A 60,080-nucleotide genomic window follows, 5' to 3' on the forward strand; every position below is an offset into this window, starting at 1 on the left:
TAACACTTTGGCGGTAGAGCAGGGGCTCCCGCAATCCGAGCAGGCGGTCGAGCATGAGTTCCCGTCACGCAACACGGCGGTCGAGCATGAGTTCCCGTCACGCAACACGACGGTCGAGCATGGGTTCCCGTCGCGCAACACGGCGGTCGAGCATGAGTTCCCGTCACGCAACACGGCGGTCGAGCATGAGTTCCCGTCACGCAACACGACGGTCGAGCATGGGTTTCCGCAACACAACAAGGCGGTTGAGCATGGGTTCCCGCAAAACACTCTAGCGGTTGAGCAGAGGTTCCCGCAACGCGATTCGGCGGTCGAGCAGTTGGAGCTCCCGTCATCCACAGCGGTGGTCGAGCAGTTGACACTCCCACCGGCTACGACGGCGATCGAGCAGGGGCTCTCGCCAGTCGATGGCGCGGTCGAGCATCGAGAGCTCCCGCGCACTACCGACACGGTTGATGGTGCCCCTCCGTGTCTAGAGGGGGGTGATCCCTCGTCCAGCGATAGCGAGTCTTCTGTCTCGAGCAGCGGTTCGAGACGCCGCAAGAAGAAATCCAAGCGACGCCGCCTTAAGCGACGTGGTCAGCCCACCGCCGATATCGCAGTGAATGAGTCCATACACGTCCTGGAACACGTGGAAGGAGGCGTCGCTCGCTCACGCACACTTGACATTGAGAGCCCACCTCGCGAAGCTTCTTCCATCACACGCCTTCCGGGTCTTTCCTGGAAGCATTTTTAGCGCGATCTGAAGTCAGGAGACATCGAGCAGGTCTGCTTGATCACCGAGTCTGCCTCGGCGGAAGAGATCCACACGGTCGCTACCGACAATTCCACTTCGTCCAAAGAACGCTGAGCCGAAGTTGGCGCGCAAAGAGCGCTTCGCTGCCCAGTCATGGGAGTCACTCCGCGACTCGGGCAATCCAGTATACGACACCGTCCGCGAGTTCGCGGATGTTTTTCCCGACAAGATTCCAGCTGAGCTCCCTGCTGACAGAGGCATTCGCCATGAGATTGATCTCACGCCGGGTTCCAAGTACTGTGTGACGCGACAGTGGCCCCTCCCACGCGATCAGGTTAAAGCCATTGACGACTTCTTCGAGAGCCGCCGCAAAGCGGGTCACGTGCGCGAGAGTACCTCGCCACACTCGAGTCCGACGGTCTGCGTGAATAAGGCCACGGGTGGTTGGCGCATTGTTCACGCTTTTAACAAGCTAAACGACGCCACCATTCCAGCACAAACGCCGATCCCTCGGAAAGATATGGTACTTGACACCATGAGCCGCAGTGTTATTTTCAGCACCATCGACCTGACCGATGGCTTCTATCAGATCTTGATGCGACTCAGCGACGTCCCGCTCACAGCGGTGAGCACTCCCAGCAGGATGCTGTGGGAGTGGCTTGTCATGCCGCAGGGCCTGAAAAACGCACCAGCCACGTTCAATCGCATGGTTTCCCACGTTCTGCGCCCACTTCGCGACTTCGCTCCGAGCTACTTCGATGACATCTTCGCTCACAGCCGCGCTGAGGGCGATCTCAGCGCCACAGAAGCTCACTTAAATCACTTACGACAAGTGTTCCAAGTCATGCGCGAAAACAAACTGTACGCGAACTTGAAGAAGTGCATCTTCTGTGCCCCGGAGATTCCGGTGCTTGGCTGTTATGTGAGCAAAAATGGTGTCCGAGCGGATCCTGAGAAGGTCTCGTCCATTTGTGCGTGGCCCACGCCGCAGAATCAGACTGAATTGCGTCAGTGGCTTGGCCTCGCAAATTATCTCCACAAGTACACGAAAAATTATGCTGGTCTGATCCAGCCATTGTCTTCATTGCTGAAGAAAAAAATCACGTGGTCGTGGACTCCCGAACATCAGTCAGCCTTTAATGCAGTGAAGAAAAGCTTGGCGGAGGCCCCAATCCTGGCGCTTCCAGATGATGCAAAGCCATTCCACGTTGTTTGCGACGCAAGCGACTTCGCCATCGGCTGTGCACTGATGCAGTTCGACGACGAAGGTCGCGAACGCGTCGTGAGCTACCAATCCAGACAGATGAAGCCCGCTGAGAAGAATTATTCGGTTCACGACAAGGAACTCCTTGCGATGCGCTACGCACTGATCAAATTCAGAGTGTACTTACTCGGTGAGCAGACATTCGCGATCTACACAGATCACGCGTCGCTGCAAACAGCGACGAAGAGCCCTCATCTCTCTCAGCGCATGGCACGATGGCTGTCATTCTTCTCCGAGTACAACTTCGTCGTTCACTACAAGCCAGGCAAGAATAACATCCTTGCGGATGCCCTATCTCAGCGCCCCGATTACGATCTACGCCGAGATTTGGGTCGTCAGTCACTTGAAGACGCGGACGACGACGAATTGGACTGCGCCACATGTGTGGCTGCAGGGGTGAGCCTGATGACGGCAGTATCTCCAATACTTCCCCTGCGGGAAGAGATCTCGGCCGCGTATCGAGATGACTCGATATATGCCGGTATCCTGGAGCACCTTCGCACACCAAGTGATGCCACGCTAAAGACACTGAGCCGCTCCACGTGCGACCAGATTCAGAGATACCAACTTGACGGTGATCTACTGATGTACAGTATCGATCGATTCGATGCTCCTCGCGTCGTTGTCCCCAACGACCCCGATCTACGCGCAAGAACTATACACGAATTCCATGACGCTCCAGTGGGTGGCCACTTGGGCCGTGAGAAGACTTTCGCAGCGGTATCCCGCGACTTCTACTGGCCTCACCTATACAAGTCGGTGCGCAAGTGGGTCCGCTCCTGCGAAACTTGTCAACGCGTTAAGCCGTCACCGTCATCGCAAGCTCCGCTGCGTTCTCTCCCTCTGGCAACAGAGGCGTGGCGCTCTGTGTCAATGGACTTCATATTCGGTCTCCCACCCGATACTGACGGTCGTACTGGTGTTCTGGTCTTCGTGGATCGCTTTAGCAAGATGTGCCATCTCGTTCCGGTTCCGGACTCAATCACCGCGGCCGATACCGCGGTGCTCTTCGTCGACGCTGTCTTTCGACATCACGGCCTTCCTGAATCAATCGTCTCTGACCGCGATCCCCGATTCACATCGGCGTTCTGGACGAAACTCTTCGACCTCCTGGGCACCAAACTCCTCATGTCGACGGCGGCGCACCCGGAGACTGACGGGCAAACGGAACGCGTCAACCGCATGCTAGAAGATGTTCTGCGCAGTTATGCCCCGTCCTTCGAGAATTGGAGTTCCTTCCTGCCTCTTGCGGAGTTTGCACTCAACAATGCCGAGCACGCGTCGACGGGATTGACTCCGTTTTTCGTCAACAACGCGCGTCATCCACGTGTCCCCGCACAACTTGCTGTGGGCCAACCCACGGCGACTGATGGCTTCACTCTGAAGGGGGAGGAATGTGATAACCCTGCCCAACCGGTTCCGATACTGGTTCAACCACCGGTTTCCGGTGAGACAACGGTTCTGCCGTCTACGAGTTCAGCTACTCCTGCAGCAGACATCAACGCGGTGACGCGTTTACAGTCGAAGAAGATCCTCGCACCCGCGCAATCCACGTCGTCGCCGTTAGTTGACTGGACACACCGAACGCTGATCGCTCCAGCACAGCCACACTCGACTGTGGCTAACTACGCGCCGAAACCCCCAGCGCGACCCGCTTACAAGGCAGCGGTATCTGACTTTGTCCTTCATCGCCAATCGGCTACCCGATTCGTCCGTGACGCGCTACAACTCGCGGTTGACAAGCAGAAGGAAAACGCTGACAAACGTGGCCGCAAGAACACAAGTGCATTCAAGATTGGTGAGCGAGTATTACTCTCAACGGATCGAATTCGTACCTCTGCTATTACGAACCTAGGCGCGAACAAACTCGCGCCGCGCTACATTGGGCCATTCAAAGTACTACGAGTTATGGGTGATGCCTACACGCTAGACATTCCTACGTCGCTACGACTACACCCGACGTTCTACGTCGGGCGACTTAAGAAGTATCTTCCCGCGATGATCCCGGAGGTGGGACAGGTGCATGCGTTGAGCGGCCCTCACGACGAGCCTGTCGAGCCAGCGTCCCATCTGTCCCAGTTCCCCGCTCGCGCGGAAGAGCTCCACCCCTCGGTCCGCCAAACACCTGCGCCTCCAGACTACGCAGTCGCTGCAAGAGCTCACGATTCGACTGCCGCAGACTACTCGCCGTCGCCTCGGCGTTCCGAGAGCTCTCAGCCGCCCGCTCGGCCTCCTCCTGTGCGTCCCGAGAAGTGTTCAGCGCCTGCTCAACGTCGTCCTGGTCAACCAGGTCGCGTCGAATTCCACCGCGACGGTCCTCCGCCCATCGTTGACTCGAATGGAGATACGTGCTGGATTGTGGACCGTATTGTTGATCACGAAGATCCGCCCCGCGCGCGTCACTCGACCAAGTCGTCAGCTCAACACGCGGCTCCCGCCGCGCGGAAGTATAAGGTACGATGGCTCGGGTTTCAACCTGCTGATGATACGTGGGAGCCTCGCGCCAACTTGCTTCGTGACGTTCCTGATGTCGTCCACGACTACGACTCCAGCCTCGAGTCAAACGCGGCCGCGAGCGACCTCGCGGCGATCGAGAACGCGATCGACTACGTGCCCTTCGAGACGTAGAATGCGCAGGAGACGGGCTCCGTCGCGAGCGCTGTCGGCGCGAGCCGCCGCGAATAGCCGCTTGGGTGAACTCGGAGAGTGAGCGCTTATACTTCTCGATCCAAGCGTGTTCGGTCGGCATGAGCGGATACTCGACAATATGCTGATCCCACTCAGCTTGCGTCGGGCGTCGCCCGATGTCACACGAACTGCAACCTTCGCGTACGTTGACATAGCACAAACGGTCTTCGGTCCAAGCGTCGTCGCAGACTTTCAGGCGCAGATCACCGAGTGAATGCTCGGCTTGTAGGGCTTCGCGATCACCGAGCCAGCCGACGACACTTTCTCCAGCCTCATGCATCCGATTCCACCGTCGGATGAATGCGCACCATGATCTCTGCAAAGCTTCGTACGTCGCGCCGTCGAGTGTTTTGTTCCGGAGACGCCTGAAGCGCCGAAAGTGGTCCTGCATGGTGTCCAACGCGTCCAAGGTCACAGCCCCGGACAAGTCGTACAGCGCCCACGGCTTCATATCCTCGTTCATTACGCCGGGCCGAACCCCAAGTCGACTCACGCTCTCAGGTGCGATATCAGCGGTCCACCCACTGTTCAGCGTCGTCGCCGACGCTGGAGCCGTCCGCGTTGTTCCGCTTCCTGTCTGGTTCGCCGCCCCCGTCTGCTGCGCCATGTTGTTCTCGTCCGCGCAAGTTGTATTGTACTGCTCCTGGGCTTCGCAGGAGCTCCCGCCCGTCAAGTTCTCAAGCGTTCTCTTCTCCGCCATTTCCCAGTTTTTCCCGATTGTTCTCCGAAGCGCACCCCCGTTAGGTGATTGCTGTCTTAAGAGGGGGGTGATATAATGGGCTCTCCCAAGTTACATATGTAGGTAGTTTTATAGGTTCTTTGTAGTGCTTCACACCATTACATAAGTAGGTAGATTTGCATTACAAAAGTAGGTGCAGCAGCACACGAGTAGCGTGTGCTGAACTGCCGTCACCTTATTGGTTGAAATATGGGGAGCCAGACCCATAATCAACCAATAAGGCGTTGACGTGTATTTGAGTGGTCAGGGCAAGCTGCCCTGGACCTAAATAAAAACAGAGTTGATTTTCCTTCAGACTAAGTACTTGGTTTCAGTATCACTGGACTTGTACGCTTCCTCATCACTACGTGTAAGCAAGTAACGGACACCCCAGGCCCGTTACATCTGAGGGATGAGTTGATTTTAGAGCTGAATATTTTAAAAGCGGCTCTAATTTGACCTACAATACAAATTGCCGGAAAATCGTAATGATAGAGCACTTGGATGCACTGACAAAAAAACCGTTATAAATTGTGCAAAGGTCTGTGCTCAGCGAACGAGTGGCATAGCAGGAATGCTTAATATGAAGTAATTAAAGAAGGAGAAAAAGTGACTTTTGTGCATGCAAGTATGACATTTCATGCAGCGACTGATTTTTATACTGAGGACGTTTAGGCTTAGAGCGTGTGTCGCAGGTTATGTATTCTACACAAAGCTGTCGCACCGTCAACGTTTTGTTGGCAGTACTTACCAAAACACAAGCAGCCGAGTCCGCCGAGCCTGCTGCGCTGCGCAGCACGTGTCCGCCAGTCTCGCTGCGCTGCACTGCCCCAGTCCAACGACCGCGCTGTACTCCGCAGCACCTGGTCTCACGGCGCTGCGCTCCCTGCCCTCTGGTCTTGCCGTACTCCACTGCTCCAGTCCGCCGGCTTACTCCGCCGCGTTAACTTTGTTCGGCGTCCGGTGCCCGCTTCCTAGTCGTGATCCAGCTTAGCTACTTCGCTAACGGTAGTATGATGTCCAATTATATTGACAAGCTGCGCAGTACTGTTGCTACAGGATATTACGGGCCTAATCGATACAATCTTCTAGAGGTCTACAAAAAAATCCCAAGGTCTATGGATCGATATATTACGAACGAGCTCTCGTGGGAAAAAGCTGTGTAGCGTGAAGCACCGGCTTTGGTATACCGACAGGCATGTAGCGATGTGGATGGCTGTCGAGGATACTAAAAAGTCCCAACCGATACCGAGCACCTCTGCGACATTTGGATGACAACATAACATTCCGCTATATGTCCGAGAAGGCGTGAAACAACAATTAATTTATTTGGATTATGCCACACATTGGACAAAGTGATTAACATATCGAGACAGTTTTATTGTTGAGGCAACGTCAATTGACATTTTTGATGTTCTGCATTACTTTTGCCGGACAAAATGCAGCCCTAGTCGTAGTTTTGAAATCTACGCAAACTAAAATCAGATTCATTATCTACACCGGTCCCTGCACTATTTGTATAGAGCAGCTAACTGTATAGATTAGTTTTCGACAAGTTTTAATTTCTATTGAGATCGGCAGTGCTCAAAAACTTTACCGACGTTCTGCAGCCCTCTTATCAATTTTGAGATCTGTGCGTCGAAAAAGCTATGGAAGTATTGTACTAGTGATGATCTCCATTATCTATAGATCACCTTGTAGCAAACGCCATAGGTTCTGTCAGTCTCAGTACGTTTACGGTTTGTACTAGGAACAAAGAATACAAACAATGTGCTCAAGTACTTCTGCAGCCCACGTCACCAAGATTAAACATCGCTGTTAATGATGTATGTAACGCACTATACGGATGTTCTACTGTGTATTGAATTGAGTGATATTGCTAACAAGTGGATTTAGAAGGACGCTTATTACTACTTGCAAAAATATGTCTTCTGGGCTACAAGCAAAGGTCTAAACTAGCCCACGCAGAGAGAGAGTGTGAAACGCGAGAAAGCCTTCCTTTCCTCGTTCCAGTCAAGGGCTTAGACCGCTTAATTCATCTAGCAGCAAGCCGGCGCACCGTATGTGGCTATCGAGCGACCCTCCGGCTGGCGTGATTCAGAGATGCCAACAGGTGCACGCACGCACCAAATTTATAGAATGCTCTGCATCGACACGTCGTGTTGAGGTATACGTCCACCCGAGAATAGGCCGTCCGAGTCGCTCCATGCGATGGTTGTTCCGCTCGCCATCTTCAGCATTCCTGACGCTGTCTAGCGTGTCGATCCAACTTCGACAATGAAATTCACTTGGACGGCTAGATTCACCTTCCAGTAGAAACTGAGCAAAACTGCCTAGCAGCGTCAGACAATGAGTAGGTATCCACACGCCACAAGCCTAAACGTCGCGTATTTATGAAGTACAAAGTCTTCGGGATCCCACGCGGTCGCTTTGAGTAAGAATTGCGTCGTGACTCTAATCAGCAATGGTTTGTCGTCACTTCCGTTTTCAAGATCCGGAGCCCCGTCCTCGTCTAGTGGGTACCCGAGCGTGAATGGCGTAGTATCAGGTAGACCATCAAAGAATTGTGATTCAGCAGCAATCTCCTCCATATCCTCTACGCCGTCGGTATTTTCATTTTGCTTCGTCTGTAGTTGTAGACAAAATTTTGGATCTGCTTTAGAGCAGGCACTGCTCCGGTCGATAGCCTGAAACTATCAACCAGCTCGTTGCGGATGCGAGCGGGCTTTACATCCTTTGCCACTAGCTCACGGATAGCCGCCTTCATCTCAAGAGAGAGTTGCGGACGCAGGTCAGGAGCGCTGACGGCAAAGTGGTCATCGTGCTGATTAAGATGGCTCTGCTTCGTTCTCTCGCAGGTCAAGATCTTCAGCTTAAACTTGCACGAGATAAGTGCGCTCGAGCAGGGCTCGGACTTGCAGCAGTAGATACGGTAGCGCATATGATGCTGATCGAGGTTGCTACTACACACAGTACAGTGCTTGAGCTGACTTGCAATCACACCCATAGACGGCAGGGCGTCCTGTTTTCGATTGGTGCGCGACTCGCCACGTAGACTGTATGTAAAGCGCCAATTGTGAGGGATAGCATGGTGGTGATCTTGACTTGGCGTTTATTTCTGGGTTCTAAAACTGAGCTCGAGACGCTGAGCCTGCACGAGGCCCCAGCGCCACTAAAACAGACCAGGGGAAACGAAAATGATTGGCCATCTTTTTCCTACGGGTGGGTTTACAATTAAAATCACAAGGCTTTAGGACAAATCTCATGCTGATTGGTCAAACGCTAGTTGAGCAGTCCATACATCAGTATCACGGTACAAAAGCAAGTCTTTTTGGTTCAAAAATAAAGCTCTCTCTTAAGGAAGTAGCGCTAAACCCTCACAATTTATGAGTCACAAAGCGGAAGATTTATTATTTTCTATAGTTTTGTCACAAAGCGGAAGTTTTATTAGTTTCTATAGGTGCTATATCTTTACGTACTTCAGAACCGTACTTAGAAGTATATGCTGCCTCTACACCATTTCCCAATCAAGTTGCTAACTATCCCGTACGTGGGATAGCTCATTTTTTAGGCTACTGTAACTGGCGGCTCTCATAAAATTGCTAAAATCGCCCGATCATTATCCCTCCACCTTGTGAGTGGTACCATGTACCACACGCCGGTGACGTGGCGGTGGTGTGGTACACCACGTGTAACCATGTAGCCCTACAGCAAAGAAAGAAACCAATTGCCGGCTGAGGAATTAGCTCAGAAGACATCGAAGCTGCTACCTGAACAGCTCGATACTACCTCGGAAGCTGTGGTGGATCTAGCTGACGATCAAATAATGGCACACGTATCGCTTAAAGGTCGCGATTCGAGTCGACATCGATACTCATCAGCAAGCGCTAACGTTAGCCAACAGGCAAATGCATCGCGTAAGCCTGTTCAACGACATGACTCTGTTCGGAACGTACTTAAATTATTTCGACTCCGGCAAGAAAACTTTGGTGACATGACTGGGGAAACGGGTCGATCGGCTACTACTAATGGAATTGGACCCCCTCATATTGAAAATGATGTTAGAAGTACTTCCGATACTGATACCCAAAGCCCCGTTTCTCCAAGACCCGATAAACAGAAGCACGCTGATGTCAAGACGAAAGCGTCAAAGACTGAACAAAGTAGCGAAAAGCAACGTTTCCTACCTAGAGAACCAGTGTACGCCTTACGCCGAGAGTACAAGGCCGACGATGCGAGCCTTAAATTACTAGGTCGAAGCGAGCAGCATAAAAATATCTCATTAAAAAGAAAACACTTCGTCCACCAGAAGCGCGTAAAGGCATGCGCACTTGAAACAAGAACTACAAACGCTGGAGGAGAACCTGAAAACGTGATACAGCTTAACACAGTAAGTGTACAAGCAAACGACTTCATTGAGGCCGTTGTACCGCCAGCTTGTGCATCTAAAGAAACAAGTGCGTCGGCGAGCACACAGCAAAACGACTTTGGACCGGAGAAAGGATCACCCATGACACAAGAGTGTGAAGTTGCGCATTCTGTGTCTGTCAACGTGAGCACCCAGCAAAAGGGTGCTGGAATTCAGTGCCGTCTGAGTGAACATGGCCTGACTAACGGCGGACGAAGAAACTCACCGCTACCCCTGAGCATTGCCGACAAGTATCCTATTTGGGTTAATCTAAATGGTGGGTCTCATTTCAAGGAAAAGAAGTATCTACAAGTGGCTGGTTTTGGCGATCCGAACGCGGCCGGTCTAACCACCAACAATGACGCAACTGCGCTCACTATCATGCCAAGTGCCACCGTGCTTCAAAAGGATAAGCTGGACGATGGACATGATGAAAACCAGTCTGACGGTCAGCGTTCAATAAGTATGAGTAGTAGTCAAAGCCAAGAAAAGGATACTGCAGATATCGATGACGTATTGAAGGCAAAATATCGTACCACATACCAAGAGCATTATCCTGTCCACGAACGTCTGAGTAGTGATGATCGAGAGGTGCCAAGTGGGATCAACCCGTTAATTGATCTGTACGATAATATGCAGCGAATGACACACCGTCTTCGAGTGTTGGAGACTTGTGCCAATTCAATTGACGAGGAATTCAAGATTACCCAAAAGGTAAGTTAGCAGATGAAATTCAACATGTCCTACCTAAGTAAGTATGCTAAGGTCCAGTGCTGAAATAACAGCGCCTTAGTCGGATAGGCGATACCCACCGGGGTGGTTCGTCATCAAGATCAACGGTACTTGAAGACATCGATGAAGTCTTGGAAATACCCGAAGAATCAGGTCGCCGAGTCGGAGAATGCGAGCCACCAACAGGTTTGCTTTCGAAGAAAGCTTCGGTTGACATGGAGACCGCTAAGTACGATGCTGGCACATGAAGTTTTGCACTACTGGATGATGATTTATCGCATACTAACGGTAATCTATTTGAAATGGTGGATAGAAAACTTCTTGAGACCATCGAGCAGCTCACAACGGGCAAGGATGACAAGTGACGTCGTTCTACTTCCATGCATGATGTCTGGATCTTCGAACGAGGATGTGCACACGTTTTCTCACGTAGAAGATTGGCCATTAGCCTCAGCAGTGTCCCGCTTGCTTCGATACGTGCGTCCGAGCTCGTACCACTTTTTGCTTGTCAACGACCTAGAATAACAATAAAGTAATTGTCAGTTCAACCAAAACGACATCATCTGCATACACTTATGTGATGTCCAACAACGCACCATGCGATTAGGTCTTTCTCTTCTAGATAATCAAGGATACGATGCAGCGCTGCTTGGTCTAAGCATCTCCAGCTCAGTGCTATAATAACCCCACACACACACGTTTAGCAATAACTCACCAATTGAACAAATATATAGTTGCCCGTACCTTGCAGCTCCCAGCAAAGTTCTTCGATGTGTTCCCCCACTTGATCCTTCTTCTTGTTGATAACCTCTCTCTCCTCTTCATGCTGCCTCAACTGCAGCTGTAGCTCTTCAATCTGATGACGCAAGAATTCGATCGTTTGCGCCTCGGTTTGCACCTGCGTCTCCAGTCCGTCATATTCTCCTTCTACCTGCAGCAACTTTTGCTCGCGTTCGAGTCTTGCCTTCAGCGCCAGCTGGGTCTTCTCCGCTTCCGACACGGGGAGCGTCTCCTGCTTCAGCTCCACGTGATAGGCGAGCTGTTTGGTGTTGACCCATGAGAACGAGTTGTCCCACAATAACAGCACCATACCTGGCCCCGTGAGACTGAGTTGGCCTTCTACTTGCTGCTTCTGGCTCTCGTAACGCCGCGTATCCAGCAACTCAATCAGACTCCCGTCCGCACAGATCATTTGCACGCCGAAGTTGACGTCGTAGTCCCTCGTGGAGAACGAATAATGCAGCTCTCCTTTGCGTGCATCAAGCTTGATTGGCAGCTGAAAGCCGCCCGAGGCCGCGATGGGCACCTGGGAGCTCTTCCACTGCAGCTCATCTACGATCGGGGGTTTCTGCTTGGGGCTGTCACTGTCACTGCTGGACACGTGCAGACTACTGCTGCTGTTAGGAGAAGGACCATCGATGGCTGCGAGTAGCTGGATCCACGCAGGACGGGAGCTCAGACGTTGGTCCCGCAACAGCTTCTCCTCTTGTTGTCGCAGCTTGGCGTGTACGCGTTCCATGCGTCGTTCCTTGGCGCGCCGCGTCATCGTCGAAATGGAGAAGTTGAAGCAAAGCAGAAAGATAACTTGCGAGAAATTACAGATTTAAGCACTCAAACAAAATTAAGTTTTAGACATTTTTTATATTAAAAATCGCAAACTTTACCGGTAAGTACCGGTAAGTATTTTACAGTACTATGACTATTATACATTTACTGCTAATCACGTTACCAAACTTACAGTGCTGTAGCAAAGCCGCCTCCTACTATTAATAATGTAGCTAAATATTACAAGAGGTTTTGCTTACTCGTGAAAGTTATTCACTAATGTTAAGCAACCGCTCGAGCGGTTGCTTCACCCTTGGCTTTACAGTAATGCATGGCAGTCAGGAACCTCTGAAATGAAAAGAGAAAAGAGGGGTTACCATAGCACCGTTTGGCCCAAGAGGGTTAAGTGGGCCAAACGGTGCTATGTTAACCCCTCTTTTCTCTATTCACTTCAGAGGTTCCTTGCTGCCACGCAATGCGTAATTTTTTTTACAGGTCTCGTCGGACCCATAATTGTTTAACCGAATGAACCCCCCCCCACTCTGTTTTCTAAATTTGCACGCGATTGAGATTTAATCGAGTGTGCAGGTCTTAAGCAAACGAGAACAAGGGGGTTGCTTAAATCAATTTATTCACGCCCTGCATAGCTCCATAAGTTTCAAGATAATTATCAGACTGTCGAAATGTTTTCTTATCGAAAAGCAAGCTCACACAATGTTAATCCACATAATTAGTTAATTATGTGGCTACCATCTCGTTACAACTTCTGCTGTTGCTGTTGCTGTTGCTGTTGCTGCTCCTGTGACGGGCAAGGTCCCTTCACCCACCATCGTAATGTTTTGTTCGGGGTGGTTGCAGCTAGTGATACCCAAGTCGCATTCGTTAGGGTATGTCTCTCCATCGGAGCCGCACACAGGTGCATAGTTGTCAGGGCACAGCATGTCACCACACGGTGGACCCTGGTAGCCGGGCGCGAACGCCAGTTTGCGCTCAGCGTCAAGCGTAGAAATGCCAGGGTTTCCAGAACGCTTGTTGTCGTCATAGCCGGTTCCCTTGCATTTTGCCATCTCCATATAACACTGGTTCGAGTACTCCTTACCGTTTTCGTCGCTCACAGGGTCGTACACGTCAAGACACATGTCAGGGCATCCCACGGTGCCGCTAGTGCTGCCGGTGCTTGATGTGACGGGGGAGGGTGTCGCCGACGACGCGGGCGTTGATGCACACTCTCCATCTCCGGCCTCGGTAATTCCGTTGTTGCTCTTACACGATGCGAGGCGTAAGTAGCACGAGTTGGAATACGTCTCGCCGTTGGAGCCGCAAACGGGCTTATACACGTCGAGGCATCCAAAAGAGCAGTTGTCGTCTGCAGCGGCTGATATTGTTGCGGTAACGGCCACAAGAGCGAGACTAAGAGTGAAAGCAGACTTCATGGTAATTGGACGCTGGCAGGAGAGGAGTATGGAGCGAATCCGGAAATGAAGCACAGGTAGAGTGCCTCTGATTCAGAGTCTGAAGGACATACCCGACACCTCGTGTGTTTGTGAAGTGCTCTCTAATGATAAGAGTCTTATCAGCATGCTATCTCACGGAATGTCTCCATACACTTGCAAATCCGGTTAGCTTTTGCCGCTTGTGAACTAGCAACGTAAATTGTGGTGGAAGCAAGAATTAATTCAGCTTTTTTAAGTGAAAGAAAAGCGGATGCTGTGAGTAATCGGATTATTATTACTTCCTTTAGTAAAAATGGATAAGCACAGAGGAAAAACACGGAATCGTCCCACAGCTGGTGAGTTTCGCTCTGAATTTGATGTGCCAAAAGACTTTTAGTACATGTAGGAAGAAGTAATTAACCTATCCAAATTGTACTTTTTAAAAGATAATTACACCTATTAAAATAAGTATAATCATCTAAAAGAGAGGTACACGGCGCTCGCTCCCTGTAATACATGTATTACAATAAAGAGAGTGGGTATCTTGCCCGACTGGGGTTGCTCTTCCCCCTACGCATCCCTTTCTCTTACCGAGCTGGTTCATCCGTACAACAGTATACATCGTATAGCGCCGTGAGCCACACAATTCGTTAACGGGGAGAGCGTGAGCGACAAACATGGATCTCCGCACGCGCGCAGCGCAAAAGCGCTCTCTTACTCATTCAGCTGAGTGGGAGTCCGACGAGAGCGAGAGTAATAGTTCGGATGCGCCTCCTGATGACGTCTGGGCGCCTTCCCCCGTCGTGAGTGATCTTGATACGACACATATTCCGTTGGAGCCAGTGAGCTGCTCCGATCCGCCGGAATCCACCAGCAGCACAAGCGAAGGTGGTAGCTCTGTCCGCGTACTCGCCTTGACGCCTACGAAGGTTGCGTTTCCCTCCTGGGAGGTGTTTGAAGATTATCTGGCGGTATATCAAGCACAGACGTTCCAGGCACATGTAATATATAGCTGTGTATACACGTTTTGGCTGACATGCACTATGAATTTTTCGGTTAATTTTCAGGGTGAGGACAAATACCACTGTGGCAGAGCGCAACGCACGGATCGACCGCATCAAGTCGAAGGGGGAAAAACTTCCTGACGAGTGGGTGCAATACGCAAAGACCTTTGTTTGCACCTATTCCGGAAAAATTTGAGTCCCAGGCCTTGAGCAAGAGACCCCCGCAGGAGTCTAGGATGAAAGGATGCAATGCCCAGGTAAAGTGAATGATCGGGCTCGGTCGGGCTTGGTCGGGTTCGTTCGATCGGGATTGAGACTGGTCTGGTCGGGATGGAAATCTGAATGAGGTCTTAACACTCTCTATGTGATTGATTATGTGTAGATAAATGTTTGTGTTCAGGTGGTGGATTCTGAGAAGATGATCCTCGTTGTGAGGATAACGAGATGTCGACTGGAACACAATCATCGGCTTTCGGACCATTCGTTTACAGCACATCCAACAAATCGTCTTGTGCTGAATGAGGATGCTTTACAGACAGTGGATGTACTTCGACAGGCTGGTGCTAAGAAGTCGAGTATCATGAAGTACATTACGGAAACCTCGGACAGCAACCCGACTTCGCAGGATGTCCACAATCTTATTCGTAAGTTGAAGGCTCGGGAATTACGAGATGGCCTGAGCACTAGTGAAAAGGTTGAAGAAGTGGATGAAGCAATTTGGTGACCGCCCTGGTAATGTTAGTCGGATTTTCCTCGACGATGTAAATCAGAAGGTAACTGGTGTGAATAATTTGGGTTAAATTGAAAAGATGAAAACTTAACTCTATGTTTATCGTGTTTTGAACATACAGAAAGTGGCGACCTGCATCACCCTGCAGATGCATCATATGAGGACTCTGTTCGAGCATTTTCCTGAAGTTCTTTTGATTGACGCCACCCACGGAACGAATCGGTCTAAGTACAAGGTCTTTTCGTTTATGGCTCATGACACGTTTGGCAAGGGGCAGTTCGTCCAGCACGCTTTGCTTCAAAACGAGCGGTACACTACCTTACTGACGGCGCTGGAGGAATTAAAAGTTAATAATCCAGCGTGGAAAAGGCTGCAGTGTATTCTTGTGGATAAGGATTTCACGGAGATTTCAGTATTGGAAGAAGCTTTTTCTGGAGTGACTATTTTGCTCTGCCAATTTCACGTACTGAAATACCTACGTGAAGAGGTTGCCTCGGCTGACTATGGATTTTCGAAGACCCAGAAGGAGAAACTTGGGGGTGCGATGAGTTTACTGGTGTACGCAAAGACTGAAGCAGAATACGAGAAGCATTTGCGGTACATGGTCCGCCTCGCGTCAATTGGCTATTACGTCCTAACGTCTAATGCGCCGGAGCCAACTGGGAGTGAACCGAACTTAGACGACCGTCAATCGGGGTCAGTCGGGGGTGAGTCTGGCACAGTTGGGCATGCGAAATCGGGTACAGACCGGACGCCAACGAGAGAACCCGTTCGATGCGGCGAAGAACACCCATTTGTGGCGTACTTTCGCCGGAATTGGGACAATTGCCGTGAGATGTGGTCTGCGTATAAGCGCCAAAATACGGTGACACTCGGAAATAACACAAACAACAGGCTGGAAGCCTCATGGAAACAATTGAAAGCGTGGGTGGATTCTTTCATGGCTGTCGATGAGTCTATGGTGTAGTATCAAACGCTACAAGAAAAATTGTTCATCGGTGAAGTGACGAAGAACGTGAACGTACAGCACCCAAATTACGATGACGAAATGACCTGGCGGGCAAATAGTGTGAGCGCACACGCCTGTGATCTTATTGACGGGCAGTATTATTTTGCCCTCGAACGAGCGGCATATACCTTCTCTGAGCGGCTGCCCGGTGTGTACTTGATAAAGAGTACGTGCAAGGATATCGATGCACTGGATGAGGTCGACACTGAATACTCCGTTACAAAGTGCGACTGGACGTGCTCTTGCCTGTTCATGTGCACGCGATTGCTGCCATGCCGCCACGTATTTTATCTCCGCAAAGCCTTGGACTAAGAAGCTGTTATTCCGACCCTCACGCTAAACAAGAGATGGCTAATATCTACCGTGCGGTCGGCAATTGAAAACAACGGTACCAGTAATCACGTCTCTACACCGAAGCCGGTTGAAGTGAATAATGTTCTGCCTGCTCGAAATCGACCTTGGGATTTAAATCGCAAGTATAGAAAAGCCTTACCTATTGCATCCGAAATTTGCGACACTATGGCTGGACTGGGTATGACACGGTATCAAGAGGCCATGCAGTACCTTCAAGAAGTGGCAGGTCGTTTCAAGAGAGGGGAATTCGAAGATCCTACCCGAGCCGTGGGCGAGCCCGATCCGGAGGACCTCTCACCAGACACATCTGTACCAGCCACATGCGTTTCAGAGCCAGACGAAGAAGTCACAGCTTTTGCAACGGCTAGAGAGGAGGATAATCACATATCAAACTTGTCAGAGCGGTCTGGTCCGTCGGGGCAGTCGGGTCAGTCGGATGCGTCGGGTCGGTCGGGCCGGACGGGCCATTGTGGAGAGCTTGAAGAGTCTACACAAACGATTGAATCGAGCGGTATAGGCAATGAAAGCTCACGTGGATATTGTGGAGCTTTACTAATTAACGATGAAACTCCATCAAACGCGCCCCTAGAGGTAGCTACAGAGGACACGCCGTTTGAAATCGCAAGTCCTCCGAGGTCACGAGGAGGGCCAAAGTTAACCCCCAAAGCCAAGAAAGCAGCCCGCAAAAACGCTGTTGATATGGCGAAAGAAGACTCGGAACTTTACGCGGCAAATTTAAGCCTTGCCACAGTTGAAAGTGTGTTATCTATCGACGCTACATACGAATCCGCGGCTGCTGTTCTCACAAAGTTCAGGATGGTTGACACAAGCTTCAAGTTTAAGGCGCCTACAGCTCGAACCGTATCCGGCCTACCACCAACGAAGCTATTATACAATCGGACTCTATAACGAGAGCTTTACGTCCCGAACAAATTCGAACATGCAGTGGAAAAGTCGCAAAACTGCAAGCAAAATACAAAGGACTACGCGAACAGGATGTGGTGCTGGATATTGCTGGGATTGGTTTGTATTCAACAAGAACGGTGAGTATCATGAAGAAATGGCATATAGCTACAAAATCCATTAAACTTATCGAGAGAGGTCTGAGTTGGGCGGAGAGTATTGATTTCGATGTCACCATGCCGCAGTCGTTTAAAGTCAGAGAGCAGTCCATTCTTCCAGCAAAACTGAAGGCTATCCCCCTGTTGTCATCAAATGGATGTATTTTGTCGTTGTACACAATCGTTTTAGCTCATGCTAACCTTTCCTTAATGTGAGTTAAGGCGGAAATACTGGACCTCATTGGGAAAACTCAACTAAGCAACGATACTATGGGCTTTGTTATGTCCTCGCTCTTCGAGTCCAAAGCCAGTATTATAACTCTGGATACAAATGTGATCGGTCCAATAGAACATGGTGCTGTCTCAGGCCCGATGACGGTATTCGCGGATATGTTCAAGAACTTGTCGAAGGAGAAAATTCTGATCCCTGTATGCTGCAACAAGAACCATTGGTGTGGTATTATGGTGGATGTGGAGCGCACAGAGGCAATCGTGTACGACCCAATGGATTCTACATACATGGTTGGAGTCCGAGCACTTACTGAGAAGATAGTGACCCAGCTGTCAAATTTCGCCCCACGACAGTATCGTGTCTCTCCCTATCGTGGAAATCTAGGTGTTCAGGTCGACAGTTTTAACTGCGGGATGTATGTCTTGCTGGCGTTTGAAGTGTTTGCCGGGGCCGACGGACTGAGCTACCTGAACAGAAAGGGACTACAGTATTTGCGCTATCGATACCTCTGCATTTGCGCGTAAGCCTAACAAGTTAGCAATCGTTTTACTTTAGAAAAACGTTTTTGAGTGCTAAGTTGGATCCGCTGTGAACTGAGTGCATTGAATGCTTTGCGCTCTTCGTCAGATTCAGAGTCTTAATATCCGAGTATACGCGCTGGACACGTATACTTGGAGTGTGTTTCCTTTGATTGCACAGCTGGACCTTTATCTAGTCGGGGTCAATCTGGCATCCGTCGGGTTGGGTCGGGAAATGTAGCCTGACTCTTTCACATCTAGTCGGGCTAGATAACGAGTGGATATAATAAAAGATAGTAATGGCACTTGCTATTTTGCTCGATTGAGTAACATGAGACAAGACATCTGTGCAAGATTTGGCCAGTCTAGAGACCTGATTAAGGGATATTTATCAAGAGGATGATACAACGAACGAGCAATTTATCAGAAGCAGATACACCCGCAGTGATTGGCCTTAAATATATAGCAGCTGTATATTTTATAATTTTATGAATGCATAAAAATCCCTTAGGTTTAAGCCTCTTAAAAAAATATTTTTAGGGACCAAAGATGACTTCTCGACAAGATTCATTTTTCCATTTTGCAGAACCAAGAAGCTACCACCTAGCGAACGTCGACGCATGTCCCGCCACGGCCGCCTTGCCACCACAAGCGCGCCCCGACGCTTTCGGTAAGGCACACGACGGAAGCTTCTGCTGAGGAGATAGCAGTGAGATCTTGGAGGTTGCCACGCGTAGATAGATTATATTTTGCATGTTCTGATGACCTTGCGATAACAGGCGTTTATCAGGTCAAGACGCGCTTAGTACCTGCTACTCGGTCAACGCAAGAGTGGAGGTATGTGTTTATTAAGTGAATATTGCTGACATTTTCAATGCTGACGCTTTTTCATTCTTATGATGATGCAGTGTATGAAAACGATGATACTGTTGGCTACGTAGTCGAGACGAGCATAGTCATGGTGAACTTATTCCAACTGAGTTGTAAACGCACTCGCACACGAAGGTATTCCAACAGTTTCGCTATATATTTGTCTGAATTACTTATCACCGACCTCTCTGTACAATTCTGCGCACTAGAATTTACTCTTCTTGATCATCAAACATACTGAACACAAATTCGTTGCTTCCTACCCCAGCGATGTGCATATGATGAAGCTATTGGGCTGTTCCCGAAGGCCAATCGGGTCGCGTAATTAAAGTCAGTATTATAATATGAAAAATGTTTTCACGATCTGAGCTCGTTCATCCGCAACCTTTCTTATTATTAGCAGAATCGCTACCTACTGCTTCAAAAGCTAGATAACATTCTCATTATGCATTAAGGATTATCTACTATCTTCAGCTTAGTTTCTGCTCTCTTTCTCGGACTCAGCACGTTTTACGCTCGCAGTAAAAGAACATTCACCAACGACGTACATACCTGGTACTCACTTCTTCTACTTCTGCTAGCCGTGTCGTGCACCTTAGAGCGTTGTAGCCAGTCCAGTTGCAACGGCTGCATGTCTACGGCTCCCGTTTGAGCGCGCTAGCTCCCTTCACCTGCGCGCTGAAAAACGCTGCTATTGCCTTACTCACGCCATGACAGTCAACATCCGAAGGAAGCTCTTATTTGAATGTGTGCGCATAGTCGGAAACGAACCTGCACATTCACCATGGTTCTGTGTTCTTTTCATTCCTGTTGTGAAGTCTGCGACTTCTTTCGATCGCTTGAATGAACGCCCAGCTTGGCGATACAGGGGTGGAAGTTTGATTTGGTCTGGCTGTTCGAGATTATCATAAAGAGGAAGCCGGATCGTAATTTTCTCTAGCGCCTCCCAATATTTCGAAACTGTGTACGCGCACCGTCGCACTCAAAAACATATAGCAATTCCTCCTGAACGCTCACAATACTGGCGGTAGCGAGAAAAGCTCATTAAAATCTGACTTCTGAGTCCAGCTTACAACATACCCGGGATACAGGGTTTTTACTGGCGAAGCCGTTCGAAAAAGAAGGAAGTCGATCATACTCAGCTACACGATCAATTCTGACTTTGTTTTTAGCTTGTGAAATAGTACGATAAGCCATCGTGGGCTGCTTCGAAATGTCAATACCGTGAATGCCACTTATGTTGTTCACTACAGGTGCCCGTGATGTAATGTGTCAATCTAGAATTGCTCCACAAAAACCGGATGCTCCAATAAAATTCGGTTGTCATTACCGCCACACCGGGACAAAGTTGATCGTGGTTTTTCTTCATTTTGAGATATACCACGATCCAATTAGAACATGCGAAAGTTTTGTTGTAGGTGGCTTTCGCGGTTTATTGCTCGCTGTTTCTGTAATTTTTGATGGTCGTTTGCGCGACAAAGCAACGAACCATTGACAACCAGTTTTATGCTAGAAACACAACCACTTGATAAGAGTTCCGCCACCGCCCTTCTTCCGTTCAACACGTTTATTACTGTTAAATGCGTAGTATTTGACAAAAGAGCCCGCCGTCTCCAAGTCCGCAGAGTGAAAGAAATTTTCAGGCTCAGCATAGCCGAATCGAGCCTTCAGATCGAGCTGGTGGGCTTTCTGCTGCAAGGAACTCATCGCGAGGTCGTTTTAGAGTGTCGTATCGAGAAGTCATCTTTGATCCCTAAAAATATTTTTTTTAAAGGACTGAAGCCTAAGGGATTTTTAAACATTCATAATTTTATAAAATATACAGCTGCTACCTTTTTGAGACCAATCACTGCGTTTGTATCTGCTTCTGATAAATAGCTCGTTCGTTGTATCATCCACTTGATAAATATCCCCCGATTAAGCCAGACTGGTGTAGATCCGGAGCTTGTCATCACGTGATGTGTCCTTAAAATTATACATATAGCCGAAAGCACTTGGAGGAGCCATGACCAGTGTTGGATTTTGCCGAAGCAATCAGCTTCATTATTCTGTCCGATTTGTAGTCAAAATCGCCGAGCTTTGAAATGTATACGATCGTATACACACGTCAATCGGATACCATTATACCGAAAGGTTTTCAAAAAGCATTTTTTTGAAATTGCTGTCATGTATACCGTCTATATCTGAATCAGATACCAGAGTCTGATTCCCCCGACCTCCCTTTCTCTTGTTAAGACGTCCACCTCTGTCTCGGGGGAATGGGGCGTCCGCAAGGTTTCGAGAGACAGCAGCTTGCTGACACGAGGCTACCTAAGAAAAGAGGCAGGTCTCAGGGTGGTGTAGACAATGCTTAGCTGTGAATAACGGCCAGACGAGAGAGAAGAAACCACCTGAGCCCAAAATCATCTCGGGGCGAGATACAACTATACTAGCCATCTCAAGGACTGTCGGTATTTTAAAGAGGCACAAGAATGGGTTGATGCCACATCTCTACTGGTTCAGCCAACAATTCAGCACCACTTCTTAGCACAGAGCGGAGCAAAACCTCCTTCCAGCTCAGCTTCATCAATGTCTGCATCGAGGTCCTCAAATGGAGATGCTACTTCAACAAGTTGTGCCAAACGAAGTCGGTGTATTTGCTAATACTTTAATTCAGTTTTTTGTAAGGATGGTCATGATGAATTTGAGCGATTACTCATCCAGTTTCAGGCAGATAGTTGCTTACCTGACCGTTTCATCGAAAAACCGTCAACTCGCAGGTTTTTTTTTTCCTTAACCGGGCCTCCGAGAAGGCTCTTCCAAAGCGAAAAGCAATGGGAAAAATTGTGGATTAATACAGCAAGGTTGAAGAAGACTCTCCAGTTTTGGCGCCCAACAGCCAGTTGACGTTTTGTGGCAGCCAATTGAATTTTGGATCCGATGTATGGATGAATGTTGTTAAGTTGCACTTACTTGGGTGCATGCTTGAACGTTTCGGTACTATCGTGACCTATGGATTATTTCCAACTAGCTCAAGACACGACGGGTTCGCGCTTGCTGAGCAAATGGAGAAGGTGATGCGCGAAATTGAGACAAAGAATGGATGGACAATTGGAGCTGCTGTAACCGATAACGCTGGTCAGTGTGGTCGCGCCCGGCGTATTTTGGCACGCAGACATCCACGGATCGCGTACGTTCATTGTTTTGCTCACGACATAAATAATCTGGTTAAAGCAGCGTCAAACGCGTCTTTCCGCGAGCTAACCAAACCGGCATCACTAGCTACGGTGACACTGAATGCATCTTCTTCTAAGTGGTTAGTTCGAGCGCAAGTGCTGGTTGCCGCAACCTACGGTAAGTCACTTGGGTTTCTATATCTGTGCGAGACAAGGTGGAACAGCATGCAAGGTTGTTTTGCCTCTGTATTGCGTGTGAGAAGTGGACTACTTCATATTTGGGAGAAATACAACAGCTGCATTGATTTCCCCCAGGCACTTCAAGTATTTGGTGAACCTTTCTTTTGGCGAAAGCTTGGGGCTGCTGAAGCGATAATTCGTCCACTTTCCAATTCTTATTACAAGTTGCAACCTGATGGAATTTCACTGGCAGATGTTATCGTTTCGTACCGAGATATTTATCAAGGTTTTCGGGTGATTATAGCAACCTGGAGTTAGTATCGCTCGTAGAAAAGCGATGGCAACAATGCTAACAGCCCTCAATGCTGTTAGCTTTGTTCTTACACACTCTGTATGTTCGCGTTGCTGTGGCGATTCATAAGGAGTCACCGAGTTTGAGTTTCTCGAGATGTTATGTGGATATGGTATCTACTATTATCGACGATATGTTGGAATCGATGACGAAAGAGATATCGAAGGTTGGGCAGCCGATTGAAACGCCTGGTATCGTGATGTATTTGTTAGAAGCTCAATTGTTCAGTTCAGTGGATATGTTGGACAGTATTGGAGTTTTGCTGGTGGTGATATTAGAGTTGACTTGAAGCTGCCTAAGCTCGCGGCAATAATCCTCTCAATCGCAGTAAATACGGCAACACGCGAGAGCGATTTTAGCGAGATGGCTGTAATTCACACAGCCCGGAAGAACGGAATGTCAATCGAGAAGGCACGTAAGTTCTCCCTAATTCGTCAGACGATTCGGTAGCTGGACAAAGTAGCGAGCGAGGGAAAAGAAATCGTCGAGCTCAAACGCATCGTCGCTGCCGCTGAGCGAGAGCACGTTGGAAATTGTGATATGGGCACTCCTATCACGCTTGAGGAGCTAGAAGAAGACCATGTAATTGCGCACCAAGATGTACCCAGCAAAAACACGACCGAGTATTGGTGAATGTTCTGGACGAAAACGAGTCCGTACTCGACGAAACGAGTATTGCCGAAGACGGCGAACTCGAACAAAATATATTGAAGGATTTGAAGAAGCTATTCCAGAGCCTGATACGACAGAGTTTCCCCAGACAAATGTGATGACTTTCCCACAGGAATTAGAGGGCAAAGGTTTAGTCTTACAACACTTTTCCCGTCGGAGCGCACATTTGGATTGACGCCTTACGTGACAACACTGTCTGTATAGCTAAGCGCAATCTATATGATGCTTTTGCAGCTCAATTTACATGTGTTTCGTCATTGTTTGCTGCCCATAATACGTGTATACAAATGCGCTCTTCTTTCCTACCACGGCTTCAGCTTTATGGCGACCCGTCTCACGTTCGTATTTGCTGACTGAGAATAGGGTACTGTTCAGATCCCCGAAGGCATAGCCATGAAACGACAGTAAGTGGCAAGCTTGGTCACCTTTGTAGCTTTCACCGACGGCATCATCGAGAAAAAGAACAGCGTTTTGGCTGAAATGGGACTGAAGGTTGCGGGCGAGAAGATAGCTTATTGTAGTGCTGGATGCGGTCATCGTAGTTTCGGGTGCTGTGTTGACGGCATTTGTCCGTGTTGTTGTTCTTGTGCGTCGACTAGCCAGTGACCGCGTGGTACTGGATTCATGCGAACAAGAGACGTGGAACGAGCCACTTCACAATCGCCGGCTAGTTGATGGTCGCTGCGCGCTTGGTGCAGAGCTTGCACGATGACACGGAGACACTGGCGGACGTATTCACGTACGCCTTCCTGGGCCTCATGACGCTATTCGGTACTGGCTGCATATTTCTCAAATTCAGCACAGTGATCGCGCCCTCGTGGAGCCGCATCCTGGTTGTATCGAAGGGGGTGGACTCGCTCAAGGGTAATCTGCTGAGTGATCGGACCATGCTGACGTACTTCTTGCTCTACTTCATCGCTGAGTTGTCGGTGGTGTACTTCAGTCTCGAGGGCGCTTTCCTACTGCGGATGTATCTCTACTGCCTGCGGCAGCAATGCCTGTTTCAGCGCAGCAACGATGAGGGCGAGACCCACTCGCTGCGTACGAGTGCCCATGGCGGCCAGGAGCACTTTGCAGCCCGATAGCACTGATGCCAAGAGAATCCCTACTTCTACCACTACTACCAGCAGCATCCGTGTGCAAAATGACGCTCTTCCCCGCCTTAACCCCCTGCCTATATTTCCTGCGCAGATTATTGTTTTATCTTCACTATCAAAACGGCCGCTCCTTTCGTGTCCGGATAATGCCCGGATACCGGCTGCGTGCAGTGGTTCAAGCTGGGCTAACCGAATGATAAAGCCGAATTATTCTGCCGATTTTGCCGATTTAGCCGAATTGCCGATCGGCCAAAAAAAATCAGCTTAGCCAAAAATGCTGCGATAAAGCCGCGGCACAATCCAACCCTGCCGTGACGCCAGTCACAATACATGCGCTTCAAACACGCGCTCTTGCACTTGATTTACTGTATACTACTAGCAAAACGGCTTCACATTATTCATACTCCAAGCAACAACAACAACAAAAAAACAGAAGTGAACATACAGGTGACAGGAAATTTGATTGCGCAAAGCGACAGCTTGTTGATCTAGATGCATTAAATCAAGTACTAATAGCGCAGATATTGTAGTTTTTTTTTCTTTTCTGCTCAGCACCGTAAGCACATCGGCCCCTGTAAGCACTTCAAAAGCTAGCAGCATTTACACACCGCAATTGTAGCTGCCTACTGGATCTCCAAGTTCGTAATCACCCGACGAGCCCGATATCGACTTGGAGAGGCTTCGGGAACTATTCCCACTAGTCTCTCTGTCAGAGGCCGCACTTTCACCCCATAGCTTGAGGTCGTAGGGTCATAGATGAAGACATATCTTAGCGTAAGGTTCACCACGATAGAGCACCAGTGGTTTTCCCCACAAAAGATCGGAATCAACACTTTCTCGAACGGGAGACCAAGAAAATCGGTCTCCATGCTCGCGACGGGCACGAAACCGCTCATAACAGCTCCAGTCGTTGCAGTATTGACCGGAATTGTGTTACTTCTTTTGGCAAATAATGACATCACCAGAGTATTTATAATGCAGTCGACCAGCGGTGATTTACGGAGAAACTTCAGTGCTTCATCCTAAGTGAAGTCACAAATACGAGTTAAATAACCATATAATTGAGTCAGCATCAGCTTCATACTTATGCCGAAAGAAATGGGATACGCTTGACGCTGGCTATAATGTCAAGGTCTTTTGCGACCTTGAAATGCGCTGGAATGTCAACGCTGAAGTTGATTGTGTTAATCCAGCTCACACACTTGTCCACTTGTCAAATAATGTTTGTTGCAGTGTGCCATTTCGTCATGGCACTAAGCGTTTCAGTCGAATAGACCCCTAGTCCAATAATTTCAACAGTTCACTTATGTCCGTAATCATGTTTTCTCGTGTTTTTGGTCTGCAGGTCCGACACTTTTCCTTGTATTTCTTGAGATAATACATTCGCAGTACGCGCGTTAATAATTGGATCGGTAGATTCCCAAATGGTACGTATGCGGAACTGATCGGATTAAAGATCCGGATTTGAGACCTGAATTATGAACAGACTGAAACCAAAGAAAAACACTTTTAAAGGAGAGAAGATGAAGCATTTACCGAGGTCTTCTGGTTGCTACACGGAAATATCTACAACATAGCACTAGTGAGTGTACTACCGTCTGCTGCGGGTGTAGCAACTGCCTTCGGTTCCTCCAGTGGAGGATCCACGTCGCTGTCAACGTCAGAGGGAATGTCCACAACCTGTGGTAGCTGAATGACCTCGCGATGAACACGGCGGGCTCGCCCACGAGGAACATCAGCAACGCGGCGTACGTACTCAGCTGATATAGCCTTGATCACCGTCACAAATGTCGCCATTGAAGGATACGGGGTCGGGAAACGTGTATTAAGCTCCCTGTTAAACCTCTCCAGGGGATTATTCGTTCGTGCGACCAACTCGTTGCTAATGCCGAATACGTTCCAGACATCGATGGTATACTGCTCCAGCCAAGTGCGGTTGAAATACCCCCAAAAATTGGCCCATTTTTCAGTAGAGTAGGTCACGCCAGCTTGAGCACAGCGCAACTTGATCTCACACTTTACCCACTTAATACCTCGCTTACTGTGAGCAGGATCAATCACCGTCAGGGTGTCTAGGACACCACGTATCATTGCAATCAGACACTCTTCCTCCGGAATAGCATAGCGCTTCATAGCCCGTCAGAGTGCTTGTTTCAGATGAAACAAGCACCCCAACACAATTGAGTTCGGAAACTGTGTTTGTAGTGCGTCCAAGTGTGGCGCGTCGAAGTCACAAACACTTTCGGCCGGTTCGAGTTGCTGGTCCGTTGATTGTACGATAAAATGAATCATATCCCAGTAGGCGTCGCCAGTACGCGAGGTGCTCCGAATGTAGAACACCGGCACGAACACTCCAGAGGCTCGGTCGTGGACCATGAACACAACGCACTGTGCGTAACCCTGCGGGACATACCGAAAAGTGCCACCCACAAACAACGTGGTACCATGATAGCGTAGTAGCGCGACCAGAGATGGATGCGCCCACCCAAGCAAGCGGGAAGGCTTGTTCAAATCGTCGCGGTTAATGGTGACGTAGTGAAACTGAAAAAAGGAAAGCTCTTCGTCTAGTGCCAATGAAAGCGGTGGAATTTCAATAGAGCCGTGAGCATTGCTAGAGTAATGCGCGCTTCTTGCTCTGTGTACTCGTCGGACAACTTCTTGCTCTGACAACCCACGAACAACGTTGGGATTGTCAGCTGAGTAGAACTGGCGTCGCAATTCTTCCCAGACTTGGCGCACAGGCCAAGCGACGTGCTCAATCGCAAGAAGGTCGGCTTGAGCTTTCATCTGGTCCTCAACGTTGATGACGACGTTGGCAATGGCTTCGATGCGGCATGTGTGCAGCTTTACAGCAGCATACGTCATCGATGCAATAGTAAACTCCAGCTTTCCTCTGCAACCTTGGCGAAACTTAGAGCATCTGTACACAATTTTCCTTGAGGACGACCATGCCTTGCAGTACTTACAGCCCTTGTAGAAGCATGTCGTCCGCTCACCACGTCGTGGCACAGACCCCACATCATTTGCAAGCTGCTGTCGAGCTTGCTCGAACAACAACTCAGTGCTAACGACGTCCTCGACCGGCTCAGCTGGCTCCACTTCGCCATCCTCCGGCGCGCCCTCAGCAGGCTCCACCTCGGCATCCACCGACGCGCCCTCGTTTGCCTCTCGATTCATCTTCTCCACTGACCAACGCACGAGCAGCCTCGAGGCTGAAGAAGTGCGTGAACTTACTAATCATTTTCAGATCCCATGTCAGATCTCCAGTAAGATAAATATCTGATCTAGAATCCGATCAGTTCCGTATACGTACCTTTTCGGAGCTAACCATTGGATCGAAGTCAGTTGTTTTGACGAGGGCATGTAATCAACCTGGATGGTCATTGGCGCTCTCAATTTCCTCGCGAAATCAAACAACTTGAAGCGCAAAAAAGCGCTGCAAAAGAAGTTTACCTCGGTCCATTTTTACGGCCTTTTAAACGTTAGCTAGACTCACATTCAACGAGTACATTTTTAAGTCGTCTTCTGCCATCGAAATTGCTTTGTTTTGAGTGACCTTCTGGGCTTTAGAAGGTTTTTTTGGCCGTCCTTGTGACTTTGCAGGGCTAGCCACTTCCCATGAGCTGCTGGTCACTACATCCAGAGTGTTCGTACAGAATTCACCAGACCGGATGCCCACCTCATCAGACTGGATGCTAGACTCACCAGGCTCGCCAACGAGAGTATCAAACGTGATATCGCACACGCTAGACCGGTCAATTGCAAGCTGGGTATGCGATAATTCTCCCTAATAGCCAGATCAACGCTTCCGCCACTTTGGTTATTTTCCGTCTCCATGTGCCTACGAAACCGAAGTGGGTTGAAATCACCTTTACGAACCAAATTGCTAGCTCCTTCAACCAAGGTCAGCCTTGCGGTCGAATTTCACTCGCAATAGGCATAGCCTCACGGTACTTGCGATTGGAGTCCCATGGTCATACATCTTCGATCGTAACGGGCCGTACTGCGAACGATTCCAGTGTCGATGCGCTCTGGTTCATAACTTCCAAATCAAAAGCAGATCGGGCAGATGAAAGCAGTTAACGCCGATTCCGCAACAGAGTCGTGATCATTGTCTCCTTGCCCAAAGGGCTTCTCAAAATAAAGACAGAGCGGCACGGTAAAAGTCGTGTGGTCATAAACAAGCACGAATATGTTCAGTCAAGCTTGGTTACGGAATACTCGGTGTTTGGTTCGTCTAGAGCGTCTTCATCCGTCGACACACTTTTAATAAAGTACAGATCCAAACACCTTTCTGAATACGTGTAGGAAGTACGACCCAAAGTGTACGAATATTGCTCGTGAGTCAGCTCGCACGCGTGTTCACTAACGATGTTAATTACAAGACTTATTTCGACGTCGAAACCAACATGACGTACGTTGACTTTCTTGTGAACTTGATCCACGAAAACCCTTTGTTGCGAATCTTGGTAGTACATAATAGTGGTAGAAATTTTCACATAGATAGTGAATTTGTATGCGCGGCGGTAGACCATTGTTTTACTGCTGGAATATTTTTGAAATAATTGTACCCATTCAATACGGTAGTAGCTGAAGTATTACTTGAGAGGTAGTAGTACTGTATTAGGATAACTGCAAAAAAATGTTTTAGCAAAAGCTATTACCGGTACTGTATCCACATCCAAACGCACATTTTCGTTTTGTCCTTTCCTGCGTTTTCTGAATTTGTAAGGCCGTGTTCGGTTTAAGCTAAAACCAGCTGTAATTGGTATTAAAGAGCTGGAATGTCTCAACCAGCTTTATTCCGCTAAGAAACACAAAAATGACATCCAGCAGGATAGCTCCAAACGACTGGTTTCAAAATTTAGCTTTGGGTTGAATTTTGAATCGTCCTGCTTTGCGCCTTCAAATCCAGATGGAACACGATCACTTATTTTATCTTTATTTTACTTAACAAAACGACTGTTCTACAGCTCTAGCTTATTTTCGAACAAGCTGGATTTGCCCCTGCAAGCCGAACACGGCCTAAATATGTAGTGCGTACAGTAGGACTTAGATTTCATCTGCGCTTCATTAACATTGCTTTACGACCTACATTCATCTTCGGGCGACGCACACTGATGCTATAGCATCGTTAATAATTCGCTCCCTAAACAGCGACGGTTTTCGTCGACTTGGAAGCCGTGTTGGAAACATTTTGCTGCTGCACGGTGGCCGCCGCAGAATCGCCACAGGAGTCCGCACTGTCTTGGACGAGTTTGATTTTCGGTTTTTTGCAGCTGGCGAGCTTGAGATGGCATGGACTTGAGTAAGTAACGCCATCGGAGCCGCACACGGGTGAATAAATGTCAGGGCAAGCAGCAGCACAGCTTTTGGTGGACGAAGAACTTCCACTTCCAAGGACGCCTTCAGAGCCATCTTCGTACAGGCTACCCGTGCCGCTGGTGCTAGTCGAGGACTTTTTCGCCGACTTGGGTAGCTTCGTATTCTTCGTACTCGTTGTGTTATTGTCCGACTGCGTAGGGGGCTTGACTTCTTTTACCGAACTCTCCTCGCTGGCAGAATCGTCTTCGTCACGCGAGGCACCAAACGACCGACCATAGATCCTCTTGTACTCGGCCAAGATGTCAACATCCTTCTTCTTGTCCTTGCACTTGGCCATCCGCATGTAGCACTCGTTCGAGTACGTTTTACCGCTCTCGTCACTCACAGGGTCGTACACATCGACGCATGCGTCGGGGCATGCAGTACCAGCGCCGCCTAAGTTCGATGACTCAGCGGACGAAGCAATTGATCCGCCAGCGCATTCGCCAACTGCCAGCAAACTCAGCGTCGCCGTTTTACACAGAGCAATGCCGAACGCGCAGTCGTTCGCATACGTCACGCCGTCAGACCCACAAACAGGTTCATAGTCGGTTGGGCAGATTGCATCGCAGCTGAAGCCGCTACCAGAGGCGTCCCAGTTAAAGTCCCACGATTCCCCCGCGTCTGAAGCCGACATTGAGTGTGCCGCCAAGTCCTTTGATTTAGCATCCTTCAGCGAGCTACCACCGTACACGGAGGTGATGGCAATCGCCGCAAACACGATGCATACGTTTGGCTTCATTTTTCAGCTGGGATATATGTAAGTCTTCTGGTCTCTCTGCCAAAAACTTTTAATACAGTGGAGCGCCGTGTTGTGAGTCGTAAGTTGCGATGCAACTGGTCTGGACTCCAGAGTCTGGTCTGGAGGAAAGCGAGACGGCGTTTATGCAAATTGCCATCCGGAGCCCATCCAAAACCTCTTATATGTGTATTTATTTTTTCAAATACCGGTAAGTACTACTTCAAGTAAGGTTCAGACCTCGTATTTTCAGCAAATCGATTTTCAAAAATACATGTAATAGTAATAAATTTCCTATCTAGGGTTACAGGTGGCACTAACTGAAAACTAAATACTTAACTCAGGTATTGTGCCAGTTACGTGCCACTTTTGAAAGTCCTACATTTGATTCCACATAACTCTTCATCGACATGTCCTATTTCATCGATAAGGATACTAAATAAAGCGCTCTTTTCGGGCATTTTAATCAGAGGACTGTAAATATGCTGCCTACTTTGGGTCACAAGTGGCTCTGCTTTGTAATAAGTCCTCAATTTAGCGGGGTTGCTAATTTCCTGCCGCTTTTCGCTTAGAAGCTCGTCTGAGTGCAAATTAATTGAGCTCTACCCAGATCAAATCGCTTCTACAAAAAGCATAAATGCCAATGAAAGACTTCCAAAAATCGCCCAAGCACGTGGACCAAACCTCTCCCATCTGGTGGACCATGTGCGTTCTAAACTGGTACTAAACCCCAAATTACGTCTCACCAACCCATGCGCTTGGTTCGGACCAAGCAATCTGATTAGAAGGGTTAACCCGAATGTCTGTGTTAAGTATGAAAACCACCATACAAATTCTAATCTAGGTCAAGAGCTGCTAACATTATGTAGGGGGCGGAACTGGGGCCCCTGTCACCTACATCAACACCACCTAGATCACCCTCCTACCGCCTACACCGCCTACAGTTTCCGTAGCGCCTCCTCTGTTGCAGTGCGGAGAGTATAACGTTGCTAGCCCTTGGTCCAATTTTTGGTGTCACAGCCTAGACCAAGCTGGGACTAAACCGGTCCCAAGTGATGTATCATGTCAAGCCTAAATTTGGGTTTGGTACTTGCTTTAGGAGATTTTGGAAGTCTTTCAATAGAAAATAAGAGCAAACCCAAATCGTGATCTCTAAACTGGCTTAAACTACTGGCATGAAACGCATATAGCTGGCACAGTATCTTACTTGTAGCAGGTGGCAAACTAAATACTTGTAGTGCGCGGTATGTCGTGTGTGTTTATAATACTAAGAATACTTAAGTATGCGGGATGGACAGATTAATGTCATGGGACTTGCGTGATCAACAAAGACTATAATACCCCTGTTTCCTGCCTTATTTTTAGAAAAGGCCAAACTTAAAGTCCCTACTGGTGGACTGACAACATCCCTTGCGAACAGGCAAACTCTAGAACGTCAATGCCGTGGTTTGGCGCGGGCTCCATCCGCTGTCACGTCTCACACGTGCGTGCATAGGTGCCAGTCCATTTGTACAACTTTGGCCACCAGTATATCGACCCACCGATCCATATGTCTTCTCACGACCTAGGTGCCGGCCAACGGGCGTATCAAGAACCTCATAGAGGATTTGATACTTCAGATCCTCATCACGAGGAGTGACTACATGAGGGTTATCCTTAGCGTCGGTGCTGTACAGCAGGCCACCATCGAGCGAGTACCGATGCAGCCTCGCGCTGGTAGCACAAGGCTCGGAACTTGAAGGAGACTCCCCTTCACAGCCTCAAAGGCAACGTCGTGCTTGGCGTTTCACTACCATGGTGCATCCTTCTTTAGGTGATTCGATAATGGCCGAGCCATCTACGCGGAGCTCGTGCTGTACTCGGGCAAGTAATTTTTAATCCTAGCCACTTTCGTAAGTTCTTTTAATTCTTGGGAACAGGCCAGTCCACGATGACTTTGGCAGGATCTGCCCACTAGCCACTCCCCCCAACGAAGCAACCGAGGAAATGTGTCTCTTCTGCGCCGAAGACGGACTTATCCAAGTTGGCATACAGCTTATTAGGGCGCTTGCACTCGAGCACCGCTATCAAATGGTGTCGATGTGGTTTTCCACGTCTGACGTTCCGTGCTCAGCACGACTATGGATGAATATATCGGCAAAGTACGTCTGAGCGTACGCCCAATGAGGCAAACAACTGCGTCACAGGACGATCGAGCGTTGCTGGTGCTTTCGGCAGCCCCTGGGGCATCACCAGCCCCTCCCGGAGCATACCGCTCGGAGTACTTACCGCTGTCAAGCGGAATATCGCTCGCTCTCCTGAGCAATTGGTAGTTACAATCGACCAAGTCGAGTGCGCAGTACAGCGTACAGCCTACCATGTTGTTCTGCGGAGCATCCTTGCGAGGGATCAACGTTTGCGCCGGAATGGTGGCCGCATTTAGCTGGTTGACAGCATGAACCATGCGCCCTTTGCGATTCGGCTTTCTGACACAGAACGAGGGTGTTGAGTACGGAGACTAGCTCTCACGCATCATTCCTCCCTCGTGATTCGCACGAAATAATGTGTCAATGACGTCACACTGCTATCTTAGCAACGGCCATTGCCTTGTCACGCAGTATTTGGTTCCAGGAACCGGGCCAATCTCATGACATACGCCTTGATCCGGAGGCAGGCCAGTCGGTGAATCCTTTGCGACAACGTCTCCATACTCCTTCACCACAAGGTAGAAGGCATCCGAAGGATCATTCAGGATCGTCGATCCACTTCTTGCGCTCAGCACCTTCTTGGTGTACTCTAGGACCACATCGTCCACGATGGATGAGGAATTCAACTCCTCCTCAGCTCTCCGCAAGACCACCTCAGCTATATCATCTGCCTTCAAAGCTTCGCCAAAGTCGGCAACGGACATCTCGTTCAGGTCTAGCAGAGCATCCACAGCGGGCAAAGCGTCAAGGCTGATGTCGCCTTCGACCTACCTCGTCACTTAATTTACAGCTGTTCACAGCAATCACGTGAAACCTCAGCACTCGTCACGCGGGACACCTCGTCCGACGTCGAAGACGTCACAGACGCATTGCGTCTGATTATCCTCTCCCTTCGCGTATAAGCTCGGCCGGAGGAGGGCGGTGTGGCGGCATCTCCATCATCACCACCGGGTGCAGCAGTATCATTATTCCTCAAAGTGAAGACAATGTCTTGCAAGACACTCGGCTGAGAGCCAAGCGGTCCTTGACCCTCACAAAGTGAGCGACGTGTCACTGCACCTGCAGCTCCTGGGCCGCGCCCATGATGCCTTGACTCGCAGTCGACCGTAGTCCTTAAGCCACGCAGCGGTAGGTTATTAACCAAATCCGTACCACTCAGTGGATTACGCGCCACTCTGCGTTCGTCCTCACCAGGACCTGGCAGCTGGTCATTGACCTGACCTGCACCGCTCAGCGGATAATGTGTCGTACCACGTACGCCCCCAGGGCAAACTGTAGCCTCGTTGCTAACAAGATCGGATATACCAAATATCCAGCACTACGGCCGCCTCGGCGTTGTACTCGCGCCCAAAAGCGCTTCTGCTTTTTAGCAGAGGTGGGTTCGTGACTCACCATAGTTTAACAAGGGGCAGGGTACGTGGCACCTAGCGTTTTCGACTTCTAGTCGATCCATGGCTCATGACGTTCCAGCCATGCAATGCCAAGAATGAAGCCATACCTCGCATCCGGCTTTGATATCAAACAGCACTCCTCGCTATCGAAGTTCTCATACTTTACACCAAGGTCAACATAGAGCTTCGACAAAGTCACCAGTGTCCCCGTCGTCGCCAGACGGACAGAGATTATATCTCTCGTTAGCACTTCCAGTGCCTCCGTTTATAGCTGACTCCCTTTCAAGGTGGAGCGACGAGAGTCGCTGCCCAAGGATCCCGAGTCAATCAAGACTCTCCATGGCTTTGCAAAGCCCTTCACGTTCGCTTGAACGACCAGCAACCCGGCTTGCACACACTGTTCTCGTAAGAGAGCTCAGCTCTCTTCGGGGCTGAGCCCCGTTGCCCTCTACCTCCTTGAGACACAACAGACCCCGTTTATTTCCCAGTAGGCCGCCCCGTGCCTACTGGGAGTTGCCGTTTCCCGGTGATGACCCGAAGGGTTGGCTTGCCGGAGCCTCGCGCTTATTGCGCATTCCTTACTGCTTTTGCACACAAAGCATCGGCGGGTGCCGCCGCGCTGCTCCGCAGCAAGAAGCTCCGCTTCTTCGTCTTAAGCATAGCTGAGGTCCGTCGACTTCGGACCGCTCGAAGAGCTCGCGCTACCAGCGCTCCAACCAGGTCGAGCTGACCTGAAGTTGTGCTTGGCATTCAATGCCACATCCATCGCCTCGTCGAAAGCGTTAGGTTGTACACGGAATACTTCCGTTCGAGCTGCGCTCACCCGAAGTCCCTCCATAGACACGGTCAGGCTAACCAGTTCCGAAAGAGGGTCCGCTGCCATTCCGGCGATAAGAGTGCTCAACTTTTGGACATAGTACAGTAATTCCTTCTTATCCTGCCGGGTAGCAAGAAATTTCGACTGCTCACGGTGCGCCTGGTTAGAGGGCGTGAACACGCGCGAAAGCTTCTGATTCAGCGGATCCCAAGTGGGAAATGCAGCATCAACAAACGTGCCGAACGTTAGTGCCCATATGCGAGCGCGACCTCCAAGCCTGGAGTAGCCAGCGTCACCAGCTGATGCTCAGGCTGGAGCAGGGCCGATTCCATGGCCATCTCGACCTCACGGGTCCAGAGAGAAAGATTCTATTCATCCTTCCCTTCGAACGTTTTCACGCTCACGACAAGCGGCTTCAGTCTCATAGACCCTTCACGCGTCATCGACGCCACCGCCGTTGCGACGCTCATCTCCTCTTGGACGCGCTTCAAGATCGCGTTATCGCTAAGTGAGAACGAGTTTTGTATCCTGGCAGTGACTCCCAGTGGACCTTGCGACGCAAGATGAGCAACACCCTCCGGTCCAAGCAAAGACATAAGCTTAGTAAGCGCGTCCAGGCATTGCTGTGAACACGGGGTGCTCCATCATCGCAGAGGATACAGTAACCGACGCAGAAGCGGGATTGACTGCAAGTGCTACCAAGTGCAGCGTGGCTGCCGTAGCTGTAGTGTCAGAGGAAGTGGTTCGATTCAAATAGTCACTAATACTAAGTTCATTATCCGAAGGGCACTTACAGCTCATGATCAGGGCTCAGCTAATTACGTAATTTATGCTTCAAAAATAGAAGTGTTTTATTTACTATTATTGCGGCCAAGTCGCCTAGCGGTAAATGTATCTATTGAACTATCTAGCATAGTTAAACCTAATCAAATACTTGACGTGTGGCTTTCAGCCAACGTACTGAGAGGCGTTTCTAGCTTTCCTACTTATGTACTGAGAGTTTGTTAACACTCCGGGTACTCCGTACCCATGTGTTCCGCACCATATAACCCCGTTATACGTGTGCTACAAACTGTACCCTGATGGACCCCCCCCCCTCGACTTGGAGTGTACGATCACGGCTATCCTCTCTCTCATTTTTGCCCGCACGGTGGCGTGGCAGGTTGGACACCGTAGATGTGATAGCTCCACGCTGAGCAGTGTCAATCCCTGCGGCTAGACGTTGATGTATTGGTTCATCGGTTTCTGCGCTCAGGAATGTCTCTAACAGAGCTGGAACGTCCTGCTGGAAGACCTCCGCAGGTTTCCATGGAGCTCCAATATCGTCGAGACCAAACTATTTCAAAAGAATTTCCCATCTATGGGTATCTGGTCCCAGGAAACAGGCCACCAGATCTTCAACAGGGTGATCATCTTCTCCATATATGGCCTAATCCTGGCGTTCCTTCTCATTGCCTCTTTCAGCAACACGGTAAAACTAGAGCCTCGAGGCGTGGCAGGCAGACACCTCAAAGCGTGCAACGATATTCTGAACCTCAAACGTGTACCCATTCAGTGCGCGTACAATACTTTTGGGTCCCCGCCAAATGAGGGCCAGCACAAAACCACGTTCACTAAAGTTTTGCAGGCGTACACGCTGGCGCTTTGCGTAACGCTCACGCGCTGCGCAGCGGTGCTTTTTACTAGCGTCAGCCAGCTCGAGGTGCATTGAATCCAGAGTAGCCCCTTACTGCGGTCACATGTGATTGGACGTCGTCATCAACCCACGCCACTGTTGCTGTCACTGGATCACGGGGGTGCAATATGCTCCGCAGCTGCGTGCCTCCATACAACACAGTGAGTATTGTCAGTGGTGCCTTACCACCGAGTCGGTCGGCTGGCATCCCGTCCAATGCCGCTTCCACCACGCGCAAGATGGCCGACCAGTTCTGGACTGGAAGCTTGGGCTCGCTCAAGAGCGCCTTGATCTCTTCAATATCTCGAAGCTAGCCACCTCAGCGGTGCCGCTCACCCACGGCGTGTATACCGCCGTGAAGTGGTGTTGGGCAGCTATCGTTCGCTGCAGTATATCAACCATCTGGTTAGGAAAATTGGCTCCTTGGTCGGAGACCCACTGTCTCATGGCGCCGAACCTCTTCAACAAATCCGTCCGTCCTTGGTACACGGTGTCCGAGTTGCATGAATGCATGAAATTTACTCAACGAATCCGCTCATCCCGTCCTTTTAGACTATGATGTCCTTAGTGCCACCAGTGCCCTCAATCCCAGTCAGGTAGTCAAAGTGGATGAGCTCGTTGGACTTCGTAGCCTTCAGCGTCTCTCTAAACGGTCGTAGAAAGCGGTCACAAGCAGTTGTCATACAATGCTCGCATCCAGTCACGAGCTTGGAGACATCACTTGCCATGCTTCGCCAAAAGAACACGCCTGAGTGGTTGCACGAGCACCGCTGTGCCCGCGCGCATCGGCGTGTGCAATCTCACATAAGCGCTACTGCAAATCAGCCGCATCAGCAGGAATCCGCACCTGACCCGACGTCACCACCATGAAGTTACACTCGTCATTCCACTGCGCACCTTGCCGGTCGTCAGCAGAATCGCACGCCGCCTGTTGTAGGGTTCTTATTTCGGCCTCAGTTGGCTAAACAGCTCACAACAGCGTACAGTAGCGCAAAAAAAAAAACGTCACGGCGTCCACCGAGTGCTTTCAGTAGTTGAAAAGCTTCACCGGGTTGATAGCTCAGCCAATCTCTCACTTGGCGGTCTTTCGATCGACATTCCAAACATTCACCTCGTGGGGTCCTTGGCCCACTCACTCTAGTCCCACCCGTGTTTCTCAATCCTCCTCTATGCATCGGCGCTAAATCGTCATCGAGACTTGGCCGCTATGACCATCACGGATACCACCAGCCACGCCGGCCACGACCCCCTCGCGCTCCATGGCCATCCCGACCGGCTTGGCCAGCGTCCCTACTCTGGTTCTCCTTTCGGATCGTTTCGCCTGTTGCTGCATGTGCAGTCTGCTTCCATGTCATGAGCTCATGCATGAGCTATGTGACCCACGAACAGCACGGCACCACGTCGTTCCATAACACTTTGTTCTCTTGCAATATTAGCTTGGTTGTGATGACTGCCTTGAAACTGGCGCGTCTGCCAGGTATCTCATGATCCTGCGTGGTTCATTTTTGAACGCCACTTCTGCCAAGTCATAATAATGCAAGATGGCCTCCAGGTCGGCCTGAAGATTCAACATCCTGCTTTCCAGCACAGGCCACGTCGTCTCCATCTGCCGCTTCGTTATTGCTCCATCATCAAAGCGTAGTCGATGTGCGAGGACGCGTTGGCCTGCCAAAAGAAATCGATCCACTGCTGTTACGTGCCCAAGTGCGGCGCCATGCGGACCTCGTATCGCGCACCATGTTTTGTCCTTGACTCGACGCAGGCCTCAACCGGCATCGAAAACGCATCACCCCACTAGGTCTGCAACGTGTTGATGATGGCCAAGTACTTCTCGTACTGCCGCACGAAGGCCCTCCTGCCTTGCATCGTCGTACCCGCAAACCTCGGAGGTTGCGGCAGCGCCAGCGCTGCAGCGACGTGCTGGTCCCCGGGCACCGGGCTTGCATTGGCTATGGACTGCTTATCCTCTGCATCTGGCACGTCCTCAAAAGGCGCGGGGGGGGGGGGGGTCGTGATCGTCAATCCCAGCGATCTCGGCAAGTGCGACACCTGGCCCGTCGGGTCTTGCACCGTAGCTGCAGTGTCGTATCTCGGACGTTCATGTGCATCACGCCTTTACCACGCGCGGAGCCCCAACCTTCAGAAACGACTAAAATTAACGTTGATGTTTCTCCGGTCACGAAATACTCTCTATTATCCCGGTCACCAAAGCTTGGACGAACTTTGAGACACAAAGTTACCCCTTTCCCTACATAAAACCCATATCAACATTTAGATATACCAAGTAAGGGGTAAGAACGGGCGGAGATTCCGATTTTGATGTCCGTTTTTACGTATAATCAAGGCTTCCTATTCATTTTAGCCGTTTGCAAAGTCATCTTTTTATTGCAGAATTGTTTGCATTTTTGAGACTGCCACGTGCACCAAATCAGCGAGTCTATTGGTCAAATCAAGATAACATGTGGCGATTTAAGTCTGAATACCGCAATTTGGCGATTGTTAAAAAGAATATAATCGTGTTATAATAAACTTGCGTATGGAATATACAATCGGTAAAAAACGGGCAAGCGAAAACTTATTCAGAGTCACTTCCTTCGTCATCTTCTGCACACTCACTGTCTTGGTCGTCCCCTTCGTCCTCTGACACAAGCTCGTACTGATCAGCTAGCTCCATGTATCTTGTTTCATACTTTTGAGCGTGTGTATACGCTTTGGTCCATGTGCTCGACGTGAGCGACGCAAATCCGTCGTTAATTTTGTTTTTCAACTCGTCCATGTTGGACGCTGGGTTGTTTGCAATCTGGCCCTTGATATTCGCCCAAATCAACTCGATCGGTTGTAATTCAGGGTGGTACGGTGGGGTAAAGTACACCAAGTGTCCAAATGGGCGGGCAATTTCAGTGACTCTATAAATTGGCTTGGGTTTGTTTGCTCGGACAAGCATCATCAACTCTGCTTTAGTATAACTGGTGTCGTACCAGATTTCTATACAGGTATATAAAAAATTAAAATTTACATTTAAAAAAAAACAGGAAGTATTACGTACCGTTTTCCTCAAGCCAGATCTGAACTTCTGCTTTAAGCGACCTGGAATTTGGAGCAGCGTTGACTTGATTTTTGTGGTAGCTCTTACCTTGTCCTTATCAACCCACGACAGTTGGGCCGTGTGGTTGAGATTGCAAAATGTTTCGTCGAGATATACTTCAGGACGTACCGGATATTCTTTTCTGTTGAGGTTGGATATTTTTTTCTTTAAATACTGCGTTCGGAACGCCACATTTGCCGTAGATTCTGCCACGATATTGCGTGACTTGCCCTTAATAAAGCGCATCCCCATCCTCCGCAAAACACGGCGAAGGGAACGAACAGAAATGTTGATGTTGTGCTCTTCCTTTAGGCGCTTCACTAACTTTGGGGCTGCAACAGGCTTGCCACTTGAGTTCAGTTCAGACACGAGTTCACGTACGAGCGGCTGTATGCTTTCACCGAACGTTCGAGGCCTACCAGATGGTTTTGAACCTTTCATCTGTATTAAATCATATTACGACCAGTGAAATTGCTAAGTATAAATAATAACAGAAACGCCATAAACCACCACTCACCGACGCAAACTTCTAGTCGTGGTTCTTCTCCCAATGGCTTCATATCGCTGAAATCGTGCCCGTCGCGAAGCCCAAACACTCGTGAACGTGATCCCTTACATCCCCCTTCCACAGCTGTGGCGAAGCAGCCTTTTTTCCTCGAATGTATTCGTACGTCTTTACCACCAAATATTTTTCAGCTGCAGTTAATTTCTTACCGGCGACCATTTGCTCAATAATGCTCCGCTGTCGAGCCTATGAAGCTGGGAAATGCATATTTAGACTCAAGGCTGTCGAATGCAGTTTCCTAGAGCTAATTCGAGTGACCGAGTATCGAGAAATACGCATCTATATTTAGGTCACATATATTACTGTTTTCCGTCCAAACTGACAGACCCGAACAGCAAAGAGGGATATTTTGAAATTTTGGCCAATTAGATCTTAAGCTTTTAGTACAGAGCAGATTGCATTCGTGCTGCTGTCACTTCACCACTTCTCGAGCTGCAAAATTGCGATCACAAGGGCGGCAATAAAATAATCGGCACCGATGTGCCCTTACTAAAATCAAGTATAGGGCACGCGGGTGACCCACGCAGCACAACTACCTCGAAGAAGAGTGTACCGTCGACAATTGACCAAGCACAGCTGCATGAGACCGTGACCTACGTTAAGAGACACCGCTCTGCCGTCGTCATCGAGAGCGAGAAGCTCGATACACTGCCACTCCACGCGGAAATGAAGTATGAACATCACCGCCAAATCTCTCCCGGGCGCCGACCACCCGCTGCTCGTGTTGTAGAGCGCATTTGTCAGCTGCTCCATCGCAAGAAAGACATTGCTGGGGCAGTGTGGGCTAATTACTGGGATGCCGAGAAGCGTACTGCTGCACCACCACCCGGCAACTACGTGGCTAATCAACACTCGTGCCCCGCAATGGTCGCTGCTTTTGTTCAGCAGTTTGTTCGAGAGCGACGTGCTATCCGACAGTGCACTGTAGCAAGGGACGTCATGGACAAGCTTGCCCGCAACTACGTTATCCATGTTGACTACGACTCGTCTACAGCTGTAGTTTTCGCACTACGCCCTGTAAGACAATATCTACAGTCTCTTGGATACAAACGAGGAATGAAAAAGGGAAAACTGGGCTACCGCTTGCGTGAAGACAACGCTCGAAAGCGGGACATTTTATTTGTCAAACATGATGAAAGTCGAGAATGAATACTCCCAGCCTATAATTTATCTTGATGAGAGCTATATACATCATAATTACGCTCGCCATGATGATAGCCTTTTTGACCCCAATGATGAGCAAGATCTCCAAGTCACTGTAAAGCATAGAGGAAGAAGATATTGCTCTATCGCTGCTATAGTGAGCGCAGATTCTCTGATTGGCGAAAACGAGCGAGACCTTGGCCATCAAGTGCATCTACTGTACGACACTTTGGATATTTTTAAAGGGGGATAATAACAAACGAAAGATTAGCACGGATTGTTCAGCAGTGTGTACTGCGAGAACTGGATGAAAAAGATTATCGACGTGTTGGGCGTGTATTACATTAAAACCACGATCATAGTGCTGGACAACGCGACGTGACACTGCCGGCTGCCTACTGGGACCCCAAAAGACACGACGAAAAAGACCGAAATGCTAACCAAATGCGCTGACAAAAAGGTGCTGAAAAAGACTACTACTACCTCCGTTCTGAAAAAGATAACCATTTCAAATTATATTACAGCCTACCCCAAAAAAATACCCCCTCTACTGTATGCCGATCAGATTTTGGATTTCGAATCTCCCGCGCTTTCCCGACCAGACTGGCTCCCGCACCTAGCTTTCATTTTGAAAACTGGCACATGGGGGAGATCACAGACAGTGAGTGCCAGGCCGTCTGGGAGACCTTACGGCTTCGCAGCGTGGGAGGAGTGCTCAAACATGGAGAGATCGTTCGGGTTGCAGCGTAATTCCGTGTGGGCCGCCAAGTTGTCGAGCGAATTTGGAGGCGTGGAATCAATTCGATGAAAGATCGAGTAGCAGCCGTGGTCAAGTCAAGGAAGAGCGCATGTGGTAGGAAGAAGGTGGATCGAGCTGAGCTGTGCGAGAGAATCGCTGCAGTTCCTGTCAATGAGCGCGAGACCCAGCGTCTGCTTCAGCGCGCGTCCAACATGAGCTGCTACCTGGTTCAGCAGCTGATCAAGGAAGGCTACATACGGCGTGCGCTCAGACAGACCCGTCCACTACTTCCACCCACGCACAAGTTGGCGCGCCTCCGGCACAAGGACAAGCAAGTACGAGCTGGCACTCTCCCTACGTCACTGCCTTGTGACGCTATCTCACTCGCCAATGCTAACGCGTACATGCTGCTTCTTGCAGCGAGCAGACCCCCACCGTCTACCGCTGAAGGTACCGAACCCCCAATGAAGCGCCCCTTCAAAATGTGGCGATATAATGGCCGACTTTAGATCCGTTTTGGTATCCTATAGTTTGCCCGGCGGAGCATGAACGCCTGTGCCATGCTTAGTTTCTCACTGTCATCTCTCGGTCATAAAGCTAGCTAGCCAGCCTCTCACAAATTAATAAGAGAGTGACTATTTTGCCAGACTGGGAACACTCTACTCATAGCAAATCTTTCCTATTTCCGATTATCTGTGTATGCACTCATCCGTACTAGGTATAGCGTATAGATACTGTATACCAGTATGCCACCGTTTCCTGAACCACAAAAAAATCTCCCCCTCCAGCAAACGCGTGGCTCCAAACGCACGAAAATGGCACCACGGCCACGCAGCGCACAGAAGCGCCCCCTGGCACTGGAGGGTATCGACAGCGACAGCGCCAGCAAGGCTCCGTGAGTGACTGGCAGCCAGTGTCGAGCCCGACTTCTGCTGAGGCGGAGACGGTAACCAGTAGGCTAGATATTTCGAGTGAGAACAAACACTTCAGTGGCTGTACGGAATGCTAGGATAGATGCTCAGGACTCCGCGGCGACTAAAATCCCGGCCGAGTGGGATCAGTACGCGAAGACGTATGTAACGGGGTACAATCCAGTGTGCCCCATGTTACATAAAGAGTGACCCGTCACTCTTGTGGACACCTGGTACACGGTACCAGGTGCTCTTGGAACCAGTCAGTGCATGACTACTTAGCTTCACTATAGGTAACCTCTAGTTTGTATGAGACCCAAGCTTATCTTACTTATAAATACATCAGTCTTAAATCTACTTCTCTAAGTAGCAAACCGTTCCCACTGAGGCCGGGAACACGTGGACTTACGTTCACTCGGGTAGTTAATACCCTTAAGCACTTCCTCTGTGCAAGGTGCTGTGTGACCCCGTCACAACGTACGTGTGTACACACCACGGCACATACCGATCGCAAGCCACAAGCAAGCGGCCGCGTCAGGAGACACGGGCCCAAGGATGCTCAGCACAGGTATGCGATTACTTTAGTTTTGGTTTGTAGCGAAATAAACCCAATCTGGCATAATCGGGCTCAGTTGGGATAAATCGTGCATCACCGGTGTAAGCTCAGCCACTAACCGTGTCTGTTTGCATTAACTTTGTTACTATTATTTCAGCTGAATGTATGCGTTCAAGAGATTAACAAAGCTGAACACACGTTTGTGCTCAAAGTGACGAAGTGCCGGCTCGAGCACAATCACTCACTGAACGAGTATGCATTCAAGAGTCATCCTTCCAGCCGTATTTGTAATGGGCCCAACTCCAATTACATAAGTAGGTAGATATTTCTTAAGTTATTACATAAGTAGGTAAAGTGGCACACGGGTAGCGTGTGCCAAAGTGTCATCATCTGATTGGTTGATAGTGAGGAGCCAGACTCACTTATTGACCAATCAGATATAGACATGTGTTTGAGTGGTTCACACGAGGCCAGGGGTAGCCGCCCTGGTCCTAAATAAATCAGAGTTGAATTTGACACAAACCTAAGACTTGGTTTTATTATTGCGAGCTTCCTCCGCACTATAGTGTAAGCTAGTAACGGTATCTCTTACCCCGTTACACCTGGTAGCACTTTGTAGTCCTTCCAACGACCAAGTCTACGATGAGCCAAGTCCAGATCTCCGGGGCGACCCTGGAGCATGCTGCATTCTACCATCTCACTCGCGTGGAGTGGGAAGCGCTTCACCGCCTCGTGGCGGTGTCCGGAGACGCTGTCGTCGCATCGCTGCTGAGCTCAGCGACGCCCGACCAGCAACGTCTTGCAGCACAAGAGTTCATGGAACGCGAGCTCGCCGATGCGAATCGGCGGGTGTCAACTCCCTCGCGTCCATCCCAGAATGACGTCGTCAAGATGGAGACGTCTACGTATTCTGGCGCCGGTGAAAACCGGCTTCCGCTAAACCGGTGGTTCCGCGAGATCGACATCGCTATCGCCTCGCGACGCATCAAGGCGTCATCGGCCAAGATGAACTTCCTCCTCTCCCGGTTAACCGGGAAGGCCAAAGAATGGACCCTCGGGAAGCTGGTTGTCGACCCCGAGGCTTTCCCGACTCTGGAAACTCTCCAGAGCGACTTGCGCCTCGCGTTCGAGCCCCCGCAAGATGAGTCTCGCGTTCGCGCAGAGTTCTTCTCTCTGCGGCAAGGGCATATGTCCATGCGTGATTACGTCCAGAAGACGCGACATCTGGCGTCATGCATCGTGACCAAGCCAATCGACATGGCCTCGCAAGTCCACGTATTGTGTTCGGCATGCGCAAGGGTATGACCCGCTACTGCCTCACCAGAGCTGAGCCCTCCTCTCTCGAGGAGGCGTTTGCACTCGCGATTCGCGAGGATTACATGGTAGCTGCATCGTACGCCGCAGCCATACCTGCGGAAGCCCGGGAGTCTACCCCCGAGCCCATGGAGATCGACGCCATCAACGCGTCGAGCAATCGACGTCGCGGGTCCTACCGCGGCAGCGCTGGGCGAATCAATCGCTCCCTCATTTGCTTCCGCTGTGGGAAGAAGGGTCATCGCGCGGCGGAGTGCCGCGCGCCAGCTCCCGTCGTCTCTCACGTCGACGCGGAACACTCCTCGGTCGCTCATTCAAAAAACGACCAGGACCAGTAGGTGCGGGGCGCCCTACTGGCTTTAACGAAGGACCGGGCTCTCCGGTGGCAGCCCAACCTTCGAGCCCTCCCGTGCTCCAAGCACACACCAATGCCACCACTACGCCGGGCGACTCGAGACTGATCATTGTCAGTCTCCACGTCACCGGTGCCTGGCGACCACTGCGCGCGCTCCTTGACTCAGGAGCGACCAACAACTTCTTTCGCGCGTCGTGTTTGTCGGTACTACCCAAGAACGTCCGCGTCCGGAATGGTCCGGGCGAGATCCAAGTCAAACTCGCAGATGTTAAGGCTCGCCGCTTTGCGCGGCGTGACGTGTCTTTGTCGTACACGTTCGACGGCTTCCGTAGCAAGGACGACTTCTTGGTGATCGAGATGAACTACGCGTTTGACTGCATCCTGGGCATCCCTTGGCTTGCGCAATATCAGCCAGAGATTGACTGGCTGGCCCAATCAGTCAAGCGTCGACGTGCATTCGACGCGAGCGAGGTCTTCACACACCTCTTGGTGGCGCCAAGAGACTGGCCCCACGTCACAGTCGTCGACAAAACAGCAACGACACAAGCAGTGCACAGAGCGAGCGATGGCCCTCTCTGCATGGCTTGTGCTACGTTGTTGGACGAAGAGCCCTCGCGGTTTCGCGAGGTAGATGATGAGGTGGTTGAGCAGCGGCTCCCACAGTACACAACGGTGGTCGAGCAGGGGCTCCCACAACACGAGATGATGGTCGAGCAGGGGCTCCCACAACACGAGACAGTGGTCGAGCAGGGGCTCCCACACAACGAGACGGCGGTAGAGCAGAGGTTCCCTCCGAACAATTCGGCGGTCGAGCCGATTGGGCTCCCGTCAAACGATGTCGCGGTTGAGCAGGGGCTCCCACGTGTTCCCGACCCGGTCGAGTACGGTCTCCCGCGCCTAGAGGAGGGTGATGCATCGTCGAGTAGCAGTGCGTCAGACGCGAGCGTAAGCTCGAGGAAAGTCGAAGAAGAAGTCGAAGCGACGACGCCTGAAACCTCGTCGAGACTACACGACCAGCGATAGCCCGCCGATGGAATCGGTCAGCGCGCTGGAGTACGTGGAAAGAGGCCCGAATCGGGCGCGCAGCATCGCAATCGCGAGCCCGCCGCGCGAAGCGGGCGGAGATCACACGCCTTCCAGGCTTGTCCTGGAAGAACTTTCTTCGGGACCTACGGTTGGAGACGTCGAGCAAGTATGCTTGGTCACCGAGGCAGTCTCGGTGGATGAGGTAGCAAATGCGGTCGCAACGGACAGTGAACGTTCACGTCCGCTAGGTGCTGAACCTAAGTCTGCTCGAGAGGAACGATTCCAAACGCAGTCCTAGGAGGCCTTGCGTGAGTCAGCGAAACCCGTATACGACACCGCCTGCGAGTACGCCGACGTCTTCCCGGATGAGATCCCCGCCGAGCTACCGGCGGATCGTGGGGTTCAGCATGGGATCGACCTCGCGCCAGGTACGAAGTACTGCGTCACCAGACAATGGCCACTTCCTCGTGATCAAGTGAAAGCTATCGATGACTTCTTCGAGGGCCGCCGAAAGGCGGGTCACGTGCGTGAGAGTACATCTCCCCATTCCAGTCCAACGTTCTGTGTGAAGAAAGCTACAGGGGGATGGCGTATCGTTCGCGCATTCAACAAGTTGAATGATGCCACCATCCCCGCGCAGACTCCGATCCCTCGGAAGGACATGGTACTGGACTCCATGGCTGGCAGCGTCATCTACAGCGCCATCGACCTGACCGATGGATTCTATCAGATCCTGATGAGAACATCTGATGTGCCTCTCACCGCCGTAAGTACACCGAGCGGGATGCTCTGGGAGTGGCTCGTGATGCCACAGGGCCTCAAGAACGCGCCTGCCACCTTTAATCGCATGGTCTCCCATGTGCTTCGCCCGCTTCGAGACTTCGCGCCGAGTTACTTCGACGACGTCTTCGTGCACAGCCGCGCTGAGGGCAACCTCAGTGCCGTGGACGTACATCTAAAACACCTGAGACAAGTCTTCCAGGTGGTGCGAGAGAACAAGCTCTACGCAAACCTGAAGAAATGTGTCTTCTGCGCACCGGAGATTCCGGTGTTGGGATGCTACGTGAGCAAGAACGGTGTGTGCGCGGATCCCGAGAAGGTATCGTCTATCTGTGCTTGGCCAACGCCGACAAGCCCCACTGAGTTGCGTCAGTGGCTTGGCATGGCCAATTACTTGCACAAGTACACGAAGAATTACGCTGGGTTGATCCAGCCGCTGTCCTCGCTGCTGAAGAAGGACGTGATCTGGGAGTGGAAATCGGACCACCAAGCTGCATTCGACTTGGTGAAGAAGAGCTTGGCGTCTGCGCCGATACTGAAGCTTGCTGATGACTCAAAGCCATTCCACGTCGTCTGCGACGCGAGCGATTTTGCCATCGGCTGTGCGCTGATGCAGTTCGATGATGACGAACACGAACGCGTTATCAGCTATCAGTCGCGCCAACTGAAGCCAGCCAAGAAGCATTACCCAGTCCACGACAAGGAGCTCCTGGCAATGCGGTACGCTCTGATCAAATTCAGAGTGTACCTGCTCGATGAACAGTCATTTGCGGTTTACACTGATCACGCATCGCTGCGGACAGCGATGAAGAGCCCTCACTTGTCGCAACGGATGGCCCGTTGGCTGTCATTCTTTTCCGAGTACAACTTCGTTGTTCACTACAAGCCGGGCAAGAATAACATTCTCGCCGACGCGCTGTCTCGGCGTCCGGACTACGATCCCCGTGAAGCGCTAGGACATCAGCTCGCTGATGAGGACGACGACGAATGTGCGGTCTGCGTGTCGTCAGGCATCAACTTGACGTTGACCACGCCCACGCTCCCGCTGGGCGACGAGATTGCTACAGCGTACGATGATGACCCTATATACGGCGCCATCATGAAGCACCTGCGTGCTCCTAGTAGTGACACGCTAAGTGCCCTGTCAAAGACCACGCGGAATCAGATCGATCGATATCGACTGGACGGTAATCTGCTCAAGTACAGCATCGACAGGTTCGATGGACCTCGAGTCGTCGTCCCAAACGACGCTGATCTACGTGCGCACATAATCCACGAGTATCATGACGCCCCGACTGGAGGACATCTCGGTCGCGAGAAGACGTACGCGGCTCTGTCGAGAGACTTCTATTGGCCGCACATGTACAAGTGGGTAAGCAAGTGGGTCCGCACATGTGAAACTTGCCAGCGAGTCAAACCGTCTTCGACGTCTCAGGCCCCATTGCGCCCTCTTCCGGTCGCCACGGAAGTCTGGCGCTCCATTTCGATGGAATTCATCTTCGGTCTTCCGCCCGATACAGCCGGGCGCACAGGTGTACTTGTGTTCGTCGATCGTTTCAGCAAGATGGTCCATCTCGTTCCGGTGGCGGCCTCAATCACCGCGGAAGAGTCCGCGGCCCACTTCGTCGACGTGATTTTTCGTCACCACGGCCTGCCGGAGTCTATCGTGTCCGACCGCGACCCGCGTTTACATCCGCGTTCTCGGTCTGTCAGCTTTGAGTCTGGACCAAATGCGAGCACTCGCACATCCGAGCGATAACAACAGACGCGTCACCGGTCCTGAGAGTTTCCGAACTCGCAATTGTCAGACTGACTCGTCTACGCTACCGACTCGCATCACAAGCCGAGCATCCTCGACGGGTTTGACGCCGTTCTTCGTGAACAACGCTCGCCACCCACGTGTTCCGGCACTTCTCGCCGTGGGTCACCCCACGGATGCTGGCGGCTCCACCCTTGGTGAGGGAGAACCTCCTTCGGTCGACATGGATGCTGAAGCTGCGCTCAGCTCTAGGGACAACGTGTCCGTGTCGTGGTCATCACCGGTACGTGAACCGGTGTCTCAGCACGCGCCGGTAGCCTCACCGGTGTCAACAAGCCTGCCGGCGCACTCGACTTCAGGGTTATCTTCGGGTGTAGCCAGTGCGAACGCCCTGACTCGTTCTCCGTCCAAGCAGTCCATCGAGCCTCCTCGGCATACTGCATCTCCGATAACGAGATGGACGTCGCAGAACTTGATCGATCCAGGCAGCAAGATTCGTGAGCAAGAAGTTACCACGGCAAACTATACACCGAAACCCTCGGTGCTTCCTGCCGATCGCTCGGCAGTTGCGGAATTCGTCATGCAAAGGCAATCCATCGCAAGGTTCGTCCGCGACGCACTGCAGAACGCAGTGGACAAGCAAAAGGAACAAGCTGATAAGCACGGTCGAAAGAACGTGAATGTATTCAAGATAGGAGATCGCGTTCTCCTATCGACCGAGGGAATCCGCGCTTCCGCCGTGACCAACCTCGGCGCCAACAAACTTGCCCCACGCTTCATCGGTCCTTTTCGTGTAACCAAGGCTGTGGGCGACGCGTACACCTTGGACATCCCGTCATCACTTAGACTCCACCCGACGTTTTACGTCGGGCGACTCAAGCGGTACTTCCCAGCGACGATTCCTGATTCGAGCCAGCAGACGGAGCATGCGTCGGGCGACCAGCCCGACGAGCCGGACGCGCCAGAAAGTCATCAGCCCCTGGCGCCCGCTCTTGCGGACGATCTCCCTGCTGGGCAGAGCCAAGCACATGCGTCTCCAATCCCCGTAGGCGAGATAACAGCTCCCGATTCGACTGACGTAGCTCCGACGCGATCTGCTCAGCCCGCCAGGCACGATCTTCCGCCCGCTCAGCCCCAACCTGAGCGTCCAACGCGCGGTTCGAAGCTGCCTCCACCTCGCCCTGAACGTACAGGGCGTACGCGGTATCATCGTGAGGGCCCACCACCGATAATTGACTCGGTGGGTGATGCGCGCTGGATTGTGGAGCGTATCGTTGACCACGAAGATCCCCACAGCTCGACCGCTCAACGAAACGTCCGTAGTCGTGTTCCTCGCGCGGTTCCGACCGCGCGCCGCTACTTGGTACGTTGGCTCGGCTATCCCCCAGAACATAATACGTGGGAGCCCCGCGCCAACCTTCTCCGCGAAGTTCCGAGCGTGGTCCACGAGTATGAGACCATGCTGCTTGAGAAGGAGAATTCCGCGGGTCACCCCGCGGAGACCGTAAACGAGATCGAGAACGGCCACGAGAACGACCCGCACGAGGAGGCGACAACGACGCCGCGCTCCGACGCGTGCAACGTCGGCGTGAGCCGCCGCGATTAGCCGCCTGATCCGTACTGGACAGGGTGTGCTCGTACTTTCCGATCCATCTCGACTCCTCGCCGCTGAGTGGCCGCTCAGCGAGATGTTCCCTCCATTCGCGTTGAGTCGGACGGGTTGAAGTACCACAGGACTCGCACTCCTATCTCACGTGCACGAAGCAGAGTCGATCCAAATCCCACGCGTTGTTGCAGACCTTCACGCGCAGCTCTCCAATCGAATGATCCGCGAGAATCTCCTCGCGATACGCCAACCAGTCGACAAAGCTTTCTCCAGCACGCGACATCCGGTTCCATCGCCGGATGAAGGCACACCAGGAGCGACGAAGTCCCTCACGATCAGCGCCTTCAATGTATTTTTTCCGCGTCGCGCGGAAGCGACGAAAGTGGTTCTTCATAGTGTCTAGCGTATCCGGATTCTCCGCTCCTGACAAGTCGTACAGGTCCCAGGGAACCAGGGCGTCGTCCATCACGCGCGACCGCGTGCTTCCGGCACTGATCCTCGTGACTGTCGGCTCCGCCGGTGTCTCGGCTGTCTGGTTTACCGCCGCCGTTAGTGCGTCGATGTTTGCTGCTGTCACCAGCGTCGCGCTGGTGCTAACGCACGTTGACTGCGTCGTGTTGTCCTCGGCCATCTTCGCTCCGTTGGGTTCTCGAGTTTTCTTCAAATGTGTTCCGTGCGCTTATGTTGCGTAAGCGCAACTTAGAGAGGAGGGTGATGTAATGGGCCCAACTCCAATTACATAACTAGGTAGATATTTCTTTAGTTATTACATAAGTAGGTAAAGTGGCACACGGGTAGTGTGTGCCAAAGTGTCATCATCTGATTGGTTGATAGTGAGGAGCCAGACTCACTTATTGACCAATCAGATATAGACATGTGTTTGAGTGGTTCACACGAGGACAGGGGTAGCCGCCCTGGTCCTAAATAAATCAGAGTTGAATTTGACACAAACCTAAGACTTGGTTTTATTATTGCGAGCTTCCTCCGCACTATAGTGTAAGCTAGTAGCGGTATCTCTTACCCCGTTACAGTATTACTCTCGATGACAGTGCCTTACGGACGGTGAATGAGCTTCGAAAGGCTGGAGCAAAGAAGTCCAGTATTCTGAAGTTTATCAGAGACAATTCAGATAGTAATCCAAAGCCACAGGATGGTCACAACCTCGTGAGCAAGTTGAAAGCTCGTGAAAACAGAAACGGCCCAAGTTCGAGCGGAAAACGATTGAAGAAGTGGATGGCCGAGTTTGGAGATAATGTCGGGAACGTGGGTTGTATATTCGTAGACGATGTCGGGGAAAAGGTATGTGTATTTAGTGAATCAAATACATTATTTTCATAACATCTAACATGTTCTTTGTATTAGAAAATTGCAACATGTATTACAGTACAGACTAAACACATGCGATCGGTCTACAAACAATTTCCGGAAGTTCTTCTCATTGACGCGACGCACGGAACAAACCGTTCAAAGTACAAAGTTTTCTCTTTTATGGCTTACGATACCTTTGGAAAAGGCCAATTTGTGCAGCACGCGTTACTACAGAACGAGCGATGGCCGACATTACTGACGGCGCTTGAAGAATTTAAGAGTAACAATCCGGCTTGGACAAAACTACGCTGCGTGTTGATCGACAAGGACTTCACGGAACTACCGGTACTGAAGACTGCTTTCCCTGACGTCACTACCCTGCTCTGCCAATTTCACGTCTTAAAGTATTTGCGGGAGGAAATCGCGTCAGCAGACTACGGTTGTAACACGTGGGAAAAGGACCAGCTACGAGGTCTGATGAACCTGCTTGTATATGCGAAGACCGAGAAAGAGTATATGAAGCACTTTCGTTACATGTTGCACGTGTGCGGAATGGGGCGCCCCAGATCTGGGCAATTGACTTCAGATCCAGTTGGGCAGAATCTGGCACCAGTTGGGCAGAATCTGGCACCAGTCGGGCAAAATATTGTGGCGGTCGGGCAGAATGTGGCGACAGAAGCGCGGAATCATACCACATCCGAGTCTGAACGCTGTGAAACTACGAACACAATAGTGGAACCGTTTGAATCCGTCCGACACCCTTTTGTCGCCTATTTCATTAAGAATTGGGAGAAATGTCGCGAGTTGTGGTGTGCACACAAGCGCCAAAACACCGTGACGCTTGGTAATGACACCAACAACAGGTTGGAGGCCTCGTGGAAGCAGTTGAAGGAGTGGGTAAACTCTTTCATGGCAGCGGACGAATGCATAGCGTCGATTATGTATTACCAGAGTCTTCAAGAGCGACGAATTATCGATGAGGTGTACAAGAAGGTTAATGTCCAGCCTGTTGGTTACGATCGCGAAATGACGTTGGTTGCAAACCTCGTCAGTGAACATGCATGCGAGTTAATACACGATCAGTATTGCTACGCACTTGATCGTGCATCTTACGTCTTTTCCGAGAGAGCGCCAGGTGTGTACTTTGTGAAGAGTACATCCCCCGATGAAGACGCCCTCGATGAGGTAGACGCAGAGTACACTATTACGACACACGACTGGACTTGCTCGTGTCTCTTTATGAGTACACGTTTATTGCCGTGTCGACACGTCTTCTTTCTTAGAAGAGCACTAAACAAGGAGACTGTTATCCCGACTCAACTGCTGCATCAGTGATGGGTCCTGTCGTCTGTACGGTCGTCGATAGAGTTCGATAACGCCAGTGATGTTCCTACTTCTGTGGAATCTTTTGCTGTTCGAAGGGTATTTGTGGCCGATGAGCGGCCATGGGATTCGAACCGGAAGTACCGAGAGGCCTTGCCTATTGCTAGTACAATTTGCGATTCGATGGCTGGTTTAGGCATGGTCCAATATCGTGAAGCAATATCTTATTTAAAGGCCGTCGCCCACCGTTTCAAGGTTGGAGATTTTTCTTCATCGATTAAGATGCCGACAATCAGTGAAGGTACGCGCGACGATGTCTTCGACTCAGATACCGTGGGCGAGGCTGAAGTGGAAGCACTGAATTATTACTGCCTGGATTATTACAGCCTTCTACGCAGATTACACCTCAGTCTGGCGAGTCTGGCACCCAGTCTGGCGAGTCTGGCACCCAGTCGGTTGAGTCTGGCATCCAGTCTGAAGAGTCTGGCATCCAGTCTGAAGAGTCTGGCATCCTGTCTGGAGAGTCTGGTTCGGTGTCGGCCGAGCTTATTTGTCAGACTGGTGCGGAGACTTCAGCTTCTCATGCGACTCTGCAACCGGTCGAAAATGATACATTTGATGTGGCGAGCCCTCCAAGGTCCCGAGGTCGCCCAAAGCAAAGTGCAAAATCCAAGAAAGCAGCTCGCCGCAAAAATGTTTTGATGGTGCAAGATGATTCAAATTTGTACTCGGATAATTTGAGTTTAGCAACAAGACAAGACGACGCCGTACGCATTGAGTCAACATACGAGACATCTGCCGCAATTGTATCCAAATTTAAGATGTTCGATTTCACAAAATTCCCGAGCTCCAGTTGCCCACAAGGTAGCAAGACTTCCCGCCTCAAAAAAGATCGTCTCTGCTGAGTCCATCCCCCGAATTTTCCGAAAGTATATCCTTGATAGATGCAGTGCCAAAGTGCTAGCTCTTCAGATGGCACACAAGGAATCAAGTGATCAAAATCTAGGTGAGAAGGACATTGTCGTGGAAATTGTTGGAGTAGGTACCTACTCCACCGAGACTCTGGGTGTCATGAAGAAGTGGCACAAAGCGATGAAAACCATCCAATATGTGGAAAAAGCTATCGTTTGGATTGATACCATCGATTTCGAACTCCAAATGCCCCGATGGTTTTGTGTTGATCTTGATCCTAAGGCGCAATCCAAGATCAAATCTATTCCTTTACTATCGGTGCAGGTACGCAGTTGCATACAGTCAGGCCCCGCAATGGAAATGCTAATATCTACTGCTGTGTAATTGCACATAGGCTGAAGCACTCGAACTCGTCGGCAAGTCTGCGTTAGGCGACAGCACGGTCAATAAGCTGATGTTAAAGTTGTTCGCAGCGAGAGAAGACACGATTGCTGTAGACACGTCAATCGCCGGTAACGTCATGAATGGTTTCTTAGCGGTGGAGACTATGAAGGACGTGTTTGCTGGCATGACAAACCAAAAGATTTTGATTCCTGTCATCTGCAACAAGAATCACTGGTGTGCGGTTATGATGGATCTGTCGCTTAAAGAAGTTTTTATCTATGATCCAATGAGCTCAAGCTACGGCGTAAAATTTTGACCTCTCGCTTAGAAGATAGTAGCATTGCTGCCAGATTTCGCTACAAGAAAATACCGAATTCGACCATACACGAGCGAGCTTGGAGTGCAGGTTGATAGCTACAATTGTGTAAATTCCTTCTACCCAAGGTAGATTCTTTATTACAATCCTTATCTACCTAAGACCTGCTATCAATTACTTACAGGATTTGCGTCTCCGTGGCGTACCTTGTGCACGCTTGCTTCACATCAACTACCGGCTGCGACCCTACAATTGTGGCATGTATATGCTGTTAGCTTTTGAGATATTTGCCGGTGCTGAAAACCTATATCTGCTAAGTCGGAAGGAGCTACAGTATTTGCGCTATCGGTACCTGTGCATGTGCATTTAATGCAACTAGTTTTTCAATGATTTGGTCTTTTGTTAGTGTGTTTGATGCGTTGACTACCTCCAGGTTATTCCCCCTGTACTTTGTCTTGAGAGTTAGATGCTGAATGTCTTGCGGGCTCAGTTTCAAAGCCAACACACTGACATCCGGTTATACGTATACTCCGAAGACACGTCAACTGATGACACGTCCGGCTCTTCCTGAGTCTGGCATATTCGGGCATGCTAATCGGTTGTATTCTGGTGTAACTGTACTGTCTGTTGTTACCCAGTCTGGCTAAATAACGAGTGTCAATTAATAAACGCTCAAATGAACGAGGCGGAGCGCTGTGCAAAAAAAAACAAATGGTTATCTTTTTCCGAACGGAGGTACTATTTGGGCAAAACTAAAGGAGTTTGAGCGGACGAAGATCAACCCTGAAAGGTTGTGATTGCTGAAAACCGAGGTCACATTGTTAGGTATACCCCGCCCAGCACTCCGATTTGCAGCCCATTGAGACTGTGTGGGTCATCGTGAAAGGCAAAGTAGGCCGTCAGTATTCCTCGGGAACATCATTCGCTGAGGTGAAAGCTTGGTTAGCAGCGGCGTTTGACAATTAAAAGCCGTCCACCGTGCAAGGGTGCATTCGTTAGGCTGATTGTACGCTAGAAGACAATTATAAGGCTGTATTTCAAGCGGAGGGTAACGACATAGATAGTGATGGGAGTGCCGAGTCCGACATAGATAGTGATACTTCACAGTCAAATTGTAGCTCTGATGCTGAGGAGGACTAAAATGACTGGGGTCGTGGGTATTTGTACACATCATGCTGTGTTTGTGCTGCTTCTTCATATTTTCTGTGTAGAATAAGAAAATGCTGGAAAAATAATTGCTTTTATCAGGACCCCTCTTCGGTGTCCGGATCTGTGAGCCAAACTATAGCTGTTTACTCACTGTTATCTTTGTTCTTACTTGTCTGTGTATCCGTTATGTTACAGGTCCACGTTCATGCCTCCTCGGCACTGGCGCACTGTCGGGGGCTTCTTGCGATTGCAGTAGCCAAGTGAGCTGTATGGTACAAACGGCCCCCCTACATGTGCTGGTAAAGACAGTCTGAATAAAGACACATTTCATTTAAACAGTTAATACAGCTCTTACCTGTGTAAATAACTGTATTTACGTGGGACGATGCGTAATTACCCTTTAATTTGCTAACTTGATTTAATTGAAGTAGCAAAAATGCTCATCCTTCCAATGGGTCTTCTATTCGGCATATTACAGTGTAAAGACCTCTCTGGGTACACTGTACCATGTCTGATGCACCGTCTAAACACCAGTTGTATTTTTAGATGGTCTTTTGGGGTGTTTAAACGCGTCTGTATGATCAGACGTACTTCGAAGTATAAACACCCACTGCCACCACTGCTGAGCAGTGACTGCTGATGCTCTCGCTCGCGCCGAGCAAGAACTTCAACTAGAGCATAATACCGTGTATAAGGCGATGAAGCCACGTGGAAAGCATGGTCTGATACTCTTTCCAATTTGCCTTCATCAGACACATAATCTTTCAGGCGTGTTTACAGGTTGTTTACCACATATTAATAGCCGCTGAGACTGAAAACTCGCTCTTGAACAGCAGCCGACAATGGGTTTGCTAGGTATATCCTAGCCAAAATAGCGATAACGGGGTGGTCCTTCTCGCCATGGCAAGTAAGCCATACTATCAATAGAGCACCGACTTCTTGGTACAGATGCAACACGTCGTTCTTACCACCTTGTGGTGGGCATATCCACTTCACGAATGTGCTCTTCCACTCTTTCCACCTGCAGATTGCAGCAGGATGTCGTCATGCATACTTCGAGCACCGTCACTTGCAGTTGGTACTTCGGCTTCAAGTAGTCGGCTCAGAACATTACTAAGTCTATGCTGCTCGACTTCTACGCTCCGTTTTGGGGTTGTTTATCTGCGTGTTTACACTCGTCTGAAGAAACTTAAACAGTTGCTGGAAGAAGCTGGATATTCAATGCACGTTTTTTTGTATTTGTATAATAATAAAACGACTGTGGCCAGGATTACCCAAAACCGTTAAATACGGTCGGAATGAGACAACATTTCTTGGCACAGCACAAAACTAAAAATATTAGTTGGCTCACTTAAATTTATCGACCAGCTAACATTTATCATCGACGATGATGCAAATTTATAAGTAGGTTTTTATTATTGAAAGTAGGTTTTCCTTAGCAAATCTCGAAGTAAGAATCTAAGAGAGGTACTTTAAGTAGGTGATAAACACCTCCGCTGTTGCAGCTGTACCAATGACCAAGGTGCCTACATATACTGTAAATGTAGTCCAGCTCCATTGCCCATATCATTAACCCCCCCCCTCTCCTCCCCCGCTGCAGATCATCAACGGCTTGTCAGAGGTACTAAATAAGTACGATGTTGTGCTTGTCGACCAATACGGTGTGCTGCATAATGGCACCGTCTCCTACATCGGTGCTGTCGACTGTTTCAACCAAATGATCCAGGCTGGGAAGCAGGTGGTACTGCTCTCCAACACAGCACAGCGCTCCAGTGGTCTCCCCTTCAAACTGGAGCGCATGGGTTTCTCTACAGACTTCCAAGGCGTCACTGGTGGAGAAGTGTGCCACGACTATCTGCTCGAGCGTTGCGACACACATACGTGCTGCTCACTCATGACTTCTGACCTGGACGGCAGGGTTGCCAAGCGTGCCTCGAATCCTGAATCCATTTTCCACGGTCTGGATGTGGAGATAGTGCCGCTGGACAAGGCTCACTTCCTCATGGTGGAAGGCACGCAACAGGTCTGTTACAGCGACCAAGTGGCCGAAGTTTTGCCCACCGACTACCGCCACACGGGCGAAGTCAACGATGCCATTAAGGAGTTTTTGCGCGGCGGTCTAGAGCGCAAGCTCCCGCTGCTGTGTCCGAACCCGGACGTGCTGGCTGTTGTTGCCAACGATCGTTTCGTGCACATGGGAGGCGGTATTGCCAAGCTGTATGAGGAAATGGGTGGCGAGGTCGTTTACTTCGGAAAGCCAATGAAGGAGCACTTTGAAGTATGTTTGCGCCTGGCGAATGTGACGGATAAGTCGAAAGTCGTACATATTGGAGACTCCCTCCACCACGACATCCAGGGTGCAAAGAACACTGGTGTGGATAGCATCTTCATTGCTGGCGGTGTTCATGCCAAGGAACTGAGTGTAAACTCTTGGAGCGACGGTGAAGACGAGCTCAGAGTGAAACCAGATCTGCTGGCTAAACTGCTGGAGAATACCCAACTAGACCCGACGTACACCATGTCGCGCTACACCTGGTAAATCTGCTCCGTTTTGAAGTTTTTCTGCTCGTCTGAATCGGTGTGCAACGGCCACTAATCAATTTCAACAGCTCGTGGTATCCTTTCTGATAACCTTTTGGGGGCTTTCAAGAATTTTAAAGTGAAGCCATTTTTCTGGCTCAGCGCTAAGTAGGCTTGCAATATATTGCTCAGGGGTTCATTGAATCAGTGCTCCTCCGGTTTCTTGGCCAAATTCAAAAGGTTGTCCATTTACGGTAAGAGCACTTGAAAGCGCCTACAGGGGACATTCAGCTAGCAGCACTTTGAAAACATAAAAAAAATCGGCGGTGTATGCTGTTACATACTCATTCCATAAATAGTTCGTGTATTGGACGATATGTGAGTCACATATCGTCCACATACGTCAGGAACACACGTTTATACACGATAATTTATTCTGTCGCGGTAAATTACCAAATCGATATAAGTAAGACAGAAGGTTCGCCACATTATTAAATGAGGCAATTTCAGTGTTGTGGAATGATAATTGAGGTACATGTACAAATGACTGTTAAGTAAGGAACTTTCAACTGAGAGATACATTGATGGATTGGCTAGTGTTGTCAACTCCGACTTCCAACTTGTCCGTCATCTCTGTAATCGATGATACTAGCCAAAAAAGCGAAGGTCTTTGTCGGGAATCCCGACAAAGGAATAGAGTCGACGGAGACCTTGGACAAAGTATGCTAGTCGAATACTCTGAAGCAAAACTTGATTTGAATTCGTCACGATGCGGGTGCTGATGTAGCTTTCCATGTAGTAAATGACGATGACTCCACAGTTATGCCCGTCTTCTTGGCGGATATTGTCGGCTTTCTTGATTGTGTAGTCTGCATATTTTTCTACTTAGAAGCGGTGCAAGATACGACTTGCATGTCTTGGATAAAAATGAGTAGGTTGGTCGATGCTGCATGGGATCGAGTTGAATGATGTATTTCTTGTTGAAATCAACAATCAAAAGACACCAGTGCTTGTTTTCAATGGCAATTGGAATAAGTATCATACCCGATTGCCGATCAAATACATCACAGAGCCTCTCGTTCAGATGAATCTCCTGAGGCTGGATGAGTTCAAATCCACGTACACGATATCACTTCGATCTTGAGTCATCACTTGTATAGCAAGTCGAATGCACATGTCATTAAGCCACTCCTTGCTGCGAAACGCCAGAAGCTCGTATTCGAAACACACCTGCAGCAGCGACGAACCATGTCGTTATAAGCACATGCTGTTACATACCATCACATATTCACATACCGAAAACAAGTGCATAACTCTTCGTCGCGGATCTTTATCAAAGCATACACAGATGCCTCTCGCAGAGCCGAGGTTATTTCATCGACACGGTCTACAGCCACTG

The 60,080-nt window shown here is 50.0% G+C and overlaps 7 protein-coding genes across 7 annotated transcripts; 3 read left to right on the top strand and 4 right to left on the bottom strand.

The window, feature by feature from the left end:
* Positions 1 to 9,832: 9,832 nt before the first annotated feature.
* On the top strand, positions 9,833 to 10,661 carry PITG_12127 (uncharacterized protein; the record flags this gene model as incomplete). Its single annotated transcript, XM_002900704.1, has 2 exons — positions 9,833 to 10,528; positions 10,608 to 10,661. 2 exons carry the CDS (start codon positions 9,917 to 9,919, stop codon positions 10,659 to 10,661), a joined length of 666 nt encoding a protein of 221 aa, XP_002900750.1.
* A 310-nt stretch (positions 10,662 to 10,971) lies between these two features.
* Positions 10,972 to 12,092, bottom strand: PITG_12128 (F-box protein, putative; the record flags this gene model as incomplete). Its single annotated transcript, XM_002900705.1, has 3 exons — positions 10,972 to 11,062; positions 11,143 to 11,221; positions 11,291 to 12,092. The coding sequence occupies 3 exons, from the start codon at positions 12,090 to 12,092 to the stop codon at positions 10,972 to 10,974; spliced, it is 972 nt and encodes a 323-aa protein (XP_002900751.1).
* A 745-nt stretch (positions 12,093 to 12,837) lies between these two features.
* PITG_12129 (protease inhibitor Epi10) lies at positions 12,838 to 13,524 on the bottom strand (the record flags this gene model as incomplete). Its single annotated transcript, XM_002900706.1, has 1 exon — positions 12,838 to 13,524. One exon carries the CDS (start codon positions 13,522 to 13,524, stop codon positions 12,838 to 12,840), a length of 687 nt encoding a protein of 228 aa, XP_002900752.1.
* Positions 13,525 to 29,907: 16,383 nt separating this feature from the next.
* PITG_12131 (protease inhibitor Epi4) lies at positions 29,908 to 30,864 on the bottom strand (the record flags this gene model as incomplete). Its single annotated transcript, XM_002900707.1, has 1 exon — positions 29,908 to 30,864. One exon carries the CDS (start codon positions 30,862 to 30,864, stop codon positions 29,908 to 29,910), a length of 957 nt encoding a protein of 318 aa, XP_002900753.1.
* Positions 30,865 to 39,505: 8,641 nt separating this feature from the next.
* On the bottom strand, positions 39,506 to 40,739 carry PITG_12133 (uncharacterized protein; the record flags this gene model as incomplete). Its single annotated transcript, XM_002900708.1, has 6 exons — positions 39,506 to 39,915; positions 39,977 to 39,995; positions 40,064 to 40,221; positions 40,282 to 40,449; positions 40,533 to 40,541; positions 40,610 to 40,739. 6 exons carry the CDS (start codon positions 40,737 to 40,739, stop codon positions 39,506 to 39,508), a joined length of 894 nt encoding a protein of 297 aa, XP_002900754.1.
* Positions 40,740 to 41,246: 507 nt separating this feature from the next.
* Positions 41,247 to 42,105, top strand: PITG_12134 (uncharacterized protein; the record flags this gene model as incomplete). Its single annotated transcript, XM_002900709.1, has 2 exons — positions 41,247 to 41,597; positions 41,995 to 42,105. The coding sequence occupies 2 exons, from the start codon at positions 41,247 to 41,249 to the stop codon at positions 42,103 to 42,105; spliced, it is 462 nt and encodes a 153-aa protein (XP_002900755.1).
* Positions 42,106 to 57,878: 15,773 nt separating this feature from the next.
* PITG_12136 (uncharacterized protein) lies at positions 57,879 to 58,700 on the top strand (the record flags this gene model as incomplete). The annotated part of the gene is made up of 1 exon (XM_002900710.1): positions 57,879 to 58,700. The coding sequence occupies one exon, from the start codon at positions 57,879 to 57,881 to the stop codon at positions 58,698 to 58,700; it is 822 nt and encodes a 273-aa protein (XP_002900756.1).
* Positions 58,701 to 60,080: the final 1,380 nt, after the last annotated feature.

The sequence above is a fragment of the Phytophthora infestans genome, genomic scaffold (genome assembly GCF_000142945.1).
Source record: "Phytophthora infestans T30-4 supercont1.24 genomic scaffold, whole genome shotgun sequence".
Taxonomy (NCBI): domain Eukaryota; phylum Oomycota; class Peronosporomycetes; order Peronosporales; family Peronosporaceae; genus Phytophthora; species Phytophthora infestans.